We start from the raw sequence: 66,016 nt of genomic DNA on the forward strand, positions 1-66,016 counted from the left end.
AAGATGCCTAATAAAGAGGCAAAATGCACAAACAAATCTTCCCACTGATAAGGACGAGAAAAGTCCCAAACTTCCACCCACTGTGTGCAGAAACGAACTTTGCATGTTGCACACACCCACCCGGTGAATATACCGGTATTTCATTTCAACGATGCCACCAGAGGGCAGCAGCAATCCAAATATTTACTGCAATTGGGTCTAAACACCCTGCTGAGTCCTTGGGGCTTCATAGAATCATAGAAAAATAGAACTGGAAGGGACCCTGGAGATCTTCTAGTCCACCCCCGCTTAAGTAGGAGACCTCATAGCATCCTGGACAAATGGCTGTCCAGTCTATTTTTGAAAACTTCCAAGCAATGGAGTTCCTACAACTTCTGATAGCAAGCCATTCCACTGTTTGTTTATTCTCATTATCAGGAAATTTCTCCTTAGTTCTAGGTTGAATCTCTCTTTAATAATCTTCCATCCATTACTTCTTGTTCTGCCCTCAGGTGCTTTGAAGAATGGGCTGAGCCCCCTTTTCTCTGTGAGAGTTCAGTAAACTTGATTCTCTGAACTTGATTGTTTACTTGCAGACATTGAGCTACATATATTCTCCTGCATTGGTATAATAGAGCCAGTTTGGTGCAGCGAATTAGGCATCAGGCTAGGCTAGAAACTGGGAGACCATGAATTCTACTCCCACCTTAGTCATAAAGCCAGCTGGGTCACTTTTTTTCAGCTCTAAGAATGAGGCAATGCAAACCACTACTGAAAAACCTTGCCAAGAAAACTGCAGGGACTTGTCCAGGCAATTTCCAAGAATCAAATATGATTGAACAGAAGGGAAAGAATGATATAAGACCCTGCCAAGTCTGTCCCCTAGGAGAGAACCATCTTGTCCAGCATTCTGTTCCCATAACATCCATGTGGGTGCCAATGAGTACCCCATAAATTGAATACTTTGGCAAGAGCACCCTTCACTTATATTCTCCAGCAACAGGAGACTATATATAATAATTTTGAATAGCATCAGGCAATAGCCTTTCAGATTTTCAGATTCCAAATTATTTACTTAATACGCTAGGTGCCTATTTTAAAAAGGATGCAATAACCTGGCATTTGAGAACCCATGATAGTACTGCTAAATGAATTCCTACATTGTGTGTTTTATGTGTATTTCTGATTGCATATTAGGATAACAGAATAACAGAGGGGGCCTTGGAGGTCTTCTAGTCCAACCCCTTGCTCAGCCAGGAAGCCCTATACCATTTCAGACAAGTGCTTGAACAATCTCTTCTTAAAAACTTCCAGTGTTGGAGCAACTTACAACTTAGGGAGGCAAGTTGTTCCACTGATTCTAACTGTCAGAAACTGTCTCCTTAGTTCTGAATATCTCAGATAAATGTTTGGCACTTTCCTTGATTTGAAGAAGTTGCCACTGAAAAACAGAGAAAGGTCTCTTAAGATGGATCCCATGGTTTGAGATCTTCCTCAGTAGAAAGAAAGCTGGTCAGCAATTAAGCCCTGTTCGGCAGGAAGAATCCCTGTATTATGTAATCCTTTTAAACTTCTTGGAATTGGGTCTTCTGAAATTTAATGTGATCCAGTTTCTTTTTCTGTATTATCTGGAATGATGTGGTCATCTCCTTCCAAGGTTTTCACTGCTTCTGTTTATCAATCAGCTCTTTCCTCCTGGTTAGGCTCTGTGCCCCTTGTTTCTTCTTCAACCTTCTGGAAAATAAAACTTGTCAACTATATCACTAGTTTTAGGAGCTCAGAGACTTAGCCGATTCAGTTTTCCAACAGATTCCAAATACTTACTTTTTCATTATATATAGCATCTCTTGTTCCCTGAAAATTCTACAAGCCTGTTTAGGAGGATATTATCCAGATGAGCCGCAATGGCTAGAATGCAGTATTGCAGGCTAATTCAGCTCACTGCCAGTTCGATCCTCACCGACTCAAGCCTTCCATCCTTCCAAGGTCGGTAAAATGAGGACCCAGATTGTTGGGAAAAATATGCCAACTCGCTTAGAGAGGGCTGTAAAGCGCTATGAAGTGGCATATAAATCTAAGTGCTATTGCTAATTACTGCCCACCTTCACAACGGTACCTTTGTTTTCCCACATCATTGTAAATAAATTGGTTAAAATATTTAAAATTCTGGTTAAAATCCCAGCTTAAAATCTTCTAAAAATCCTTACAGAGCACTCTGCAAGGTCTTTAAAACCTCAGCTAAAATCCTACCAGTGACTTTAAAAGTTTTTCTTATAGCAACGTTTCGACAGGCTTACAACCCTGTCATCTTCAGGCTCTGTTTCATTTAGAACCCATAGCTTAGTTGTTTGAACAGTGTATAAACTACTTTATGTAACGAACAAAGTATTTAATAAGGCTATTTCATTCATTCAGATCTCGGATGTCTTCTGCTTGTGTTCCCTTTATTTTTTTTGAGCAGTGTATATATATACCAAGAGGCTGAGGTTATTGCCCATGATAAGACTAAGGGAGGATGCCTACTAAAGGAAGCCTGGTTCTCCAATAGCAATTCTATCAACAGGGATATTGAGCTGCCACCGGCCTACCAGGCTTTGAGACACCAGGAGAGACCCTGCAGGAGGAGCAGAGATGGCTTTCCATCAGTGAGCAGAGACCAAGGACACCCACCCATCACCTCTGGGCATGCAGACTCAGCCTGTGAAGGCACGGTTGGTCCTGACCAAACACGGAGCAACCCGGCAGGGCTGTCTCAAACTGCAACAGATAGGATTAATGAGAAACAAACCTGGCTGACCACAAGGTCACAGACAAGGCAACAAATCGCAACAGCTGACAGGCTAACATCACCCCTCACTGATAAGCAAGCTAGGAGGGAGGAAACAGTGGGAGTCAAGCCTCCATTGTCCAGCATGACGACAGCAAAAACAACATAGCTGATTACAAGTGGGAGATGGCTGGAAGGGCCTATTACACGCACAAGGGCTAAATTGATTAATGGCATATAAAGGCAGAGATCTCTGTAATGGTAGTTTAATACTCTGACGATGTCAGCAGATGGCTGATGAAAGCTTAGTAAAATAAAATAAAAAAATTAATTCTTTTAAAATTTTAAAATCTTAAGTTCCGGAGTTCACAGTATGTCTGCTTCTTTTTTTACTAATATACCTGGAACTCATATTTTTAGAATAGTTTGTAATATTTGTATGTATGTATGTATGTATGTATGTATGTATGTATGTATGTATGTATGTATTTCTCTTTAGCCAGGTTCTTCCTACGTAAATCAAGATTTTTATGCAGCCCTAGTTCAGTGAAATCCCAATCCACTAGTTTCTAGGCTTTTTTTCTTCAGGCAGCAAGCAAGCATCCTGCTGCCCATTGGGAGACTAATGGGCAGCAGGATGCTTGCTGGCTGCCTGAAGAAAAAAAGTCTAGAAACTAGTGGATGTGACTCCACTGAGCTAGGGCTGTAGAAAGAAAAATCTTGGTTACGTAGGAGAACCCTAGCTAAAAGAAAAACACACACACACACACACACACACATACACACACACACACATATATATATTCTGTTCTTTTATATATATATATACATATACATATATATATATATATATATATATATATACATACATACATACATACATACATACATATATATATATATATATATATATATATATATATATATATATATAGTCTTCTTTTGCCTGACTTATTTCCTTTGAATAAGTTATACCTCTCAATCTTTTCCATTCCATACATTCTTCCACCAGCTCTTAGTAATACCTATTAAAACATTTTCACTTTCCTGCATTAAGATGTCTGATTTTTCTTGTTTGTTCTCCATTCTGTTCTTTTGTATAGACCCAGTGGTATCCTTGGCTGATATAAAAGGTATATTTTTCATTTGTTCTGATTCCCTTCTAGAGTTCAAATGGTGTTGCATTTCTAGACATTAAAGGTAGCCCCATTCCACAGGTATGTTGCAGCCACCTGTAGAAAGCTAGCACCCACCCCTCTCCTAGAGGAATGAAATATTTTGAGAAATATTAAAAAGGCAGAATATTATATTTCCCTGGATGAGAAATGGAGAAACATGCTCTTGGAAAGCAGCCCCCTATCTTCCTTAATAGCTCACAGCAGATGTCAGCACTTAAGAGATAAAAAGATAGCTAGCTCTTCATAAGCAAATTCCCTACAGCAAGGTCTGAACAATGGTAGGATTAGCCCTCAGCCAAAATAGGAATTGCCCAACAAGCCCCTTCATTGCATCAGCGGACCAAACTTCAACCAAATGTAGCTCGGACAAACTCCTAGGATTTGTACATGGCCCCATGGGAATCTGACAACAGCCAATAGAATACATGTTCTTGCACAGGAACAGGAAGCTCAAGTGCAAAACTCAAGAGAAGGTATAAATACCCCCCACTCTCAACTCCATGTGGTCAGCTGCACCAGGACCACAAATATGTGGTCCTGTTCATCAATAAATGGACCCTCTTTCCAATCAGCCTCCAGCCTCCATTTTGTCTCCAGTGCCTTTCTCCCAGCTTGAAACTGGACCTGGATATTTCTTCCAACACATCACTGGCCTCTCACAAATACTGCTGTGCCGATCCAGCACTGAGAAGTATGCTTCTTTCTCATTTGCAATTTATTCACTCACCCTAGCTCTGGGACAGGTGTGAGAAATGGAAGCAGATGATTGAAGCTGCAGCTGCTGAATGTGCTAAGTGCCAAGTTCAACAAGGGAGGCATGAGCCTGTTGAAGAGAGTGCCAACAAAGCAAAGGAGCTCTGGCCTTGAAAGAAAAGTGACAATTGGAAACTTGAATGGCTGAGCTCAAAAGAGAACTGAAAGAACAAAGTATTAATTTTGAATTGGTGAATGAGTGTCTCAAAAACCCAACCCTCCAGGTTAATCAGATAAATGCAAACTTAAAAGCAAATCCTGCTCCTTCCGCAGTCGTATCATAATTAAGGAGGCAGAAGAATAGAGAATAGTAATCTATGCGAAGTTTGAGAAGCACTAGGAACGGGAAAGTAAATCAAAAAGGAACACAATAAGATAGGAAGTTAAAAAAAAGCGGGTTTTGAAGAGGTTGTCTAACATATGCTTTCTAATATTGTCAGAGAATAAGACAGGGTGGGAATTACAGGTAGTCCTCAACTTACGACAATTCATTTAGTGACCGTTCAAAGTTACAACAGCACTGAAAAAAGCAATTTATGACCCCTTTTCATACTTACAACTGTTGCAGCATCCCCATGGTCATATGATCAAAATTTGGCTGCTTTGCAACTTACTCCTCTTTATGACAGTTGCAGTGCCCTGGGGTCATGTGATCACCTTTTGGGACCTTCTGACAAGCAAAAATCAATGGGGATGCCAGATCCACTTAACAACCGTGTTACAACCTTAACAACTGCAGTGATTCACTTAACAATCATGGCCATAAAATGGGGAGCAAATCACACTTCACTGTCTTGGTTAGCAACAAAAATCTTGGGTTCAATTGTGGACGTAATTCAAGAACTGGTTTGAAATATTTTTTACATGATGGTTGTCTTAATCTGTGGCTCTTTCTCCCAAGGTTATTCCCATATACCCTTGTAGGTCATGTGTGAAGCACAAACAGCTAGGATTGCCAGATTATCTGCATTCATCTCAATCTAAAATTGATTTCATTAGTTTTTAGTGACAGACACATCTAGTCAATATCAAAGTTACCACATCTGGCTCATGCTCCCTGAGTGCTTAGGAACATTGAAGAAATAAAGCAACAATCGCCAATCTGCAACATGGGTCAAATCCAGCTCACCGTCTCTTTTTTTATGGCGCATAAGGATGGATGGGCGAAAATGCAGTATATTGCCAGGCCTGAGGCTCAGCTGAGCTCCTTGGTGTTGGGCAGAGCCAAGGCATAGGAGGGCATCTTCCATTCTGCTTGCAGCTTATCAGTGGTTTCCTGTCAATTTTGTGAAGTAGTCTGGGCCAGAAGCACACCTACACGTACTTGCTCTAACTTTACTTAGGTTATAGTAACAGGACCTTGCAATCCTGAAGGTATATCTCTCCCTTCTTGCCTTTCCAATCTAAGAAACTAGGGAAGGTCCCTTCTGAGACCTTTGTGCAATTCACATTCCTACTATGGACTCATCTGCTTCTTATCTGACCACTGCATAGTCTGTAGGTCTTCCTCCATCTTCCAAGGTCATTCTCACATACCATTATACCTCTTTACTGTTCTAATGGCTCTCATGCTCCTTGGCCGGCAGACGTGCTGGCCACATCCAGAGAGGGAGGGAGGGAGGGAGGGAGGAAGGGAGGTGGACGGAACCTCTGACCTCATCTAGACCACTACTGCTTTGCAGTTCCTGTCACATCAAGTGAGGGAGGGAATTTCATAGTTAAAAATTGTGATTTTTTTTTGTCTTGTTATATAAATAATCTACATCATATTCTTGATTTTACTTCTTGGCTTACAAAACCTAAAATATTTACCACCTAGTCCTTTCTTGAAAACATTTGCTGACCCCTGCAGGAAAGCAAGAAATGGCTACCACCATAAACAGTAGAAAAAAGTTACCACACACTTTAGGGGAAACACTTGAAATGGGAGCATTAAAAGGCTTTAATTGTGGTTTTTTTGTTTGTTTGTTTTTTACTGACAAGGAAAACATTTGTCTCTACCCTAAAGAATGAAAACGAAGTAGGAGAATTCAGCATTGAATCAGCTCAGAAATGACCTGATTGTACCAAGTCTGTCCAACCCCCACATTTCCTTGACTATATCTTGGCTGCATAAATGCAGTTTCATTCCAGTCTTTTAAAAAAATGCATTTCAGCATTTACCATGTTTCCATTCTTCTGTCAAGCTACAGAAGATGGAAATATTTTTTCAGGATCTATGTAAGTAATATAAAATACCAATGGTGACTCCTTTGTCATTGTGACTCCCAGAGAAGAATTTTAACACGGGACTTTCAATTGCGCTTTAATCTTTTTCCCTCTTTTTCTTCACAGTTTATTGTCTTGGTTCTGTTTATAGTTATGACACCTGCAAGCCAAGCCCACTTAATTTCTACATTGTAAGCCCCGGTATTGCAAACAAGACTATCAAAAAGCCATGTCAAACAAAATAGTCACCACCAGTGAGTTGACATATGCATATTGAATGGGGTTTGTGGTAGTGAGGAAATGATAGCAGTATTCCAATATCACAGGGGTTGCCCCAAACAAGAGAGAGTCAAGCTATTCTCCAAAACACCTGAGGGCAGGACAAGAAGCAATGGATGGAAACTAATCAAGGAAAGAAGGAGAAATTTCCTGACAGTTAGAACAATTAATGAGTGGAACAACTTGCCTCCAGAAGTTGTGGGTGCTCCAACAGAAGTTTTAAAGAAGAGATTGGACAACCATTGTCTGAAATAGTATAGGGTTTCCTGCCTGAGCAGGGGGTTGGACTAGAAAACCTCCAAGGTCCCTTCCTGCTATGCTATGCCACGCCATGCCATTGTCAAAAGTTATAAATACTGGAAGCATTTATTCTGGATTTGATCCAAGCAAGGGTGGTTAATTATTTTTTAAGACTTCAAAGAGACAGATGACTTTGGAGGCAATAAACTCCTTGGAGTTTTTTTTTTTTTAAAGACAAGTAGAAATACATTCCTGGCTTCATAAAGTAGAATGGAGGCAGATGCTCTTCATATGCTCTCTCCTTTTGTAAGTGCTAATTTCAGTCCGTGCTGAATATAAGCAGGGCTGGGATGAGTGTTAAGGGTTTTGGAAGAGCTTCTGACAAGCTGATAAAGAACTCTTTCAAAAAATACCAGTTCAGCTGAGCTTCTTTCCTAAACTTGCAAGTTATGTACAGTTGCCTTCTTGCCAAGGTTTAAGAGTTTCTGCTAGTAACCCTTATCAGGCATATAACTCCAATGTCACAGATTCAGGTCTAGGCTTGTCCCTGCAGATATCCCTGATCTGAAACACTTGAAAAGTTCCATCAACACAAAAGTCCTAGCAGAAGCTATGAGTACCTTTATAAAGCAGATCACCAGCTCAGCTCCAATCCCTACTGCCAGCTGGGGAGGTTCAACATTTGGGAATGACTAAGCAGAGTACCTCTCCTGTTGATTATCACTAGAATCCAATCAAGTATTATAATTTATTGTTTAGTGCAGGGGTGTCAAACTTAGTTCCATTGAGGGCCACATCAGGATTGTGTTTGACCTTGGGAGAGCAGGTGGGTGTGGCCAGGGTAGGCATGGCTATCTTGATGTAACTCGTGTTGGGGGCACCTGTGGTGGCCTGGGCGGGGCTGGGGGTGACCATTGTCTCCAGCAGAACATGGTGAGACTAGGGAGAGCTCTGTTTTTGGGCTCCGTTTTCGACTGCGAAGGCCTCCTGCAGCCCTCTGCCAGCGAAAATGGGAGCTTGGGAGCTCCATTTTTGCTGGCAGAGGCACTGCGGGCTGGTCCTTTACTGTTTCCAGGACTCCTTTTCTGGCAAATGCCCTGCGGGCCAGTTCTTCACTGTTTCCAGGGTGGCCCCGCGGGCCAGATCTAAGCACTGCCCCGCGGGCCTTGAGTTTGACACCCTTGGTTTAGGGCAACTGGACTGAATTTCCAGGATTAGTAATATATCAGGTTTAAAAAATTAAGGTACAGTATTTGGGGACCAAAATAATAAGTTAGGAAGTTTCATCGTTATACAAAATGAATTATGAATCAGTTGTCCTTTTTGAGACAATCAGGTCCACCAAGTTTTGCATGAAGATGTTCAGGATTTTTTCTGCAAAGGCAGCCTTTCCAATTTGAAAATGAAAAGACTCTTTTGCACAACAATCCTGAACATCTTCCAAGAAACTAAGTATACCTGCTAGTTTGGGCTTTTAGGGGGGTTGTGTTTGTGTGAATGAGCTACATTGCATACCTGGGAACCAGTGATGGGTTGCCCCCGGTTCGAACCGGTTCGCAAGAACCGGTAGTAAAACCGGCAGGAGGCTCCGCCCACTGACCCAGACATCATCATAGGTGATCTGAGCATGCGCAGAAGAGCGTGTGTGGGCGCAATGCAAACCGGTATAAGTAGAACCCACCCCTGCTGGGAATTTACAGTGGAGGGGGGTTATTTTTGTTTTATTTGTTTGCATTGTGACAGGAGAATTTTTGAACTGAACCTTGGGAATAAATCATTATTTCTTATTATTACCCTGCTTGCATTAGACTTGTGAGTGTATCTCTTTGATATTTGGAAAAATCCCTGCAGTTACTTTGGCAGGATTTCAGAAGTGGTTTTCCACTGCCTCCTTCTGGGGGCTGAGAGAGAAGGGCTGACCCAAGGTCACTTAACTGACTTTGCAACTAAAACAGGACTAGAATTCATGATCTCCCAGTTTCTAACCTTTAACCATTTATATTAAACTGGCTCTTGCTACATCTGACATTAGAGGCATTAATTCATATGACAGTTGCACTCATCAGTGCGCATTTCGGGCTATATAGCCTTCTACCTACTTTGATTGAAATGTTTTTCAATTAATTAGAACTATGAAAAAGCAGTGACTTTATATACCCTCCTTGGTAGGCTGCTTATATAGAGGAAAAGAAATTGACAAAGGTTAGGTCAACACCAGTGTGTGTGACCCAGTGGTGGGAGTCAAATTTTTTTACTACCAGTTCTGTGGGTGTGGCTTGGTGGGCGTGGCATGGCTTGGTGGGCGTGGCTTGGTGGGCATGGCAGGGGAAGGATATTGTAAAATCCCCATTTCCTCCCGATCAGCTGGGACTCAGGAGGCAGAGAATAGAGGGGGGCGGGGCCAGTCAGAGATGATATTTACCAATTCTCCGAACTACTCAAAATTTCCACTACTGGTTCTCCAGAACTGGTCAGAACCTGCTGAATACCACCTCTGGTGTGAGTGGCAGCCTTAGCAGAGAAACCTGTAAATTTTCAAAAAGATTAGGAAAAGTCATGGAAGTTATAATGAATGAAAAAATAGAGCATGTTTTGATTTCTTGCTCAACTGATGTTCCCACACGTACAACTGATACCCACCACTTCCTAGACATACTATGTCACGTAATTTCCTGATGCCCTGAGAATTATTTTCATTTTCTACTACTGGGAGAAAGAATTACAACTTGCACAACAGGGTCCTTCCTGCAAAGCCCTGTAATTCGTGAATCCTGTAACAAACTATTCCCTGCAATGAAAGGTTAAAACTGCCCATTACAAAGCTATACTTCTTATTTTTCCATTCTACAGGTAGTCCTCAACTTATAACCATTCGTTTAGCAACCATTCAAAATGTGTTTATTTATTAAATTTATATACTGCTCATCTCATCTAGAGGAGAATCTAGGCAGCTTACACGCAAATTAAAAATGGCACAGGAAAAAAAAAAGTTTACTCCTGACTACTACTCATATTTATGACTGTCACAACATGCTTAGGGTCACATAATCTGGGTGCTTGGGAAATGACATGTATTTACAACTATTGCAGCAGGTCATGTGATCACCATTTGCCGACCTTCCAAGCCAGTTTCTGACAAGCAAAGTCATAAAATCAGGCATGACTTACTTAACAACCACTTTGCTTAGCAACAGAAATTCTGTTCCCAGTTTTGGTCGTAAGTCGAGAACTACCTATATATACCATATTTTTCAGAGTATAAGATGCACCTTTTTTCTCCCCAAAAAGAGGGTGAAAATCTGGGTGCGTTTTATACTCTGAATGTAGCCCCACCCAGCTTCTCAAACGGAGGTTTCAGAGGCTGAAAAAACCATCAGAAACGAAGCTTCAGAAAAGAAGCCCCCAAACAGAGCTTCAGAGGCTTTTTTTCTAAAGCTCTGTTTCGGAGGCTTTCGGAGGCAGGAAAAAAAGCAAAAAAAAAAAAAGCAAGGCGCAGAGCTCACAACCAAGGAACCTGTTGCTAAAATTCACCTCTGGGAACAGCTGATTGGGGATATTCTGGGAGGCTGATCCACCTGCCAGTCAGCTTTTTTCTTATTTTCCTCCCCAAAAACTAAGGCGTGTCTTATTATTTTTATTTATTTATTTATTTTATTAGTCCAATTTATATGCCGCCCTTCTCCGTAGACTCAGGGTGGCTTACAATGCATTATAGCAATAGCCTGCATACTTTTTTGTATATACCTGCTTATTAGGGTTTTCAGCCCCCCCTAAGCGGTGTTGTTCTATACAAAGTTGGCTTATTGCCCCCACAATCCGGGTCCTTAATTTACCTACCTCGAAAGGATGGAAAGCTGAGTCAACCTTGAGCCTGGTGAGATTCGAACTTGTACTAATTGCAGGCAGCTGGCAGCTAAGTGCTAACACTTAACAGCACTTTAGTCCACTGCACCACCGAGGCTCTTTATACCCCGGTGTGTCTTATACTCCGAAAAATATGGTAGATCTTCAAGAGATATTAATTCATTTTGGTAGGCACATTGAACCTTTACTTCTACCAACTAGAAATCAATGGCCGGCAACCTCGCAGGCATCCAAAACAGAGATAGCAAGACGCCATCAACAAAGATATACAAGCTGTGGGCCTGCACCCTGGAGATGCAGCTGACCATGCAAAGTGGCGCTCAATGATCCAAAAAGCAGACCTACGCTAGGAAGAAGAAGAATTGAACCTTTACTTCCCTCCAAATCCCTAGAGATTCTGGAGACTTTTGATTCCTATCTAGGCTACTTTGAAGGGATTCCTCCATTAATTCAGACATTTCTCATATCTGTCTAAAACAGCTGCTTTCTATTTAGCATGGAGGCATCTCTGCCTCTATTCAATGTGACTTATTATGGGTAAGTCAGCACAGGATTTCAGATTTAATGGCATGTTAGAATTAAACATTATAAAATAAATTTCAAAGACCAAAATAATTTCACAATTTACTGCTCCATTTTAGTTTAAAAAAAAAAAAAAAAAATTAGCCAACTATCCGTTTCACTGCACAATCCAGCTATGCATAAAATGGACTTTCAGCTTTTTAGATGTTCAGTGTTTTTTTACCCAACATCTGCCACAGTTTTTGATCTGCAGCATTTGTTTACTATCATCCCAGATAACTGACGGTGCTTTGCCAAAATGAAGCCTCAAATCCCTAGATTAGAGAACCTTTTTTGTCTCTCTTTTCTCTCTCCCTGGCTGTGCTATTAAATAACTTAAAATAAGAGAGAAGATAAATTAGTAATATCATCAGTTTCCATGCAATCAATACTATGCACAACCAAGCTCCCCCGCAGGCTGTGATTAAACAGTCAAAAAGTGCTTGCAACACCTGTTTTTTATGTGATGCCTCTATTTATGTGCTGCCTGGATCTGCAATGCACGTTAAAAAAAATAGACACAGCTTTGATCATGCTAACACCATTATAACTTTTTGATCATACCCTGTGGACACTCCTGTCTACGGCAAATCAGATAATTCATTGCTCTTCAACTGGTTCTTGATCGTGGTACATTATTGTCTGAATTAGGTGACAGCAGTAGTTGACTTGGCTGATCTCAGAAAACCAAGCAAATTGGCCCTGGGTATTATTTAAATGGAAGTAGTCAACAGAAAATAGCAGGGGGAAACATTATAATGATATAATGACCAACTCAAGGTTGACTCAGCCTTCCATCCTTCCGAGGTCGTTAAAATGAAAACCCAGATTGTAGGGTGCAATATGCTGACTCTGTAAAAAAAAGAAAAAATTGCTTAGAGAGTACTGTAAAGCACTGTGAAGTGGTATATAAGTCTAAATTGCTTATTGCTATAGTATAAGTATAGGATAGGATAGGATAGGATAGGATAGGATAGGATAGGATAGGATAGGATAGGATAGGATAGGATAGGATAGGATAGGATAGGATAGGATACTATAATTAGTATTAGTATTAGTATAGTACAGCATAGCATAGCATAGCATAGCATAGCATAGCATAGCATAGCATAGCATAGCATAGCATAGCATAGCATATATAGTATAGTATAGTATAGTATAGTATAGTATAGTATAGTATAGTATAGTATAGTATAGTATAGTATAGTATAGTATAGTATAGTATAGTATAGTACAGTATAATAATGTAATGCAAGGCAATGCAATTTATCAATAGAAGTATCTAAAATAAACCTATAATAGGAAAAAGAGCATTCAGGAAGCCAGAAAATGGTGAAGCACATCAATATTGCTAGCAAGAAAACTATATCATTGCATCCATGAAATCACAGGAATAGAGTATGATATGAAGATAATTTTATTTTTCATTGCCTAAACAAAAGTGAGTAGATATGACGGGCTGTACTATCCATTGTTATCTACAGCAAGAAGAGAGAAAATCTGGGCAATTCATTACTCCATAAACGAGTGCTGATTAAATTAACACAAAGCTTTGGTAGGAAAGAGAAGTACCTGCCAAAGGAGATAAAGGAGCACTTAATTTGCTACTGTTTTTCTCAAATGATCTGCAAGCCACATGGAGAGTTAATGTGTCTGCCTTGCCACATTTCGAGCAGATGCCATCAGGAGGACTGTTACGTGCTTTTCTGTATGGGAATGAATACAGTTCCTGCCTCTTGCTCCTGATCATGTTGCATCACAAAATGACAGAAGCAAGGAAAAGAGAAAGGGGTGGGGGAGAGAGAAACCCTGCTATTTAAAGTTGCAGAGCTGTGAGGCTGGGTAAGGCAAGAAATGTCACAGATGGGGCAGTGGTGGTGGTGGGGAAGGGAGACCATTGAAAAACTAAGAGCTTTCCCATTGCAAATATAATGAATCTTAATCTCCAATTTTTAATTGGGAGATTTTAAATTGATTGTTTTTAGTAGTTTATTTTTTATTGTTTTTATCGTTTAATTTTGTGAGCCGCCCCGAGTCCTTTGGGAGAAGGGCGGCATATAAGTATAATAAAATAAATAAATAAATAAATGTGCCATTTCAGGTGCATCACAAACAGGCATGATGGTGTGGGTCCCGAATCAGTTTTAGAACTGATTCTAGAACAGGCTGTGATGCTATGGCTCCCATCCCAGGGTGGAAATGCCCTGGTTTAAGTCCACTGTATCAGCTGGCTAAACCAAAGGGGTGGGGAAGACCTGCTGCTGGTGTCCATCAGCACAGGCGACCTGGTGACCTCTAAGTGTTTTAGACTTCAATTCCTGTCGTCATCCATGACAGGCCATTGGAGGTCTGTAATGCAAAACAGATAAGAGGGCAGCATTCCCCGGGCTAGACAAAGGGAAGCCAGCTTAGCCACTCTTGCATGTTCACACCATGCCTTTTTCCACCTCTGCCTACAAAAGGATTCCTTTAAATTCTGCAAATTAACTCTGGGCACCAAAAAAAAAGTGAGGTATTCTGAGCCTGCTGTTCTAATTCATCCCTCTTCATTTTCCAAGATCAATGATGGCTGGAAGTCAGTGGTGAAATCCAATTTTTTTTACTACCGGTTCTGTGGGCATTGCTTGGTGGGCGTGGCTTGGTGGGCATGGCAGGGGAAGGATACTGCAAAATCTCCATTCCCACCCCACTCTGGGGCCAGCCAGAGGTGGTATTTGCTGGTTCTCCGAACTATTCAAAATTTCCGCTACCGGTTCTCCAGAACCTATCAGAACCTGCTGGATTTCACCCCTGCTGGAAGTACATAGAGAAACAAATTTATTTACAATTCTCACAAGTTTTTCTTTAGAGAATAAAAAGTGCTATCAACACAACACCAAGACCTTGGCTTACACCAGGGATGTGGAACTATGGCCCGATTATGACCTGAGGGCTTCAACTCCCAGAATTCCTGAGCCCCATGGCTGGCTAAGGAATTCTGGGACTTGGAGTCCACAGGTCATAAAGGGGCCATAGTTCCCCACCCCTATCCTAAACATTTCATCTCATTGACCCCTTCATGCAGCTTCAGATCGCTTATTGATTCCAAACTTTTATTATATGAAAATAATTCCATATGTACTACTTTAACAATATTACAAATAACAACCACAATAATAGTAACAGGAAGCCCCATATTGACTACTTAGTAGAACTCTACCCTTAACAGTTCTTTTGCATCAGGTTATCCTCTGAGAAAATAAAAATAGCTGGAGTAGAAACCCTGAGATACAACAATGCAAACCAATTTTAATCAGCAAATAAAGGAGTAGATTTACCATGGAGAATCAGCTGAGGCCTCACAGCTTTTTGTTTTAACACTACCAATGATCCCCGTATCATTGTGTTCTTCCAATAATCATCTCATTTTTAAAAGAAAAAAAAGAAAGCCATCCTAAAGGCACAAATATTAGAATCCATTTAATGAAAAGGGGAATTTAGTTTTGTTTCTCCGGGTCATGCAATTGTAGTTCAGTGCTGAGGAGAGGTGCTGGCAGCAGTTCATAGCATCAAGGTCCTGCTCAGAGGCTGTCAGTGTGAAAGTACAACAATCAGCTTGAGAAAAACTAATCTGCAGAAAGCATCTGCTTTTGTTATGCAAGAAGAAATCAATAACAGATTGATTCAGTCATATGAGTAGGAGAAAGGGAACAAAAAAAGAAAAAAGGAACTTCTTTCTTTTTATGGTGAGTTATCCAAACCCTGTTATAAAATATGGTAAGGGGCATGCTGTTATTAAAACACAGAGGGCAGTTCGTGAGAGTGGGCTTAGGGCAGATTTTGTGTCTCTTTTCATCCTTGAAATGTTGTTTGATGATGCTATTAGAGCAACCGCTAATGCAAACACCATGCTTCTTTCTTGCGTGATGGTTGTCTAGTCTGCAGCTTCTCTTCCTGTCTCCCAAGGTCATGCCCGCAGACCATTTGCAAGTAGATGGTGTTTTCTGTTATTATTAGAGGGGATAGTCCTATAGGGCAGAACAGACTAAGGAACTAACCCCGTATAGAACTAAAACTATTCTTTATTAGAACAGCTATAGTAACGGAATGTTGCAGGTCTGAATGTGCTTCCTCACTTTATTTCATATGGAGTAGGGCCTGTCTGAGGCATTTTCTCAAGAAAGTTTCTTGAAATGAGCTTAAGCTGCATTTGTCCGATTGTTTGCTAATCAGTCTTCCGTTCACTGTTCTTTAAGGCCATTCTCTATGCTCTCTCCACAGGAACCCCCGAGAGCACCAGAATCAGGGGTGAACTCCAGCAGTTCTGACAGGTTCTGGAGAACCGGTAGCAGAAATTTTGAGTAGTTCGGAGAACCGGCAAATACCACCTCTGGCTGGCCCCAGAGTGGGGTGGGAATGGGGATTTTGCAATCTCAATCCCTTTGAAACATGCAAGCACCCCACCTTTCTTAATTGCTTAAATTCAGTGGGATGTCATTTGAGAAATAACATTTCATTTTAAGATGGGATGGCGGGGCTTTTCTTCTTCCCCCATTATCCTTTTTTTTTTTTCCTTTTGTGATGTGACTTACACATTGTAAGGCAAGGTCTTTTTTTTCTTCAGAAATATGAAAGCTACTTTGAATGCCTTTGAACAGTTGGATAAGGAGCGAAGTGCTTAAAAATAAGCCTCATCTGCTGCTTTTCCCCTTTTCCATGTCTTTTCCCCTATAGCAGTGGTGGCGAACCTTTACTTACCGAGTGCCAAACAGGAACGCGGTGCGTGCGCTGCGCGCACTCGCAGGCCATCTGTGGTAACGCCCGGCTCCTCCCCATGTACTGTGCATGCAACCGCACCATCTGCACATGTGCACAGCTTTCGCGTGTGCCCCCACCATGCTCTGCACATGCAACTGCACCATCTGCATATGCATGCAACTTTCACGCATGCGCACTAGCGCATGCTGCATGAGCAATCTCACCATATGCGGATGCGCAAGCTTTTGTGCGTGCAATGCACATGTGCAAACGCTGTCTGCGCATGTGTGCACTGCACACCAGTCATCTCACGCACATGCGCAAACACATGCGCATGCGCAGGAAAGCTCCGAAAACCAGCTGGGTCCCCTGAATTACGCGCATGCACACCAGAGGCCTGAACAGAAACTGGGGCACACACACATGCGCAGTTTCAGGTGAGCTTGGCGACGGCTCGCGTGCTCAGAAAAATGGCTCTGCGTGCCACTTCTGACACGCGTGCCATAGGTTCGCCAACATGGCCCTATAGTCTTAATGCACCCAATGCTGGTTCAATTAAAACATTGCACATATTTCCTTTGCAGTAAACTATGCATTGAACTATCTCAATTAGTATTTGACTCTGGTGGCCTCTTATTCATTCCCTGCTTTTGCATCACAATTTCTGTAACTTCAGGTTAAAGTTCCTGACTTAAATTCGTAGCTGTGTTTTCCATAGTTATATAAGCACATGAATATACTGTAGATGAATGATGCATGGTAGGGTGGCATTTATAAAAGGGGAACATGCAAAGAGACACTTACTTACTTACTTACTTACTTACTTACTTACTTACTTACTTACTTACTTACTTTATTTGCCACCCAACTTATCACAAGGAGACATTCCATTGTACCTTAAGATTAGTGTTCCAAAACTGGTATTTAGTCAGTTGGCCATGTTTTTCTCCAAGTCATTCTAAACCAAGAGTAACTTGGTATCCTCCAAAAGCTGTGGACAACCCTCATCATCCTTTGCCATTGACTTTGCTGATAGGATTAGTGAACGTAGAAATCCAAACTTTCCAAAAGACACTAGGAGATAACCTGGTGCCCTTGTGATATTTATTAGATTTTTATCCCATCTTTATTAATTACTTGTAAGCAACTCAAGTTGGTGCTTATTAGTTTATAAGCAACTCAACTCCTCCTATTTTTTCCACAACAACGCTGTGAGGTGAGTTGGACTGAGAGAGAGAGAGACTGGCTCAGAGTCATCCAACTGGCTTTCATGCCTAAGGTGGAACTAGAATTCACAGTCTCCCAGTTTGTAGGCCAGCACTTCTATCACTACGTCAAATTAGCTTTTGCATATATGTTTAACTTCCTACCTAGCAGAGCCAGGTAATTACAAGCTCCAAATAGATCATTTTATGTTCTCTTCATTCCCTCACTGCCTACGCCAGTTTATTTTCATTATGCCTTTCAATTGTTACTTTTCTTGGAGACCACAGAGCACATTCAAGCATCACTGGCTGCTATTTCTCCTTTTTCATCTTCTTATTCGTTTCATCTTCCTGTTTGTTTCTTAGCAGTTGTTTTTTCTGCAGTACTGTCACAAACCCTTGATTGGACAAATTGGCCATTAGAAGAAATGCCATCTGCAAGAAAATAATGAATGGGGAGTGTGAAAAGCAAAAAGGGAGGTTGAAAATGTGCACATGCTCTTTATGGTACTTATTGCACACCAGTGAGTTGTTTAGGTATTATACAATGCTCATCTTAGGTCAAACAAGCAATTAAAAGTTTTTAATCAGTGGTCTCTTGGCAAAACGATTAAGCAGCCAGCCAATTAAAAATAAACATAAAAAATTAAAGACTTCCCTGTGAAATTGATTCTTGTAATATTGGGATGCAATTTCTCTGTCTTTAAAGAATGGAAATAAAATCCATGGCAGATTAGAGCATCTGTGAGCTCTATACTCACCCACTCTTTTAAGACCCTTGCACAGAGTGGGGCTGGGTTTGAGTGGGGCTTGGTTGTTTTGGTAAGGTCAAATTGTCAAACTGAAATTTAACAGTGGTTTCGGTACCAAAAATCCTACATGGGATCACTTCTCTACTTCTTTTTTTTCCCTTAGTCTATTCCTTTTTCTTTAGAACAAGGTTTCCCCTACTCTATATAACTTGGGACAGGGGTGAAATCCAGCAGGTTCTGATAGGTTCTGTAGAACCGGTAGTGGAAATTTTGAGCAGTTTGAAGAGCCGGCAAATACCACCTCTGGCTGGCCCCAGATTGTGGTAGGAATGGAGATTTTTCAGTATCCTTCCCCTGCCATGCCCACCAAGCCACGCCCACCAAGTCACGCCCACAGAACCAGAAGTAAAAAAAAAATTGGATTTCACCACTGGAATGGGGATTTTGCAGTATCTTTCCCGTGGAGTGGGATGGGAACGGAGATTTTGCAGTATCCTTCCCCTGCCACGCCCACCAAGCCATGCTCACCAAGCTACACCACACCCACATAACCGGTAATACAAAAATTTGGATTTCACCACTGGCTTGGGACCAATTTTTTTCCAGTCCCCAAATATAAACACGTAAAAAAAGAAGGAAAAAAATGGGAAACTCCCACTAATGTATAAAGGTTCATACATTTAGGATTCAGAATTGATGTAGGAAGACTTGTACCTGGAGCAGCCTTGAAAACAAGAGCATGTTCATATTACAGAGACCTTCATACTAGGCTCACTCTCTCATTATTACACAAATATCCAGAGTGCACACAGTACAAGGCAGCATCTCCCAGTTGCCTTCAGATATCAACCCTATCAAAACATATAAAGTGGCCAGGTTCTGTGCAGCAATGCTCAAAATTCATCAGATGATCTTTTCTTGTCTTCAGGCTCAATTCTAAAAAAAAAAAAGTAGTCTCAACATGCACCTACATTGCCTATTAGATATAAGTATAGCCTCTCTGAATAGCCCATATTCTCCCATGCTTTCTTACTGCTTCCATTCTTTAAGATTATTTCTTATAGTTTTATACCTTCTATTGTATCTCTCTCTTTCTCTCTCTCTCTCCCCCTCTCTCACTTTATATACTTTTTATCAGTTATTATGCTTGGGGTCGGGGTGGGCTTCAAAAATTTTAGCAAGGGGTTCTCTGCTCGGTTGCTGGGTAGGTGTGGCCATAGTGGGTATGGTCTAGTTGGCCTCCTGCACCACGGCGGGGGCTGTGTTTTTGCCCTCCCCAGGCTCTGGAGGCTTTCCTTGAGCCTCTGGGAGGGTGAAAACACCCCCCCAGGCTCTGGTAGGCCTGTTTTTCGCCCTCCCCGAGCCTCCATGTGCACCCTGCATCCAAAACGGGCTACGCAGGGACTCCTGGGAGGGGTGGGGTGGGGTGGGGTGGGCAGGGCAGGGCAGTGCCAGCCAGGAGTGGGATTTGGGGGGTCTCCAAACTGCACAGAATCTTAACTAGAGGTTCTCCTGAACCCCTGCAAATCCCCAGCAGCCCATCCCTGCTTGTGGTTCTTCCTAATGATTATATTCCATCCCCTTATGCTGCTCTGTGACAAAATATTGTTTTGATTTAATTTATATAACCAAGAAAAGAATTAATGGAGAAAGTAATATTGTTCTGTATTACATAGCAGTTATATACAGTAAGTCAGATCTTAACAGAATAACAAAATTGGAAGGGACCTTGGATATCTTCTAGAGTAGACCAATGTGGTATCTATTTCTATACATAGTTTTGAAGAAAACCAAATTCAAGAAACTCTTTCCCTAAAAGGATGTTTTATTGCTCTTGGAGTGGAATTCTCTATAGTGAAGAATATTACATTTGAATTAAATGCCGACATCATGTAGTTGGCTAATGATAGCCTGCTTATGAGACCTATTTTGCCTGTATCTGAATTAGCAAAGCACTAAAATTAATATTTTCAAAAGCTGAAGTATCCTTATAGATGGTAAATATGAATGCTTGGCATATTTTTTTTCTCTCTCCTTCTACCACATTAGGAATCACAACTCTGGGGCACCTTCTGCACAGCTGTTACTATCATGCTAAACCTTTACCTCCACTCAATATCAATGGTGGGTTGCTCCTGGTTCAGTCCGGTTCTATAGAACCGGTAGTAAAACCGGTGGGAGGCTCCGCCCACCCATCACGACATCATCATGGATGATCTGCGCATGCGCGCTCCCCGCTGCGAACTGGTAGTAAAGGTAAGTAGAACCCACCCCTCCTCAATATGTATTGTACAGCAGAGCATTTTTAACATCTGTGGTTATGGAGGAGCCATCCTTTCTTGCTCTACATGTGTGAGAAGGCTTTCTAACAGATACATTTTCATTTACTCAGTGTAGTCCTGTCTGGAAAGCTTAGTTTTCAGGATTTTATTTTATTTTTTTTAAACCCCATTTTAGCATTAAAGAAATCTGTTGTTGGTCTGTGCTCCGAGTTTGGCAATTTGGTTGCAAATGTTTCATTTCCATTCAAGGAGATATCTTCGGTGTGCTTTGGATTGTGCTTGTCTGGGGCAGTACTGGCCTTTAAATACCTTTCTGAGTCCTGGTCTGTATTCCCCCAGACAAGCACAATCCAAAGCGCACTGAAGATGTCTCCTCGAATGGGGACGAAATGTTTGCAACCAAATCACCAAGCTTGGAGCTCAAATCAACAGCATAACTACCAACCAACCTGAGCTACTAATATTCAAAGACATTTCATTAAAGAAATCTTCTTGAAATCCATATTGCTTTTGGTACCCTTTGTTTTTTTGTCAGCTATGGACAGCTTGACAACATGCTGACAGCAGGAGAGGGGATGAGTTGAGATGTGTGACAAGTCAGGGCAATTCCACTTGCACAATGGAGCATCGCATGAATAAAACAACAGAAAAGGACTTTAAAAAGAGAACTCCAGTCATTCGGTCACATCCATTATTAGAAGGTAGCCCTACCCACTGTCATTCACATCTCTAGTAATGTAAATGAATGATCACTTAATTAACAGCAGACCAGAGAGCTGGATACATTATTGGGTCTTGACCCAAATATGATCTACTATTTTCTCACTTACATTAAAGTCCAAGACTTTCTAAGCCACTGGGTTGTAGTCTATCACAGATGAATATTTACAACCCATCTCTGAATTTTTTTACTTTTACTCTCATTGTAGCAGCTCTCTCATATACCAGAGAGTTCCTCAAGGGACGAGGAACTCAACCCAAAATCTAGAAAATACATGAAGAACTACCGATTTCTTTTGTAAAATAGGTTTTTTTTAAAAAAATGTGCTTAGTTCATTTCTGATTTCAATGTTAATATCACCCTGTAGTAAAGAAAACACTACTGCATTCTGGTAAGAATTTGTTCTCTCATCCAATCATTTTCCATTTGAGAAAACATCTGTGGATAACTACTCAAAATAAAATATGAATTTAAACCAGTTTGTCAACCTTAAAAAAATACCAAAAATATACATCTCTGCTCTTTTTCATCATACCTCAATAGCTACCTTTGGTTTCTTTAATTATTCTTTTATTATAGTCCTCCCCGATCTGATGCCTTCCAAAGGTACTATAACTCTCAAGGATTGGCTTTGGAACTGCTGGACCATACATATGGAAATTACAATTTAGGATTTCTGGAGAAACCCAAAAGGAAGAAGATAATTCTATCATTATTTTCATTTTGATAAATTTCCTATGGTTGAATAAGAATTCTCAAGAAAGTGCACAGTACTCTATGTACAACTTCCCCATGATGTTAAAAAAAAAAAATATGATGACTCTGTCAAGGAGACTTCAGTTATCTGCTCCCAACAAAATGTGAGTCCAATTTTTAAAAGTTGTGGCCTTGGACTATTCCTAATGATTTTAAAATGACAGGCTATAGGAATGAAAGGAAAAAGATGTTACAATGGATATACAAATGAACCCGGCTGATGCCTTAATAATTAAAAGGGATAGACAGGTAGTCTTTGAGTTACAATCATGCATTTAGTGACTATTCAAAGTTACAATGGCACTGAAAAAAAGAGACTTATGACCATTTTTCATGCTCATCACGGTTGCAGCAACCCCATAGTCACATGATCAAAATTTGAGCACTTGGCAACTGGCATGTATCTATGACAGTTGCAGTGTCTTGTGGTTATGTGATCACCCGTTGTAACCTTTCCAGCTGGCTTCTGACAAGTGAAATCAATGGGGGATTTGCTTAACCATCACAGGAATCATTTAACAATGGCAGTGATTTACTTAACAACTGTGGCAAAATAGGTTGTAAAATGGGCTGCAGCTCACTTAACAACCATATTGCTTAGCAATGGGAATTTTGGGCTCCATTGTGATTCTAAGTCAAGGACTACCTCTACAAATAGCAACGCAAAAGTAGCCTAGATAACTTTCCTATACTGGCTTTAGGAAAGGGACTTGTTAAAGCTTTGGAGAATTTTGTGAGAAGGGATAAAGAAAAAAAAATGAAAAGGAATCAAGTTCTAGGAGATATAATTCAAGGCACTACAGATCAAGATTGTTAAAAGGAAAAGTTGGTTTATTTGACCAAGGTATCTATTTTAGATATGTTATCTCTGGTAACGCTTAATGGACTTTTGCTGGTAAGTATGGAACAACAAACTCAAATATTTTGGCCACCTAATGAGAACAAAGGACTCACTGGAGAAGAGCTTAATGCTGGGAAAGATTGAGGGCAAAAGAAGAACGGGATGACAGAGAATGAGGTGGCTAGATGGAGTCACTGAAGCAATAGGCGTGAGCTTAAATTACTCCAGAGAATGGTAGAAGACAGGAAGGCCTGGAAGAAAGTTGTCCATGGGGTCGCGATGGGTCGGACACGACTTTGCAACTAACAACAACCCCCCCCAAAAAAATGGAACAACAAGGCTTTAAGGATGCGTTTACAGATAAGAGATGGGATATGAGAAGAAGGCATATTTATTATACTATCAGAAAAGGTGATAAGTTACTAAAATTGTGTATACTTGTGTCGGGTAAAGTCATTTCTTTATACCTTTCTTTTCTTTTTATTATATTCTTTTTTTCTATCTTTGTTTTCTCTTTTTTATCCTTTTATTTCTTTCATTTTGCATTTGTTTTTATCTTTTTAATTGTAATTTCTAATAAAATTACTACTTAAAAAAAAAAGAATAATTGTTGCAGAGGAGAATGTGCATGGCTGAAAGCGAACCATAGATTCCAAGTCATAATAGAGGTTCACAAAATAGGTGCAAAAACAGAGCAAAGGCATTTGAGCTTAAAATAGTTTTGGAAACTAAAAATGCTTAGTGGTTTATTGAACAAGAGTGGGCAGCAAAGAATACATTTGGAATATGATTAACATTTTCCCTAGCTTCTCCATAATCATAAATGTGCTGGGTTCTTTCAGTCCAATGCTAAAGATTATTGTTGCAGAAACTTTGCTTTCATTTAGGTTTAATCCAGAAGGCAATTTGGGGAAAATGCCCTCATTTTCAGTTCAAATAGTTCCTTCTTTTTCCTTTACCCTAATGCTAAATTATGAACCCCAATACTCCTGTCCTTAGCCATGCCAGGTGGAACTGCTGAAAGTTGTAATTCAACAACATTTAGAAGGGTTTAGGAACGCGGTGGCTTAGTGGCTAAGACCCTGAGCTTGTTGATTGAAAGGTAGGCAGTTCAGCGGTTCGAATCCCTAGTGCCACGTAACGGGGTGAGCTCCCGTTACTTGTCCCAGTTTATGCCAACCTAGAAGTTCGAAAGCACGTAAAAAATGCAAGTAGAAAAATAGGGACCACCTTTGGTGGGAAAGTAACAGCGCTCCGTGAGCCTTTGGCATTTAGTCATGCCGGCTACATGACCACGAAGACGTCTTCGGACAGCACTGGCTTTTCAGCTTAGAAACGGAGATGAGCATTGCCCCCTAGAGTCGGGAACAACTAGCACATATGCATGTGAGGGGACCCTTTACCTTTACCTTTAGGGACTCATCCTAGCAAAAAATAAAATAAAATTATGCAAGTTATTCCTAATCTTAATTTACTTCATTGCCAGTGGCAATTAAAAACACTACGAGTAAAGTGCAGGAAAATACAGCACAAACGAAATCATCTCAGTTTGCTATGGCTATTACTGATACATCCTGACTGATCCGGAGAATGTGAAAATACACAAAATTTACCTCAGCCATGAAGAGCAATAAGAACCTTTTCAATGTGTAACTTGTTCCGAAACAACTGAAATCTACTCTCTTCAAAAATCTGTAACAATTTATTTTTTTTACAACTCTCTGGCACAGGGCTAAGGTCCAAATCAATCTCTCTCCTGCATTGTTAAAATCAAAGGCCTTCCTGCCCTAAATGTACCTTAACGGGGGGGGGGGGAGGCCTATCTTGCATTCTTCCAGGGTATGAGTCTCAAGGGAAAATTCAGTGGATTTGCACAAATCCTTCAGCCGCTCTAGATTTGAACTATCAGACAGTTTATTCAGTCACTCAGATTTATAGCACCAGAAATAATTTGCTTCAAGTTTCCACGGTGGGAGTGAATCATTTTTTTTCTAAGGAATGGGATGAATTAAGATCTGATTGAACTGGAGAAACCAATTAGTTGTTTATTGGGACTAATATACCAGCCTAGCCCAACAGGATTCAGTGCAGCATATTACAGGAAAAGATGGATTGTTTTCCAATTTTTAGGCACAAAAACTTCTCTGGTTTAAGATGTCCTGTGCTAAAACCAAGGAAGAAGAAAATAAAACATTCACCATAATTAGGGAGGAAAAAAAAACATGATTTAGGCCTCTCCAAAGCATTTTTCTTGAGAGGGAGGTCCCCTCCCGTTCACTTTTTTAAGGTCCATGCAGAAATCACAGTGTGATTAATGTAAAGCGGCGCCCTGTTGCATTGTACGGACTTTCTCCATGAAATTCTTCTTAAAAGGCATCATGAAATCATCAAAGTCCACTTCATAAGTAAAACGCTGCCGACGTAATTCCCTCTTTTTGAGAAGATCTTTTGTGGTTGCTTCAGGACTCCAGGACTTGAAAAAGAAAAGCAGTTCTTAATCAACATGCAGCATGATATATTAAGGAATCGTATTGATCTGCTCTGAAAAAAGCAAAGTTATTAAGAATGTCCTAGAATGACTGTCTGGAATTCTCAGTCTATTGGTATCAAACCTATCATCAAGAATATGGTTGGTGAGCATCTATGCGGCAAGTTTGTTTATCTCATTAACCAATTCCTTAACAGGCAATTTATAATATTGGCAGCATATTATCAATAAACAGTAATGAATAATGGTTTGTAAGTTATTTCTACTTCTTTATATTCAGTATACCCAAAGCAATAGCAATAGCACTTAAGATTTATATACCACTTCATAGTGCTTTATAGCCCTCTCTAAGTGATTTACAGAGTCAGCGTATTGCCCCCAACAATCTGGGTCCTTATTTTATTGACCTCGGAAGGATGGGAGGCTAAATCAACCTTGAGCCGTAAGACTCGAACTAGCAGAATTAGCCTGCAATACTGCATTCTAATCACTGCGCCATCATGACACAGGAAATATATTCAAGTACAGACAAGCATATGAATACTTGGGAGAAGGTATTTTCTTGATAAATGGAAGTCTTCTTGTCAATTTGGTATAGCCATCCTGGGCCCTATCGAATTTCTTTAAGGTCAAGATTTGGTTTGATGATAATAATTATCTGACTATCCTTTGATCTAAAATAACTTTTCCCAACAAGCTGCCATAGGGAAAATCAACTATTCTAATTATCAGAAGGATTCCTATAGAACTGAATGGGAGGAAGATGGAGGTAGATTAAAAAAAGTAAAGATGGTGGCTACAACTATGCAAATGGAACCCCATCTCCTTTTTACATGTGTTTCATGGGTATCATACATGAAGGCAGCAAGAGATTTGATTGTCTGCTGTATCTACCATATTTACCCTTTGACCCCCCACAACCATCTACCATGGATGCCTCAAGATCTGGAGAGCATTAGGAAATTGTAGTATTGTCCCTGAGATTGTAATTTTGCAGGCAGCATATTTTTATTATCCCAATGGCTTAATGACAGTAGAATTTTAGGATTCTGAACCACCTGAGTTGGAACAAATGGGAAATATAAACTGAATAGGATACAAAGAATACAATGATCTAAACTAGTAGATATGAGCACCCACCAGAAATATATTCCATAAAATTGGAAGCTCAGTGAATTATAACTCTAATCCTATTTTATAGTGGTACTTACTCTCTGTGGTGTGAAAGTGATATTAAGTTTCTTTGTAACCCCTCTGGTTATCAGGGAATTCAGATAAACTACATTATCTTTGGTGGATTCCTTCTCTTCTTCAAAGAGTGATTTCTCAACAATATAATCAAGGGGTTGTAGCATCTGAAATACACAATGTAAATTATATTGGGATTTTCAAGGCTTTATGCTGTGAAATCTCTTATTTTTTTGCAATTAAAAAGTTAAAGTCAAAGGCTGGCCCTTGAGAAGGATGCTTTGATTTAAACTTTGATTCTTCTCTTAATTATCGGGAAAAGGGAATAGAAGACCTGTTGCATTTAAAAGATCCTAGGTTCAATCACTGTAATCTCCAGATAAGTCTGACAAAAAAAAAAAAAAAAAGCAAACAATCACCTCCACCCTACTTCAAACTCTTGAGAACAGAGTTGACGGACTTCTGGATGGACCAATGGCATTACTATAAATGAAGCAGCTTCCTATGACCCTCTTCCTTATTGTTTTTTCCTACTGATAAAGACACTTCCCTTGTCATGTTATTCTGCAAAAATTAAGTAACAAAACCCAAAGTATTTGCTTTATTGTAGTCTATTTAAGCTTCCATGGGGCAGAGTTTCCGGATTCCCCTTTCCTCCTTTCAAGCAGTGTCACATGCTGAATTCAGCATGCAGAGATCCTTTCTTGTGGTGATTGTAGGGACTCAAGCAGAGAATGGACAGAAATTATATTGCGGTCCTTCTGTGATTCAGAAGGATTGCTTCAATGAGCATGGTGTGTGTGTGTTTCTGGTGCACCCCAATGGAAATCCCATGACATCATACCAGAAACAGGAGTTCCCCCTCCAGTCAACTTTCTCTTAAAGTGATTTTTTTCCAAACATTATGAAAAAGCAAATCTATGAATGATTTAAGCCAAAGAGTCTTGGTTATCATACCTCCTCTTTCACAGACTCTTTTGATTGTTCTTCAGACTTTGGCTTGGGAAGAGTCTGAGCTGGAGCTCCTGATGGAGCTGGAGTAGGAGTAGCGGCAGCAGGGCCTTTAGGCTTGCCCCCTTTTTTCCCTTTCTTCTTATCCCCTTTGACTTCTACGGTTTGTGGCAAGTGGTCCAAGGTATCTTGAATGAAGTGGATCAGTCGGTTGTCTGCATAGGCCCTGGCAATTTCCAGTGAGTTTTGTCCTATTAAATAAAACTTATGGTAAATGCTGGAACATTTTCAGCTTCTCTGTACATAGAACTGAACAAATATTGTCCCTTTGCTGGATCTCTGGTTTAGACTTCAATCAGCTCTTGCTACAACTATCTTCTCTTTGGTCTTCTACCATCATACCAGTAGTGTATGGGTTTCACTTACCTTCGCTACCGGTTCGGAACTGGGAGTGTGCACATGGGCGCACTTGCTTCGCTTGCGTGTGGTGCTTCTGCGCACATGCAGAATCTTCTGCACATGTGCAGAGTATCCATGATGACATCCAGGCAGGTGGGCGGAGCCTCCTGCCACCGCTACCAGTTCACCTGAACTGGAGTGAACCGGTAGAAACTCATCACTGTGTCATACCATGACTTTCTGAACTCTGTTGAAAGTAACTCACCCTTCTGATGACTTGGAGTGGAATCTTTTCCTAAATTCCTATACTGGTTTCTTGTCCACCTGCAATCCAACATAATTTCTTCCCTTTTATGTTCAAATCTTCCATAGGTTTTATTTCACTGCTAAAGAATCTTGGCACATCCCATCCCATGAGATCCAGTCCTTCAGCTTCACCAACTTTCCTAAAGATGTCCCACATATTTATATGACTCTGCTCCTTCTTCTTTGTGGCCCCTTATCCCTTCCAAAGGCCTCCAGGAGATCACTTGAAAGCCTTTCTTTTGCCCATCTCCTGATCCCCTTTTGAAACCAAAGACTTCTTATTTTTCAAAATGTAATTTTATTAAAGTGTGGAGGAGAAAAAGGTTGATCACTATAACACATTTATTGAACTGAGCAGCTTCTGTACTATCACAAGATAGTATTGGCTTTTCAATAAATATGCTTGGATTTCGTATGGATTGCTGAACTAAGAAATCAGATTAGATTTTTGATAAGCTTCTATTTAGCCACATCATTGTTTCATTTTCTTTGCATCATCAGAGGTACAGGAGGGGTGATATCCTATCTGTTGAACTTCAATTATTTAAATTACACTACATTAATTGATTGTACAGCAGGGGTGAAATCCAGCAGGTTCTGACAGGTTCTGGAGAACCGGTAGCAGAAATTTTGAGCAGTTTGGAGAATCGGCAAATACCACCTCTGGCTGGCCCCAGAGTGGGATGGGAATGGAGATTTTGCAATATCCTTCCCCCAGAAGTGGGGAGTGAATGGGGATTTTGCAGTATCCTTCCCCTGCCATGCCCACCAAGCCACACCACGCCCACCAAGCCACACCCACAGAACTGGTAGTAAAAAAATTTGGATTTCACCACTGTTGTACAGTATTTCATGTTAAAATCTCCAGGTTTTCAATAAAATTCTTCTCCACCACATTAAAAATTACACTGTGCAGGCAACTTTGGAAGAGGCTCTGGAAACTACATCAATGCTCTTTTGGGGGGGGGAGTAGGAGAGTTCATCTGTCCGTGTGGCCTCAGCTGGCCACAGGGCTTTGGTCTTAAGAGACTCTGTGAAGTTCAATGCTAAAGCATGTAAAAGGATTAATAACTAATTAAAATGAGAGTTGGTATGATGCAGTGGTTAAGTTGCTGGACTAGAAACAGAGAAACGCAAGTGCCTGTCCTCTCTTAGGCATGAAAGCCTGCCAGTGACTTTGTGCTCTAAGCCTTGATCAGTATAATACATACATTGCAACAAGCTGGCTGAAAAATAAAACTTCCCATTGCACCAGGGGTGAAATGTAAAATTTGTTACTACCGGTTCTCTGGGCGTGGCTTGGAGGGGGGGTTTAATGTGACTGGGGTGGGCGTGACCACTTTTTTTTTTTTAACTTTTCAAAGCATTTTTTCTAATGCTTTGAAAAGCCTCTGCCGATCAGGCAGCTCAGCTGGGATTGTCAGAGACTTTTCAAAGCATTTTTTTAACTACTTCTTCAGCCAAGAGGTTGCAGAAAAAAATGCTTTGAAAAGCCTCTGACAATCCCAGCTGAGCCGCGCGATCATCAGAGGCTTTTTTTTTTTGTACTTTTAAAAGCATTTTTTCGTCAGAAGAGGTTGTAGAAAAAATGCTTTTAAAAGTAAAAAAAAAGCCTCTGATGATCGTGCGGCTCAGCTGGGCATGGTGGGGGGGGGGCGCAGGGATTTTTGCTACCGGTTTTCCGAACCACCCGCCACCATCGCTACCGGATCAGGTGATCCGGTCCGAACCAGGAGCATTTCACCCCTGCATTGCACCATGCATTGATGGCTGCCCTCTAAGAATTGCTGTGAGTACAGTGTAAAACAAGCAAACGTTACAACTAAGCAAGACAGATGCTAGGAATAAAACAGCAAGGTAGCTGGTAAAAATCAGCTGGAAAGAAAAAAAATGAATAAAGCAAAAAGTCAAGCCATCTATTTATTCTGTTAATCAAAACTTTGGAAATCAATTAACTCCATAATGTTATTTAATAAGGGAAAAACCCCTTCCTTTCTAGAGGTGCTTGTTCATCTGCATTTAACCTCTTAGCCAATAATACATTGAGTAATACCGTGTTTCCCCGAAAATAAGACCCTGTCTTATATTTTTTTAAACCCTGAAATAAGCGCTTGGCCTTATTGCCATGCGCTCAAAAACCCGATTGGGCTTATTATCAGGGGATGTCTTATTTTGAGGGAAACAGAGTAATAGCAATAGCACTTAGACTTATATACCGCTTCACAGTGCTTTACAGCCCTCTCTAAGTCATTTACAGAGTCAGCCTATTGCCCCCAACAATCTGGGTCCTCATTTTACCAACCTCGGAAGGATGGAAGGCTGAGTCAACCTTGAGCCTCGTGAGATTCAATCTGCCAAATTGCTGGCAGCCAACAGACAGCAGAAGTAGCCTGCAGTACTACACTCTAACCACTGCACCATAGGGGCTGATAATTGTAATAACGCAAAACTTTACCTCTTCGGTTTGTCATCTGTGCCTTAGCACCAGTGTTGATTAAATACTGCACGGTGTCCAAGCGGCTGCTCTCAATACCCCTCATCAATGGGGTTGCATCATTGATTGAAACGGCATCTATTGTGGCACCAGCTTTCATAAGGAGTTCAGCAATGTCTTGCTGTCCTGCATGGCAGGCATGATGGAGAGGAGTCCACATGAAATTGTCTGTGGCATTCACACTTGCCCTATACGTAGAGAAAATAAAAACTCTGTAAGGCACATTTGTGCTTTTCTAGCTAGTTCTTTGTATTCTTCAACTGATTCTAGGCAAAGGGATCTAGTATTAATGGACTACGGAGATGGCAAATCGCAGTTCTTAACTGCATTCTCTTCCTGTGTTGAAATAATGCCAAAACTCTAATCTCTCAGCATCCCAACTAAATTAGCTGAGAAATGGAGAGGGCTTGTTTTTCTTTCTTTTGAAAGAATGAATCATTCAGTGAAAGCAACTGGCAGTCGATTTGAGTCTGATTAAAACAACAAAAGTAATGGCACCAGAGGTAAAGAAATGTATTGCAGTATAAACTGCAATTAACTGCATTACAGTACCGCATAAACGCTGTGAATTACATAGACTTTAGTCTATGAAGCTCTACCAAACTAAATAGCCTAGGTAGGATCCTAAAGAGACGTGAGCCATGTCCAGCGCTGCATACAAAGCTTGAACCCAAATTGGCCCACCTCTTCTATTTGATATTTGCTCAGCCTCTTGTTCTCCCCAACCTTTCTGTCTTGTCTGAAGGGTAGCTGTACTCACAGCTCTCTGGGCACGCCATGGCACTAATATGGCTGTATTTAAGATCACAGGTAAAATTGTACTTAAACATTCAAGCAAATACCCTGTTTCCCCCAAAATAAGACATCTCCTGATAAGCCCACTCGGGCTTTTGAGCACATGGCAATAAGGCCAAGCGCTTATTTCAGGGTTCAAAAAAATATAAGACAGGGTCTTAATTTCGGGGAAACACAGTATGAGTACACTCCTATTTGGACCATCCCACTCAATCTGAAAAGATTGAAGAGCAAAGGGAAAGATATCTATGGAGATTCTCAGTCATCCAGGTCCTGGTTGTCCCAAAGATGCTTTTTCAAAAGGCAATTGGATTTCATTTTTTCTTTGAAGCATTTCACTTCTCATCCAAGAAGCTTTTCCAGTTCTGACAGAATGGAAGAGAATGGAAAGATTTATATTCCTTGCTTTTCTAGCCAGTTCTTTTTATTCTTTGTCTACAGACCAGATGACTGCACGGAATATAAATCCTTCCCTTCGCCACTATTCAGTCAGAACTGAAGAAGCTTCTTGGATGAAAAGCAAAACATCTTGAAGGCAAAAACAAAGTCCAATTGCCTTTTGAAAAAGCACCTTTGGGACAAAGAGCAAGATGAGCAAATTGAAAATCCACTGAGAGCAGGACCAATGCATATCGTCCCAGTCCCTTCCTGAATTCAAACCCTCACCACTAGAGACAGAAACATAATCAGGACTGAAAAAATAAGGCCTTTAGTTATTTAGAAGGTTTTGAGGATGAGTTGATTGTTGGACTCATCCTTTGTTACTTACTTAGACAATTACTCTTTAAAACTTATTCTTTACCACTTTTCCTCCTTTCTGCTAAATCCTAGATCTTATCTGTTTTGCCACGCTATTTTAATTCACTTTCAGGGAACAGGAGAACTACTGATCTGGAGATAGTGAGGAGTTTGATTTTTTTCCCCACAAAGAACATTTTTCCATAGTTCCCACCACTACAAAGGGATGCTTGTAGAAAGAAGCAATTTCAGACATGACAATAAATAAAATGCAGCAAGCTACTTTGATGGGCACAAACTCAGATGACACCCAATATGGACTAAATGACAAATTTGTCAAGCACAAATAAGAGAGGCAAGCACGTTCAACAAAATACCACAGCTTTACCAGACGCCATGCCTGTTTCTATAGAACTCTACCCCTCCCATCTTGGTTTTACATTCTTGGCTTACCTCCACAACAGTTATGGCCACTGACTAGGATAGGCTTGCAGTTCAATAAGGAATCCAACAAGCTTCAAAATATGCTCTATCCAACCTTAAATCCACAATGCCCTGGCCACCACATCAGTGGTGGGTTTCTACCACTGGTAGTGGTGGAGGCAGGAGGCTCTGCACCCACCCAGACTTCATCACGGATGCTCTGCGCATGTGCAAAAGGTTCTGCACATGCGCAGAAGCGCCATGCACAAGTGAAGCAAGCGTGCACACACCCATCTCACAGTTCCAAACCGGTAACAAAGGTAAGTGGAACCCACTACTGCATCACATGGTCATCACCTCACCCTAGAAACCTACCACCAACCCAACCATGTTTTTTTTTTTTTTGGCCATGGAATTCTATTCTTGGATTCCTGGCAAGCCATTAAAAGAAAGTTAGCTCACCCCTTTTCGAGAAGGAACTGTACTGCTTCTATGTTGCCACTCGCACAGGCAGCCATCAACGGAGTCTTATAGAAGTGGTCTCTGATGTCTACTGGCACCCCTGCCTCGAATGCTTTTTTAATAGATGAAAGGTCCCCCTCTTTGGCAAGATAATTGATGTTGGCATAGTTCTTTGGTGGGTCTTCAATGTACCACCAGGAATCATCCTGCAATGGGTGTTCCGGAGGGTGATCCCGATTAAACCGAGTGATGTCAGTTACATTTTGATAAGTTTCAACCATGTATTCTGGGGGTCCCCCATCTGTCCGACGAGAGCGAGAGCTCTCTGGAATGACACAGATTGGCATTGGCATGGCAAATTTTCCCTTTTTCCCTTTTGCTTTCTTGGGCTTCTTCTTCTTTGGACCATAACTCCCAAGGAGGAAAGCCTTCTGCAAATATCGGCTGCCCTTCAGAAATTCTTCAATGTTAACTCCTGCGCCACGTATTTTCTCATGAGCCTGAGCTATTGTATGTAGCTGCTCCGGCTCAATAAATGGATACCTTTCCTCAATAACGGATGCAAAATCTTCCTTGGTCACAGTCCCATCCCCTCGATCGTATGCCTCAAATGCTTCACGAAGGCTCGCCTGATTTTCTCCAGACCAATCGTGCAACCTGATAGCCCAGGGTGGATTGGGGTCCTTAACTCCAGGTTTAGGTTTGAAAAATTTGGCAAATCGCCGCTCAATTTTACGTATCTCCTTTGCAGCTGCTTTGAACCCCCCTTCTTTAGCAACCTGCCTTGGTACCTTCTTCTCTAAATTTCTCCAAGTAGGATCACAACCTACAAATTTAGAAGAAATACATTGACAAGAAGTTGTGGCTGGAGATGATGAATAGTGTGAATCAGTGGTTCTCAACCTATGGCCTGTGCACCCCTGGGGAGGGCATGATGTCATCACAGGGAGTCTGTGAAGGCTTGAAGAAATGTTAGGATTTAAATCTTGAGTTAAGTCTTGGTGGTCCGTGGGCATAGTCTGTGGCCACAAAATGTATTTAAAGGGGGTTCATGATGAAGAAAAGGTTGAGAATCACTGGTGTAAATGATTCTTAAAACACAGAGCAGTGAACATTACAAGTTCACTGCTCTGTGAACTGGTAAGTTTCTGTAAAGTAAAGGTAAAGGTTCCCCCACACATGTGTGCTAGTCATTTCCAGCTCTAGGGGGTGGTGCTCATCTCTGTTTCTAAGCCAAGGAGCCAGCGCTGTCCAAAGATGTCTCCGTGGTCATGTGGGCAGCATGACTAAATGTCAAAGGTGCATGGAACGCTGTCACCTTCATACCAAAGGTGGTCCCTATTTTTCTACTTGCATTTTTTACATGCTTTCGAACTGCTAGGTTGGCAGAAGCTGGGGCAAGTAACAGGAGCTCACTCCATTATGCGGCACTAGGGATTTGAACCAGTGAACTGCCAAACTTCTGATCGACAAGCTCAGCATCTTAGCCACTGAGCCACCACATCCCATGTAAGTCTCTCTATTGGCCGTCTATTGCTTACTGATGAAATTATTAAGGTAGAATGTTGCAGACACAATATCATCATTAGTGTATTTTATATGGAACCCTCACCATGATATGTACGATCCTGGCTTACGTGACAGTTATAGGTACAAAAGATTTGCTTCTGTATGTATCATTAGGCTAATATCATCAGGAGATCAGTAATCTTGAACACTCACTTGGTAAACCTTCCTGATAAACTATAACTTGAACAGAACTAATGTGTTGGATCCAAACCAAAACTCAATTTAGCTTGTGTGTATATGTGTGTGTGTGTACATATATATTTATTAGGTTTATACCTGGCCTTTTTACTTGTATTTGCAAAGCCGATTTCAAAAATACATAATATAAAACACGATGTTAAAAGCAATAAATTAACAAAAAATATCTTCACAGAGAGATGTTTTTACAATTTTTCTAAACACTAAAGAATGGGGCTGAACACATCTATTTAAGGGAAAGCAATATAAACCGTACAGAAGAAGGACCTAAGTTTCTGAAAACTTTAGGGCTTCAAAGGACCATTCCTCTACTCTGCGTAACCAGGCAGGTTCAGCTAAGAAGAGGCAGTCTATTGGATAGTCCGGTCCCAAGCATTTGGTGTTTAAAGATGAATTGACATCCAGTAGAGATCTTTCAGTGGACAGATCAATTGGTCCCTATATCTTGTACTGGTTAGTTTATCTGCTGCACTTGGTACCAACCACAATTTTCAATAGCAGCCCCACATTCAGATTATTGGTTCAAGCGGAACTAAATACAAAATTCAGCCTCACTGTATAAGCAAGGACAAATACCAATTGGGACAATCCATGGTCTTTATAAAACACTATGAAATTGCAAGCCTCTCTTGATTGGGCAACACTGAAGTGCTAGAAGACAAGAAGTGTTAATAGTCCATTACCATCTGATTAGATCAGGAAGACAAACTGTTGTGCAACAGTTAAATAGTACATTGATTGCATTCTTACAGCATTTTGGCCATAGTAACATAGCACCAAACTTTTGGAAGAAGCTTTTGGCCAATGAGATGGAATATCCATGGAGTATGGCAGTGATGGCAAACCTATGGCATGTGTGCCAGAGGTGGCATGCAAAGCCTCTCTGTGGGCATGTGCGCCATTGCCAGCTGGTCTTCTGTTTCCAGCACGCACATACACGCTGGCCAGCTGGTCTTCATGGGCATTGGAGCACCTGAAAATGGCCTGAAAACAGCCCAAAAAATGGCCCCAAACCGCCATTTTGTTTCTGGGCCTTTTTCTGGAGCATTTTCTGGACCATTTTCAGGCTGTTTTTGGCCATTTTTCAGGCTGTTTTCTGGGCCGTTTTTTGGGCATTTTTGAAAAATGGCCTGAAAACAGCCCAAAAAATGCCGAAAAAACAGGCATGCGCATGCCGGTCAGCTGGTTTTCAGGTTTCCAGTGCTCTGGCGCACACAAAGATCAGCTGGCTAGCGTGCATGCACATGTACATGCCGGAAACCCGGTGCGCGTATGAACATCAGCCAACTGGTCTTCGGATTTCTGGTGCACATGCACACGCATGCACGCACATTCTGGTTTGGGCACTCGATGCTGAAAAGGTTCGCCATCACTAGACTATGGTTATACTACATCCCTGCTCTCCCAACTTAATCTACTTCATGACACTTTGGAAATATAAATGCATGCTTGGTTTGTGCTTTCATTCAGGATTTAACCTTGGATAATATTTGATCAGCAATGGACCTGGAATTGAGTTCCCATCTTCACTGATTCGATCACAGTTGGAAAGGAAGAAAGGCCATTGTTGCATAAGCAACAATGAATTCAAAGATCAGACATCTGAAACTCTACATTTACTTTAGAGGCTCTTCATTCTCCAACATTTATAACTTACCTCTTTGACCGATAAACTTGCAGCACTCGGCAAAACCTCCAGCAGCAGCATAATGAAGAGGAGTATTTCCATTCATGGCTATGAGACCCACGTCTCCATTGTAAGAAGAAATAATCCTCAGAATCTGGGGAAGCAAGCCCATGCTATTACGTGGGGAAGCAAAAATGTGGACACTAATTACATCCATCAAATTGAGTTTATTTTGAGCTGCAGCAAACACAGACGACTTCACTGAAACAATGTAAAAACTGCTACTGTCACTATAACACAGAATAATAGTGATTAAGATAGGTGGCTGTATATTGAACCTTATGATTCTTGACGAATGTATCTTGTCTTTTTATGTACGCTGAGAGCCTATGCACCAAAGACAAATTCCTTGTGTGTCCAATCACACTTGGCCAATAAAGAATTCTAATCTAATCTAACTCTAATCTATTGGCACACAGGCAACGTTCCTACATGGTAATCCTTTTACAGAAGGAGAAAGGATTTTTTTTCTTTTATCTTTTGGGGCAAAACTGTTTTTTCACACTTGTTCTGCTTTTTTATAAGAGAGGAAGTTTGCTCTTCTAAGCTCTGGGGGCTGTTAAAAGGAAGCATAGATAGGGTATGAGTGACCTACCTTGCTTGCCTTAACAGAAGTTCTTCATTAAATGGATATTTGCACTGGGTGCATGAGCTGAGAGAAGCAAAGACACTGATTTCCAAAGCTCTTATTCTTATTCCAATCAAACACGCAAGCTTTGAACTCTTTGAATAGCTTTGAATTAACATGATCGCATCTTTTAGAACTTAAACTCCAATCAGTTAAATCCCAGGAGAACTTTGCCTGCCAGACATCTAATTTCCAATAAGTTACTGCATAAATATGAACTTGTCTCTGCAAATCGGCTTTCTTCTTATTTACTTTTGGAGCTTTGCAGATTTAAAGGTGCTAACCAGTGGTGGGTTTCAAATTGTTTTACTACCAGTTCTGTGGGTGTGGCTTGGTGGGCGTGGCATTGCTTGGTGGGCGTGGCTTGGTGGGCGTGGCAGGGGAAGGATACTGTAAAATCCCCATTCCCTCCCCACTCCAGGGGAAGGTTACTGCAAAATCCCCATTTCCTCCTGATCAGCTGGGACTTGGGAGGCAGAGAATAGATGGGGGCAGGGCCAGTCAGAACTTTTACTACCGGGTCTCCGAACTACTCAAAATTTCCGCTACCGGTTCTCCAGAATTGGTCAGAACCTGCTGAAATCTACCTCTGGTGCTAACCAAAACCTTGTGCAGTCCTAGAGCCAATGGAAATGGCAAGGCTCTATTTTAAGAGCCAGCAACCAATTCAACTTGCTGGATATAAATCAGTCAGGATGCTATTTCCTCTTAACACAAGTTTAGGAGGCAAGGAAGGCAATAGGGAATGCTAAGGCCCAAACTGATATAAAGATATAAAATTGGCTCCTCCCCATGCCTCACAACTGTTCCACTTCGAGTCTAAAGTAACTGATCTAAGCAAACTTAAAACAGGCAGACAAACAAGTGAACTTTTCCTGGGGGATTCGTTTGGGACAAATCCCTGGCATAGCAACCTCAAATTTTAACGAGGAGAATCCTCAGAGTGGAGACTTCTGAACAAAGCAGCAGGAAACATTTAAACATTTAAACAGATACACTTCTCAGCAAAGACTGCGGAAGAGAAATCCGTTTAACAGGATGACAGAATGACAAACACAACCCTGAGCGGTAATTCTCCATCACATTTTCTTCTTCCTTCCATCAAATGGGATTCTGGAAATGGATTAGCATAGCACAGGGATGAAAATTTTGTCTCTTCTGCTACCAGGAGGAGGAAAAACTAGCAAATGATAGCAAAGGACATTCCTTCAGCAGCAGCACCCACTGATGTAAGTGGGTCAGCTTAAGGTCTTAAAATGTTGTGTATTCCTGTAAATCACATTTATGGAGACATTTGGGGAAACTCAATTCAGAACTGCCATATTTTGACGGTAACCTTGCTACATGCAATCCTTCTCCAGTTCAAATTTTTTATCCATTTCTGGGCCTATAATCACTTTCACATTTCCCCCTCTCCTCTATATAACCCACCCACCCCTTTTAGGACAGCCTCCCCATATTACCAACCCATAGAAAAAACAAGTACTCCAGAATTCCCTTTCTAGTGACAGCTGATTATTAGTAATTAACCAAGAGAGATCCTTGGTTGGGTACCTTTGCTTCTGACAGCATCAAGAAAGAATACCTCAAAAAACCCTCCTTTGGCAGCAAAATGGGCAGCATGGTGTCGCTCGTTGTCAAAAACATTAACATTCCCACCTCTCTCCAGGATACCCCGGACCACCTCTAAAACCCCTTCTCTTGCTGCTTCCATCAAGGCGGTGCGGCCTGTTGCCTGCAAATCAGAGAATTGTGATTATAGATTTTTTCCAAATTTCAAAGGAGACAGAAAAGCAAGCAAGCTTCTATTGATAAAACCATTTGCAGAGATTCGGGATTGCCCAAAGAAAGAGTCAGCTTGTTTTTCTTCTCTCATCTGTCAAAAGAGGCTACATTTTGACCTGGATCAATTGCTAGCCAGCTACAAGCTGGGATCCTAGCAGGAAGTGTACTTTTTCCCCCCTTAGATAAGGATTTCTCAATTAGTTAAATCCAGGAGACCAAGCTGCATAGACCACATACAGTCTATGATATTTTCCAAATCAAAATGGCCCTTATCCTTATGATAGCCTTCTCTTTGATGTATTTGTTTCCCAAATGCTAAGAAATTGATTCTGCTTTACACGTGGGAACATTATAAGCAGAAACATTTACATTGCACATATTTGCAATGTAAAATGGCAGCAGTCCTGAATTCTACCACTGCAGTTTGGACAAAATGATTCTGAATGTGTTACTATTTCATTCCAAGCTTCCCACTTAAGGTGTAGAATACCAAAAACAACATTAAGAATTTTGGATCATGTAGAATAATTAGGGGATGATTGGGACCTGCCCACAAGGACGAGCAAGAGCATTTCTTGCTTTGTTTGCTAGGATACACTGATGTGTTTTGGGAAACTTACAGTAGTGGCCAAAATTGTGGCAACCTTTTGGGAAAAGTGTATTTTTGAGGTTTGATGGCTAATAATACCACTTTTTTTTTTGGAGTTTCAAGATAATCATATTCCACTGCTGGAATGGCCTGGGAATAGCCGAGACCTTAACCCAATTGAAAATCTATGGAGCCGACTAAAGAAACGTGTTAGTCAGAAGCGACCCAGCAATAAAACCCAGTTAATAGGAGCAATCATTCAATCTTGGCTTCACATTATAACAGCTGCAGAACTAAAAGACTTGGTTCACTCCATGGGAAGACGTTGTAAGCCCGTAATTCGTGCTAAAGGTTACCCAACTAAGTATTAACTGATGTGATAATTTTTGTATATCTTGTCTTTTCTATGGTGATAATTTTTGTATATCTTGTTTCTTCTATGTATTTCACTTTTCTTCTTTATACTGTAACTGCTATTCTAATAGCAAACTTCATAAAAGTTATTGCATTACATTCTTGATTAAATTGATTATATATCCATTGATACATAATTTTATAGTACTACTCCAAAAAAAGTGGTGCTATTAGCTAGTTTTAGAAAATACATTTTTCCCAAAAGGTTTCCACAATTTTGGCCACTATTGTATGTTGGATGAGCTATTGCCCTCCATGTGAGAAAACAGGGGCTGACTTTTATAAGATAGAGCCAGCCACATGCTTCTTTTTTTAAAAAAAGATCTTGTATTGTGTTTTTAATGAAATCTAGTCTCCGGTTAATGAGTTCCTCTTTCAGTCAGTCCAACGGACAGAACAAAACAGCTTTATGTCAGAAGTGTCCAAGGTACCCACTTAAAATGTTAAGAATGCTCTTACTGGGTTGGTTGCATTGGGGTCTGCTCCTCTTTCCAAAAATGTCATACATATCTCTTTGATCTCGTGGGCTTGCTCACAGGCTTGTACGAAAACGGGCTTCCCCTCAAAAGTACAGTTGTTAACATCCGCTCCAAATTCGAGGACCATCTGAACGCAGCGGAAGTGCCGTTTGGTGGGCAGAATGCAATAAAATAGCACTCCTGGAAAGAGCACAGAGCACTATGGCTTAACAAGCAAACCCCCACCATGCTGAACACAGCTACCAACCACTAAGGGGATTGAAACATTCAGTCTGATCTTCCTGAAAAGCCACCCACCCCCAACCAAGAGGACACGGGATTCCTCTTACCTTTTCCTTCTGCATCCACTATTGTCATATCTGCCTCAGCCTGGACCAGCACATCCAAGGCCAAGTCATGGCCAAGTTCTGCCGCTTTCATCACGGGGGTGCGCCCCATTCGATCTTGGACATCGGGGTGAGCGCCAAGCTCTAAAAGAAAGTTGCACATGTCAATGTCGTTGGCCACACAAGCCAAGTGAAGGGCGCTGTCTCCATTTTCTGGCTCAGTGAAATTGATGAGTTCAGGGTATCCAAGCTTGGTGAGCTTTTCAATCTGTTTCTTGTCCTTCTGGCGAACACATTGAAGAACTTTGTAGATCTGGAGGTTTTCAAGCCTCTTGTCAGCCAAAGACATTTTCAATATCCCGAGGAAAACTCTCCCCTTAAAGAAGGATCCTGAACAAAAAGAAAAAAGAAAACAACAACAAGGGGGAATCAGTCCACTCTAAATTCTTCACGTTTCGTGTTTATGGTCCATTTGGTAGCTAACAACACCTGCAATGGGCAATTTGCATTCACTGGATTTATGGGTTGTGTAGGGCTTTGGGTTCAAAGGAAAAAAGATGCTTTGGAGTGAGTGTGCTGGACTGCTCAAGTCTACAATGCTTTAAAGCAGCTGCATCTTTCCCCAAGATCACAAAACTTCCCTACAGAGTTGTAGTCTTTTCTCAGTAAAACATACTTTTTAGTTTAAAGAGTTGCCAATAAATGTTAGTTGTGCACCCAGGCACATTCTAAGCATCTTTTCCCCTCTGAACCAGAAGCATTGCTCAGCCCCACAAAAGGTTCAAGACATGGGTTTACATCCTTACGCAGATATTGTCCTGGCATCTCCTTCCCTCCTGTGGCATTCAAGGATGCAACAAAAGAAGAGTGAGTTCAAGGTAAATCAGTTCCCTTTTTGTTAACTTTTATATTCCTCAGTTCTGGTGCCAGCAAAGATCAAATGCATCAAGCCACTGTTCAAGGATCGCTGGAGCACTGTGGGGTTGCTAGGTTCTCATTGGATTTATCAATTGAAGAAGAGTGAGAAGACATTGCTTTCATTGCTAGAAAGAGAAAGCTTTGCCAGGCATTTAGTCCCATTTAGAGCAGGGGTGAAATCTACTTACTTTCCTTACCGGTTTGGAAGTGCATGCGTCGCCCGCATGTGATTGTTTCACTCATGCATGCGTGTACATCACATGCTCGCGCAGACCCTCTGCACATGCTCAAAACCTTCTGCGCATGCACAGAGGATAAAACACCCGGGTGGGTGGGCGGAGCCTCGCGTCACCATCGCGACCGGTTGCCCGAACCACCTGCCACAATCGCTGCCGGATCACTCGATCCAGTCTGAACCAGGAGCATTTCACCCCTGATTTAGGGCTTCGTAATAATACAGCAACAGCAATAGCACTTAGAGTTATATACCACTTCATAGTGCTTTATAGCCATCTCTGGGCAGTTTACAAAGTTAGCATACTGACCTCAACAATCGGGGTCCTGATTTTATCGACCTTGGAAGGCTGGAAGGCTGAGTCTTGTCAGGAGAAGGCACCATTTATACGTATGCTAAAGTCAACCTAACAAGGATAAAGCTGAACTCAAGTAACGCTATGGGATTTTTCTAAATAAAGGGTTGCAGAGCAAGGCTTTCCAATAAAGAAAGAACCTTGATAGTACAGTGGTCTAAGCACCCTGATATTAACACAGCTGCCTGCAATTACTGCTGGTTCGAATCTCTCCAAGGCTCAAGGTTGACTCAGCCTTCCATCCTTTCTAAGGTAGGTAAATTGAGGACCCAGTTTGTGGGGGCAATAAGCTGACTTTGTATAAATATACAAAAGTATGAAGGCTATTGCTTAACGCATTGTAAGCCGCCCTGAGTCTCCGGAGAAGGGCGGCATATAAATCAAATTAAAAAAAATAAAAATAAAAAAATAAACGCTACATGTAGAAATAACGATGGATGTGAGAAAGGCTGGGTGGCAGCTCAGATTTTGTCTCCAAAAGATTTGTTGATGCCTACAAAAGCATTAATGAACCTGTTTGTCCTATCTTAAAGGTGTGATTTTTTCCCCTTGTCCTGCCTTAATGCTTCCTAACTTCCTGATCAATTTTTGTGCCATAGCTATAGATGCCATAGCTCTACAATATCTTACATGTGATGGCACTTAACTATTTCTGAAACACTTCTGCCTCATACATGTTTACGAAGTCTTTATAGTAGTCCCAGTTCAAATTTGTCACGCTCAAAAAAAGAGAGGCTATTTTGTACATCTTCTGTGCACTGGCTATTCAATACGATACTATGAATTCAGAAAATATCCTCCCCTCCCCTGTGCTGTGGAAATCATGAATCTGGCAGTGTATGCTATCACATGCTATAGCTCAAGTCAGTTAGCCAATAGCTGCTACTGTGGCAATCATTTTTACTTTTTATTAACATCACAGAAGTTATAATGTGATATATATATCTAAAGGGCATAAGATGGAGAGAAAACATAATTCAAACAATGCACCTTATCCATCATAGAACAGCAATACTGAAGATATGACCAGATGGTTTCCACTTCCAAGTTTTTTTTCCCCCAGATCAGTTCCTATTAGCATCTTATCCTATTTTCATTGACCAATCCTCTGGCCCCTTGCCAGATGTGTATATTTTCAAACTGTAAATTTGTGTGGAAGAGAGTAATAACTAAGTTTTATAAAAGTCATACCAATCAACTCCCAGACCTCCAAATCTGAGTTCCAATCTTGGATGACATTTTGGTGAGCTTGTTATTGTTTTCAATCTAACATGTTCTACTCATTTTTTAAAAACCAGTTTAACCATCCACATAACTTTAGTAGGAAGTCAAACAAGAGAAAGACTCGGGAAAAAGCTTAAGGAAACATGAACTCTGCTCAAATACCCAAGAAAAGATAGATATACTCAGATTTTTGGAATAGTCATTGATGTCTAGACAACCATTTCTGAAAAAAAGATTCAGTCTATCCCCTAGTCTTTCATCTCCTATCTACATCAGGAAATAAATGACCTGAGACCACTGGTCAAGCTACTCTAAAACAAATAGGTGTAATCATATACTTCATTGTGTTGTTTTCAACGCCTGTTGTCATGCTGCCTTCAACAGAATTCACTTCCAAATAAGTGGAATGTAGAATACAGCTCTGGAGATTCCAAAGCCTTTTTGCCATTCCACAACTTAGAACCCAGGGAAACAAAACAAAGGCATCAAAATAAATTCAGATTTATACATGCCCATTAATCCCAGGCAGGTCCACTCAACCCTCAAAGGAAGCTCGTTTAAAAGTCCAACATCATAAACAAAGCTTTCATAAGATGGGGCAAGCATCCTAAACAGTTTCATGTTCACTTTACATGTTGCTGCCTAAGGTAGGCCTGTTCATACAATGCCCGAGAATGCCCACATTTGTCCACATTTCCATCTTGTATTAGAAAACTGAGTAGGACCTTGGGAGGTTTTAAAAGGATGAAGCAGGATGTGTTTTTGTGAACAAGAGTTCACTCATTAGCTGAATACAGAACACAGAATAACAAAGTTGGAAGGGACCTTGGAAGTCTTCTAGGCAGGAAACCCAATACCATTTCAGACAAATGGTTATCCAATATCTTCTTAAAAACTTCCAGTGTTGAAGCATCCACAACTTCTGGAGGCAAGTTGTTCCACTGATCAATTGTTCTAACTGTCAGGAAATTTCTCCTTAGTTCTAGGTTGCTTCTCTCCTTGATTAGTTTCCATCCATTGCTTCTTGTCCTGCCCTCAGGTTCCACTGCTTAATTGCTATCAGCTACCTGAACCCACTGTTTTTTTTCCCTACAAAAGCCATACGCCAAAATCAATCCTTCACCACCAGAGGAGACTGGAGGACAGCCACCAGCATGCAGAGACATATCTTCTCCCCTTTGGCCCCCACTTGATGGTCTCCTCATCCCCACCTGAGGTGGAGACGTTGTCTAGACACCTCAGGAGGGCGCCCTGTTGGAGAAGGTTGGATGACACCATCTAAGTTACGGTCATTGTTGCCCCGTTTTGTCCTCCTCCTCTTTCTGCCCTTGCGTTTCGTTCAACCTGCTCCCCAAGCGAGCTTACCTGCAACCTTGCCGATGCTCCAGGAGAGCAGGACGACTCGCCGTAGCGCATGACTTCTTCCAAAGACCCCGCGCGGGCTGAAGCTTGGAGAGAGCCAAGGCTGTTTCCCGGCGCCGGCGGCGGCGGGAACAACCGGAGCCACGCAACCCGGAGGATTCAGGCGAAAAGGAGATTGTTAGCCAGGAGCTCCTATAGCAACAGAACCGTGGAAGAAAGCAGGCGCGCCGGCACATGCGTAACAATGATAGCCAGATCCAGCCCTGCCGACCTCCGGGGTGCTGAGCTGAATTCATCCCACCCCGCGATCACGAGGGGGGAGGCGAGGAGAATGAGTCTTCCACCCGCGGGGAGGGACGGCGTGGGCTCAGGGCAACGGAGGGTCTTTGGACTGTCTTTTGCTTCTCTCAGCGTAGGTAGGGAGGGTGGAAAAACCTCAAGCTACAATTGATGGTAGGGACCACGGAATAAAATGTGGAGGTCTTTTTTTTTTTTTTTTTTGGTAATCAGCATCTTTCTTCCAAGAGAACGGGATCAAAGACGTGCTCATCCCGGCTCACGTCTCCTCGGGTGACCCCCAAAAAAGAGAGGGCAACGTTTAAAAAAATGTGTTCGGTGCTCCAGCCAAATTAATTGGAATCGTGCGTGAGAGGCATGCCGAATCGATTCAATTGTTGTTTGATTCGATGTCAAACTGTCTATAAATTACTGCAGCCAATTAGGTTCCAGCCTGAATAAGAGGAGATGGGAGAGGAAAAAAATATTTTTTTTCACTTTTTTTTAAAAAAAGTTTTCTGATATTAATTAAGGAGAGACAAATAACTGGGAGTTTTCCCTTGTGCAATTTGAACATATAGTTGTTGTTGTTGTTGTTGTTTAGATTGTTGCAGTAGCTGGGTTGAATATTTCAGAAACCTCAAGGAGTCTCCATGCTTCTAATGGGGTTTTAGGATGTGGTGTCTGAACAAGTCCGCAGTTAGTTTTTGGATCACTGACTTGGTTCCTATGTCGTGTAAACCCACAATTTCTCAGAAGTTGGAACAATAGTCTACAATGATCTTTCCTTTGCAGACAAAGAGACGGTATGTCAATCTTTTACCATAGTCTTGTGGAAAGTTCATGGGGTTTAAGGTCTCCTGTGACATCCCAAAAGTGCTTTTTCAAGAGGCAACTGGACTTTCTGGTTTTTCTTTGAAGACGGTTCACTTCTCATCCAAATTGTGAAGAAGCTTCTTGGATGAGAAGCAAAATGCCTTCAAAGAAAAACCTGGAAGTCCAGTTCCCTCTTGGAAAAAAGCACCTTTGGGACAACCATGACCTGGATGACTGAGAATCTCCGTAGATATTTAGCTATGTCTCCTGTGATACTTATCACATGCTCTCTACATGAGGCTTCCCTTGAAGAGCACTCGGAGGCTCCAACTGGTCCAGAATCAGCCGTGCGGGTGATTATGAGAGCGACACGGCGCACCCATGTGACACCTCTCCTGCGCGAGCTGCACTGGCTCCCGGTGGTCTTCCAGGTGCGATTCAAGGTGCTGGTTACCATCTTTAAATCGCTCCAGGCTTAGGACCTGGGTACTTACGAGATCGCCTTCTGCCACCGATAGCCTCCCCACCGGCCAATATGCTCCCATGGCACCTCAGGGTGCCGTCGGTCAAACAATGTCGACTGGCGACCCCCGGGGGGGAGAGCCTTCTCTGTGGGGGCACTTGCCCTCTGGAATGAACTGCCCCCGGAGATACATATGATCCCTGACCTACGTATCTTTCGCCGTGCCCTTAAGACTTTACTGTTTCAACAGGCTGGGCTGGCTTAAATAACAAATTTTAATGGGTGTTTTAGTTTTAGTTTTTTTTTTAATATAGGGCCAAATTATTTAATATGTTTTAAACTGTTTTTAAACTTTATGGATATACGTGTTTTATTGTGGCTGTGCACCGCCCTGAGTCCCTCGGGAGAAGGGCGGTATAAAAATTTAAATAATAAATAAATAAATAAAAAAGCATTTCTGACTTTTCCCCCATGTTTGCCTTCAACTATGTGTCCTCCAAAGTCAGCAAAGCTCATCAGGCTCGCTGCAAGCCTCAATCAATTTGTGGTGTATGTTTTTCCATGTCTTTTGTATAGTAAGTGAGGCTGGAATGGCATGTACCTTCAGATAAAAACATCTTTAAATAACTCACTTATTCTTTAAATTAAAGACATGCTTCAACACCTTCAGGCAGTGTAGTTTATTTGCTAACCAACCTTACTGTAACTTGAGACGAATGATTGGCTCCCACTTTTAATAACCAGCCATTATTGATTTTTTGAAAAACTGGCTTGAATTACCTAGTTTCTATCAAAAGATCACCCTGCAGCCAAACCCACCCCCAAAACCCTATCATAATAATTTCAATTTATGATATATTTTGTCAAATTAAGCACAAATATCAGTGGATGTCATTTTCACCATTTATAAAAGTATCAGTTACCACTGCTAGTTTTTATACAGAGCCTTGGTATATAAGTGCCTTGGTTAAATAAGCATAGAAGAGTGTACTCATAAACTTATTTTAAAAAACAAACAAATCCTGAAAATTAACTGGAAGTTTTTTGAAGCATTTAAAAGAAATCCCCGTTAAAGTTAAAATAAAGACATGGTCCGTTTGATAAAGGTCTTCATTTGGAAAGCTGGAGTCGAATTAATTCTACTGTAGGTAGATGATTTAAGGCAAAACAATTTCTCCTCTGCAATGTGGGAGGGGACACACCACAATCATAACCTGACCACGTGCTTTAGAATGACTTCAAAGGACTCCCCAGTTGTACAGGGACTACTAGTTCTAGAATACCTTGCTGGCTAGGAATTCCAAGAACCGAAGTCCCTACAAATCTGGAGGAGACCAGATTGACAGACAATTATTTTACAGCAGTGTCAACCTTGCCAACTTTAAGAGAGATGGACTTCAACTCCCAGAATTCTGAAAATCCACCCCTCTTAAAGTTGCCAAGGTTGAGAAACACTGCTGCAGAGGGTTCCTGCTGGACAAGTTTGAATTGCTTTCAACAATGGAAAGACAACCTTAGTGGATCCCTGAAATGCAGGCCTTTTAGAAGCTCAGCCTCTCACAATCTGATCTACAATCTACATCTGTTAATTGGCAAAAAGTTGTTCCCCTTTCTCCAGTACTGACATTTTGCATACAAAAGGCCAGGTTTCTGGAATATTTTTGAAGAATAAGGAGGTTTGAGTCTGATTAGCATCTGGATGAGAGATCCTAAGGAAATATCAGGACTTCTGAGCTGAAAAGTCATAAAAAAAATTCCCCAGCTGACAAAAAGCTATTTTCATGTTAAAGACAAGATGTATCCATAAAATCACCACAAGTTGAACTCAATTTGAGGGCATCTTTATCTTTACATTTAGAGGATTGCTGATAATGTTGGCACTGTGGCTAGTTCATTGGCCAGTTCCTCAGCACTTGGCTTAAATCCAGCTTCATTTTACATTCCTTTCTCTTCTGCATTATTTATTTTTGCCTGAAATGCACTTCTATTGCTGCTACACAGTATATACTGCAAGCCCTTGCTTTAGCTTTTAAAACCAATGAAAAACAATAGCCACCTAGATTAATACTCAGTTTCTTCTTTCTTATACACAAGGTTAGTGGATTATTTATTTGCATACCATTGTGGATAAATAGCCAAACAATAAAAAAAGAAAAAGAAAATAATATGGGTCAGAAAGAGAAAAGAAGAAGATTGGAGCACAAACTTAAAATAGGAGCCTGCTGTCTTTTTACCAGGCTAAATTCTTTCTGTGCACTTTGCTAAGAGACCAGTGGGGAAAAATCAAGCAATGCAAAAAGAACATTGCTGAAGAAATGGAATCTTATGCCAGGTTGCTCAAATATCAATTGGAATATCCTGCAGCTACTTAAGATCTGTGTATCTAGAGCAGAATCTCAGGGTTGGAAATTTATACAACCAGGTCATTAGAGGGCCAGTAAGAATTGTGCTTTCTACACACTTGCTGTGATGCCTGGACAAAAAGTATAAATGCATTAAGCAAACAAATAAATACACACACAGCATTATATTCCTGCAGTGGGTCATATGTTGGTTTTCTTTTTAACTCTACAAAAATATCTACATACAAACTAAACAGCACTTACAGTAGCTTCTTAATTGGGCTGGGTGGGCTTACTATTATGGATCTTTGCTGAGTTAAATGGAAGTTACTTTCTAGATTGGTTGCCTCCTCAGCTGAGAGCATAATTCTGGGAGACACTGATAAAAATAAACAAGACAAATATAATTGCATTGCACTTTTAATGTTTATAAACAGCACATGTTTCAAAAGGGGAAAATCAGAAATCTAATTGTTTTTTTCTTTATTTTTCTTTTTTCCTACTTTTGAGAATTTTAATTCTTGTTAAAGTTGCTCTTTTTTCATTAAAATGAAAAGTGTGTATGTGCGTGAATTCAATAACAATACTTTGGAGACTTTAACATTAAAAAAATATTATTAATTAAAAAATTAATTTTGAAAACTTTATTAATGAAACTTCTACACTACCCATCTCACTACATAAGGGATTCTAAATTACAATAAAAAAGACCATTTGGGGTAGATAAGATGCCATGGCAATTTTTCTGTAAATTGATTACAATAACACTTGGTTAACAGAGGGTTTTGAAATTTTAACCATGCTTTTTTTATTATTATTAGTGTTCTTCCTGTTAACTATTTTGTCATTAATGTAGTAGATAGATGACAGGTCAATAATTTGCAAATAGATTTACTAGTTTAAAAATGGGGGGAGGGCTTTCTCTCAAGGGGTGGGAACCAGTGGTGAAATCCAATTTTTTTTACTACCTGTTCTGTGGGTGTGGCTTGGTGGGCGTGACAGGGGAAGGATACTGCAAAATCTCCATTCCCTCCCCACTCCTGGGGGAAGGATATTGCAAAATCTCCATTCCCACCCCACTCTGGGGCCAGCCAGTGGTGGAATTTGCCGGTTCTCTGAACTACTCAAAATTTCCACTACCGGTTCTCCAGAACCTGTCAGAACATGCTGGATTTCACTCCTGGTGGGAACCAATATTGTAGTAATGTATTATTCAGTATTCAATTAGAGAGGATAACTGAAGACCAGTTTTTTCTATTAATACACAATTATGTGTATGTGTATTTTTTAATGCATTTTTTAAATGTCTTGATTGATTGTTGGGGGGTTTTTTGGTTGTTGTTTTTTAAATTTTTTGGGAGTTTTGTATTTTAACTTCTCTTTATAAAATGAAATAAAATAGAAAATAGAAAAAAAAACCCGCCTTAACAAACATACAAAAATATGCAAAATATACAAAGACAGCGAGAGGTGTCCTCAAGGCACCAGCCACACCCAGGCTGTGTACCAGTCTTGGATATCCATGCTACTTAAAGAGCCAGACCTTTCTCGTATGACATATGCTTTGTTGTGAGGGGTGGCAATTCTTTTTGCAAAGTAATATTCAACTTTGAATGAAAAGGGAAAATAATTCTATGTTTGTAATATTGACATCCTAAATTATAGTTAATATTGAGAGATCTTTTTACTTGTCTGTTTTCAACACACAAGGCTATTTAAAAAATAGAATGTCAGTAATCTTTAATTAGAATAGAATAGAAGAACAGAGCTGGAAGAGACCTTGGAGGTCTTCTAGTCCAACCCCCTGCTTAGGCAGGAAACCCTACACCACTTCAGACAAATCGTTATCCAACATCTTCTTAAAAACTTCCAGTGTTGGAGCATTCACAACTTCTGGAGGCAAGTTGTTCCACTGATTACATAATTGTTCTAACTGTCAGAAAATTTCTCCTTAGTTCTAAGTTGCTTCTCTCCTTGATTAGTTTCCATTGCTTCTTGTCCTACCCTCAGGTGCTTTGGAGAATAGTTTGACTCCCTCTTCTTTGTGGGAGCCCCTGAGATATTGGAACACTGCTATCATGTCTCCCCTCGTCCTTCTTTTCATCAGACTAGACACACCCAGTTTGTGCAACCATTCTTCATATGTTTTAGCCTCCAGTCCCCTAATAATCTTTGTTTCTCTTCTCTGCGCTCTTTCAAGAGTCTCAGCATCTTTTTTACATCGTGGTGACCAAAACTGAAAGCAGTATTCCAAGTGTGGCCTTACCAAGGCATTATAAAGTGGTATTAACACTTCACGTGATCTTAGTTCTATCCCTCTGTTTATGCAGCCTAGAACTGTGTTGGCTTTTTTGGCAGCTGCTGCACACTGCTAGTTCATATTTAAATGGTTGTCCACTAGGACTCCAAGATCCCTCTCACAGTTACTACTATTGAGCAAGGTACCACATATACTGTACCTGTGCGTTTTGTTTTTCTTGCCTAAATGTAGAACCTTACTTTTTTCACCATTGCATTTCATTTTGTTAGATAGCACCCAATGTTCAACTCTGTCAAGATCCTTCTATATCTTAAGCCTATCTTCTGGAATGTTGGCTATTCCTGCCAGCTTGGTGTCATCTGCAGATTTGATGAGTTCCCCATCTATCCCCTCATCCAAGTCATAGATGAAGATGTTGAATAGTACTGAGCCTAAAACAGAGCCTTGGGGTACTCCACTGCATACTTCCCTCCATATAGATGCAGTTCCATTGAGGACTACATGTTGAGTGCAGTTGGTCAGCCAGTTATGAATCCATCTGGTGGTGATGCTGTCTAACTCACATTTTTCTACTTCATCTAATAGTAGGTTATGGTCTACTTTATCAAATGCCTTACTGAAGTCCAAGTAAATTATATCAACAGTATTTCTCTGGTCCACTAATTTTGTCACTTTGTCAAAGAATGCAATAAGATTAGTCTGGCATGATCTGTTTTTGACAAACCCATGTTGGCTTTTGCTTATTACTTTGTTTGCTTCTAGGTGTATTATATTACAGAATTACATTACAGAAACATCACTGTATTGAAAATAATACAAGTTATCAACATTTAATCCCAGCATGTGAGAGCTAATTCTTAAATAGCCTCAAGCAAATATCCTGATACTAGATCAGTCCATTACCCAAATAAGGAACAGTGCAAAGCATCTCTCCTGCTTAAAAGGAGGATGTTTTTGCTTCATTGCATCGCATGATCAGAAGAAAGAAGATGAATTTGAATCTTGATTTCACTCCTAATAGGTTTTGCATTTGTTACAGAGCAGTCACCTGAAATCTTTCATAATAGCTTCTCTAGCATTTCTATAATGTATCTACTTTCTAAATGTTCTTGTATTTTTGGGTGATTGTTTGTTTTCACTTAGGGTTGTGGGAAGAAGCCTGATTTGGTAACTCCAGCCAGGGCTGGGAAAGGATCTGCCAGAAACATCGAAAAACTGTTGCTGTTAGTCAAATGGTGCTCCAGATGTTTTGGAATTGTACTCAAGGTGCTATTTGGTATTATATTTATTATTATGCTTCATCACACGGTCAGCAGCTAGATGTTTAGATGGGGTTTGGCATTTTTATCCACTTATTGCATCTTTCCCAAGGACTTGGGGTAGAAAGATGCTGTAGTTTGATGATGTTAAAGGTATCATTGCAAGATGTAAGCTGTAAAGCTGCTTTTTGCAATTGACTAATTGTGATTTTTGTCAATGGCAATGGTGTTCAAGTGATGCTCCAGATATTTTGGGAGTGCACCCAAAGGGTCTATTACTATTGGTCCTATCTTTACTTTCTTTGGCCACAGTCACTCTATTTCTATCTGCAGGTCTTTGTATTTTGTTTTATTATTATTTAGCTATTATTGTATTTTCCCTATCTGGGTTGTTGTGAGCTACCAGAAATGATGACAGCCAGGCAACATTTGAGTTTGCTTAATAATAAAACAATATCTGGAATATCACAAGCTGCCTTTATTTTTTCCTGATGTCGTTTAGTTGCTTGTATATGACAGTTTAAGTATATGACAGTTTAAGGGATGCGGTGGCTCAGTGGCTAAGACACTGAGCTTGTCAATCAAAAGGTCAGCAGTTCAGTGGTTCGAATCCCTAGTGCCATGTAACGGGGTGAGCTCCCATTACTTGTCCCCTAGCAGTTTGAAAGCATGTAAAAAATGCAAGTAGACAAATTGGGACCACCTTTGCTGGGAAGGTAACAGTGTTCTGTGCGCCTTTGGCATTTAATCATGCCGGCCACATGACTACGGAGATGTCTTCGGACAGCGCTGGCTCTTCGGCTTTGCAACGGAGATGAGCACTGCCCCCTAGAGTCGGGAACGACTAGCACATATGTGCGAGGGGAACCTTTACCTTTTATATGAGTTTGTTGCAACTCTCAACCATGTCCGTCCCTGCTTTTCAAACCTTTTAGAGGTGAGCACAGAAATACCTTCATACATTAATTAAAACCTACAAAGATTTTAGTTTTACTCAAGATTCGTTGTTGTTTGGCATTTGACTGAATGTAGGTGTGCACTGATTAATTGGCACAAGCTTATTACAGTCTTGGTTCATGCATCTGATTTCAGTCAAGGAAGCCTTCCAGGGCCACCAAAAACCAAATGACAATCTTGATTAAACAAGTGCATAAATGAGTAATTGCGAAAATAAAGACGCTTCTCTGCAGGTGACCTACATCAAAAGAGAATGTTTGCACATCTCTTTAGCAGCAAACAAATTTCCAAAGCAAAGCAAAGTATATGATAGAAGATCCAAGTAGAGAACAAGATTGCCACAGCCAGGAACATATTATCTGATATTCTGCAATGGCAACTTCAAGCAAAAACCAAGACATATCCTATGCATAGAAAATTACAGATAGTCCTCAAATTAAGACCAAAACTGAGCCCAAAATTTATGTTGCTAAATGAGAAATTTGTTAAATGAATTTTGCCCCATTTTATGACATTTCTTGCCACATTTGTTAAGTGAATCACTGCAGTTCTTAAATTAATAATGTGGTTGTTAAGTGAATCTGATTTCCCCATTGACTTTACTTGTCACCAGGTTGCAAAAGGGGATCACATGTCCACAGGACACTGCAACCGTAATAAAGATGAGTCAATTGTCAAGCATCCAAATGTAAATAACATGACCATGGGAATGCTGTAATGCAATTGCAACCATCCAATTAAAGTCAAAGCAGAGGCATTCCATTTTCAAAAAAAAATGTTCCTATAATTAAAAAAACAAACAAACATGCAGCTAAACTTACCATCACCTTATGGGCAATTGGCATTCAGGACATTAAACCCAATGACAGATCTGCACTCCTGCCATTCTGATGTCTTCCCTGGGTTTATGCTCCCAAGGGTTGCCTCTGATTAACTCAGTTATCAGTCATTTAAGTTTCAAAATATTTTTTTCCCTGAACAATGACACGTAAAGTAACATATGACCAGGGGTGGGCTGCAGGGGGTTCGCAGGGGTTCGGGAGAACCTGTAGCTAAGATTCTGTGCAGTTCGGTGAACCCCCAAATCCCACTCCTGGCTGGCCCCTCCCACCCCGCCCCACCCCTCCCAGGAGTCCCCATGCGGCCTGTTTTGGATGCACATAAGTGCAGGGTGTGCACAGACGCTCAGGGAGGGTGAAAAACAGGCCTATCAGAAGTTCGGGAAGTTCCAGAGGGCCTCCATTTTGCCTTCCCAGAGGCTCGAGGAAAGCCTCCAGAGCCCGGGGAGGGCAAAAACGCACCCCCACCCGTGGTGCAGGAGGCCAACTAGGCCACGCCCACCATGGCCATGCCCACCCAGCATCCAGGCAGAGAACCCCTTGCTAAAATTTTTGAAGCCCACCCCTGCATATGACAGTGACAGTGGCAACAGAAAAGGTGGAGGTGGTGAATTGAACAAGTGAGAAAGTTGGGGGAGGTAAATGAAGCAAACAAATGAATGAGGGAGGCGGCAGCAGCAGCAGGAAAAGACTCTACCTGTTGAATTCCTGAATGTTACAACAGTGCTAAAGACAGTACATTCATCAAGGAAAAAATAAGCCCTATTTATGGAACATCTGATTTCTGTTGCATTCCTTTAGCTAATTCACTTGTATTCCATCCTATTTTTTTTTTCTTTAAAAAATTCCTGTATATAGTATGCACTTTTTTTTTTCTTTTTTGCTCTGTTTTCATCCAGTTCTTACTTTGAAGTATATTATACTTTGGTGACATATTGTTCCTATATCTATAAAATTGCCAAGGAAAATGAGATCCCGGGGCCTATTTTACACTATTAAAAATGCAAGTATTACAAAATGTCTATGCTTCTGTAAATCTGAAAAGGAATTATTTTTTTCTCTAAGTAAATCATCTCTGATCAGGCGCTGCATTTGAATGTCACAACCATATGGCCATTAAATAGAACAAGCGTTCCCTTTTTATTCAAGTCAAGCATTCAATCAATCAGCCATTCAATCAATTGCTTTTGGAGACAAAATACTGAACACATTTAGATAAAATTCAGGAGCCCCTTCATTAATAGTATCACTCAAACAGTTACTATTATCCATATTCTACAAAGGAGGCATCCTGTCTTACTGCGGTGATTAGAGAGGTGGTGCCTGTGGAATTCTGGGAGTTGAAGTCCACACAGTTTAAAAGTTGCTAAAATTGAGAAGCTCTGGATTAGGGAATGAAATTATCAATGGAGAGATGCCAGCTCTGAGATGTTTTCCCAGGTTATAGTCCATCAGAAAGAACGAACTTGAAAAACGGGAGGAGCAGGTGGAAGAATGTGGCTGATTGAGGCTTAAGAATCCAAGCCTGGGAAAATTTCTACCTACCAAGGAAGCAGTTGGGAATTATTTCAATGCTAAAGTACACTAATATTAATGGAACATCCATACTCTGTAGGAATAAATAATCCTATCTAAAAGCCATGGTTTAGCTGTTTAATAAAAATCCCTTTGTCCATTGTTTCTCTATTAACTAAGTCTCTGTGCTATTCTATATTTTCACCATTTTCCACAAACTTCTCTTATTTAATTTCTAAATCAACAGGTTGTTTATTTGTTGAAGCATAACAAAGAGATAATAAAAGAAAAAAAAAGATTCTCATGACAAAGATGATAAATGACAGCAACAACAAGTTTATAATAACGTAGTTTCCTTCCTTCCTTCCTTCCTTCCTTCCTTCCTTCCTTCCTTCCTTCCTTCCTTCCTTCCTTCCTTCCTTTTTTCTTTCTTTCCTCCATCCAAGATTAATGTGGAAAAATTGCTATGATAATAACATAAATTACAGCAAGTGCACTTTGCTTTTATATAGGAATCGCTACCTTGGCAAATCAAAACAGATTTTTAATTCCTTCACACACTCTTTTGATGCAAGAGAGAGGAGACCTTCCTTCCTTCCTTCCTTCCTTCCTTCCTTCCTTCCTTCCTTCCTTCCTTCCTTCCTGCCTTCCTTCCTTCCTTCCTTCCTTCCTTCCTTCCTTCCTTCCTTCTTTCTTTCTCTTCGTCCAAACATACAGGAGTGGGAAACTTGTGAGTGCCCAAATGTTGTTGGGCTCCTTATCACTTGTGTGGTCACTAATTAGACTGATAAGAGCTGAGATTCAACAATATCTGGAAGGCCACAAGCTTCCTAACCCACCATTTTTTTTCCTCCTTCAGCATTTACAAACTTAAATTCATTCACACAAAAAATGCATTATTTGTCCACAAGATGGCTCTTTATACAGTTATACATTAAAAACATAAAGCAGCTTCTTCTCCCCTGGATTTTAGAACAGAATGACCATATGCAGATTGATGTATTTGATTGTCATATTGCAATTATATTAACATTTGCAACTGTGTGCAAGCATGCCATAGTATCTTTACGCTAACATTTATTTATCTCAGCTTTTTAGCCAAGACTTTTTCCATCATACATTGTGCGTGTCCATCCCTCCCAAGCTCCGTTTTCACTGACAGAGGGTTGCAGGAGGCCATCGCAGCCAAAAACGGATCTCAGGAGCCTGTTTTTGCTGGCAGAGCACTCAGGCCACCACAGGTGCCCCCGACACGAGTGACATCGAGCAGACTAAGCCCATCCTGGCCACTCCCCCCCCGCCCCCCCCCACAAGGTCAAACGCAACCCTGATGCGGCCCTCAATGAAATCGAGTTTGGCACCCCTGCCTTAGATAATAAAAACAGGAATACAACTGGAGTAGTCTTCATCTCATAATCAAGGTTATAATAGCCCATTTTACATCATATGAGTTATTCAGCAATAACTGTCCTCTGCCAATTTGAGAACAGTTCAGAGAGCAAAGAAAGCCAGCAAGTTTTGCTTCACTTGATAAGATCCCATAGGGAATTTGCTGACTGAATGCATGCATAGCTACCTATGGCTCCTTCTGGGATAGTCAAAACATGTAAGATCTTTGCTGACATGGTCTCATCTACTCTAATATCTTCTTCCTTCACAGGGTTCTGCAGGTGCCTTAGGAAGCCTATAAGCCGCACATGACAGCAAAATATATTGAACAACATAATATATGGAAATTTATATTCTATAAGAATCCATTCCAGTAAAAAAAGGTTGCTTTTTTTGAAGTTAAAATATCCCTGTTTGCAGAAGAATAAGGTTGTGTGTCCTTGGCTGTGGAATGTTGCATATCCTAAAAGTAAAAGCTGAGGGATTTTCTTTCATCGTTTGGAAAGATCCTCTGAGGTTTGACATTATCTTGCTCTTCGGGATTTAAAAGAACATTTGAGAGCCACTAAAAGTATGCTTGCTAAATAATTAATAACTCAACAAAAAGCTGCTTGTACAACGGACCTTTAGCCCTTCCTTCCTTCCTTCCTTCCTTCCTTCCTTCCTTCCTTCCTTCCTTCCTTCCTTCCTTCCTTCCTTCCTTCCTTCCTTCCTTCTTTCTTCCATATACTAGTCAACAGTTGAAGGAATCCATTACCACAGTTATAATTCTAACACAGGTACAAAACAATAGAGATAACCTACAAATGAAAGAAAACCAAAGACAATAGCTGTCTGGCTGGTCTCCCTCAGTTCCCTATCATTTTCCTGATAAAAGACAAACCAATGTATGTCATATGGCCCTTTTTGCTTCTCCAAAGCAAACTTGCTGTCCTCAAATGGTATAAAGACTGACTCACCACCAGAACTAGGTGTGATTCAGTAGCCAGTCTAACTACTATGTTTCCCCCAAAATAAGACCTCCCCTGATAATAAACCCAATTGGACTTTTGAGTGCATGCACTAAAATAAGCCTCCCCTGAAAATAAGCCCTCCCCAAAAATATTTAAACACATGCGCAGCTGATCCCCGCCATTTCCTCTGGTTAGAGTTAGGGAGACAGAGCTGGAAATCAGGTAAGATGGCAAGAGGAGCCCTGTCTTGCTCCACACGCCTCAAAATAATAAGGCCTCCCCAAAAATAAGGCCAAGCGCTTATTTCAGGGTTCAAAAAAATATAAGATAGGGTCTTAATTTGGGGGAAACACGGTAGCGTTTCCTTCGCTTCTGGAAACAATGAATCTGTTGGTAGGTCCTATAGGAAAACAATAGTAGAGATTATCTATTATCTGTTCCTTTCTCAATTAACAATTCTTAATGTTCTCAATGTACTTAATGTTCTCAAGGATTAGTTCAGTAAACTTCCCCAGAGAGTTTGTTCCACAGGATTAAAATTGCTACTATTGGAATGAAGTTGGCCATTTGGAATGAGGGAAGCCAAAATTGACATCATAGATTCAACTATAATAACATTATACTGGATGTCCATGTTCGATTGACCACATATCACCAGATACAGAGTTGAAGAGTGAGCTATTTAATAGTTAATCTTTTGTATTTTGACCAGGAGAAATTTTCTTATGTTACAACCAGTTTTTCTACTAACACACTGGGTTAGTGAGCGCAAACAGGACTGTGGCCATAAAATGCCATCCATTTGGAACACAAAAGAAAACCAACTTACTTGAGAATATCCAAATGTTTGCATAGGTGCGGTTTGGCCTGTGTGGTTTTTTTTAGTTTGCTTTTTCTTTTAAAATATATCTCAGGGAATCAATTCCATCATTGTCATAAGAAAAGGAGAAGTAATTTTAAAAGTATGGTATGGATTTTAGATTATCGGGAAGCAGATTAATTATTGTTCCAATAAAAGGTATTAAGTCATCTGAGACTTATCTGTTCTGACCCAGCTTCCCAAACATGACAAACCCTCTGACGTTAAATCAATGATTCCTTTATTAGGAGTGTCAGCAGTCCCGGCAAAAACTTTCTCTCTCATCACAGGCTAACAAGTCTGTCCAGCAGGAAAATGAATAGTTGTTTGCCACATCTATTCATCTCCGCCCCCTGCCTTTTATTCCCAGAGGTAGTGTGGGGCTTCGCTAGCAGTGGTGTCTCTTCCATCCCAAGGATCAGCCCAAAGATTTCCATTGCTCTCCTCTCCTCTCCTCTCCTCTCCTCTCCTCTCCTCTCCTCTCCTCTGCCTTCTGCGCATCTGCCAGCGCATGACACATGTGGCCTGTGGGCCGCAAGTTTGACACCCCTGTTGTAAAGAAAGTAGCAGGAGGAAGGTGTTTTGGACAAGTTTGCCACTTTGAATTATTTGTACAAATAATCAAGATGGGATACAAATAAATAAATAAACCCAGAAGTTCAGATTATGTTTTCATTATGTGTGGGGTTAAACAGCAAAAACTCTCCAAATATTATCAAATAAATATTCACTGTTTTTTTTTTAACATTGTAAGAATCCATATCTGCTTTTAGGGCCTCGGTTTGTCAAAGGGTTTTTCATATATTCTTGTAAGTATTAAAAGCACTATTTTTTACAAAAAAATATCGCTATGAATATGCTTACATTGCAAATTAGAGATGATGCAATATAGAGCCAACTACTGGAAGCAGAGCAACAGCAGGCATTTTCTTATCTAATGCTTAGGTTAAGATCAGGGGTGAAATCCAGCAGATTCTGACAGGTTCTGGAGAACCAGTAGCGGAAACTTTGAGAAGTTCAGTAGCGGAAATTTTAAGTAGTTTGGAGAACCTGCAAATACCACTTCTGGCTGGCCCCAGAGTGGGGAGGGAATGGAGATTTTGCAGTATACTTCCCCTGGAGTGGGGTGGGAATGGAGATTTTATAGTATCCTTCCCCTGCCACACCTACCAAGCCATGCCACGCCCACCAAGCCACGCCCACAGAACCAGTAGTAAAAAAAATTAGATTTCACCACTGGTTAAGATGATAAATAAACCTATTTACTGGGGACTAGAAGGACTTATAGGTAATCCCTGATGTACAAACATTCATTTAGTGACTGTGTGAAGTTACAGTGATAATGAAAAAGTGTCTTATGACCAGTTTTCACACTTACGACCATTAAGCACCTCTATGGTCACATGATCAAAATTCCAGGCTTGGCCATTTATGATATTTGCAGCATCTCAGGGTCATGTGGTCACCATTTGTAACCTTCCCAGCTGGCTTCCAACAAGCAAAGTCAATGAGGGAAGCCAGATTTGCTTAATGACCACATGATTCACTTAATAACTATGGCAAAAAAAGATCATAAAATGGGGCAAAACTCCCTTAACAACCATATATATTTCACATGGATAAGCTAAATAGTGTGAAAAATAAAAGAGAAAAAGAAAAACGTGAAAGAAAAAGCTAAAAATGCAAAAAGAAAAAGAATAGCAGAATTTTTTTAGGAAAAAAAAGAAATAAAGAAGTAGAAAGAATAGAATAACAGCATTGGAAGGGACCTTGGAGGTCTTCTAGTCCAACCCTCTGCCCAGGCAGGAAACCTTACACCACTTCAGACAAAGGATTATCTTCTTAAAAATTTCCAGTGTTGGAGCATTCACAACTTCTGGAGGCAAGTTGTTCCACTGATTAATTGTTCTGTCAGGAAATTTCTCCTTAGTTCTAAGCTGCTTCTCTCCTTGATTAGTTTCCACTCATTGCTTCTTGTCCTGCCCTCAGGTGCTTTGGAGAATAGTTTGACTCCCTCTTCTTTGTGGGAGGGAGTCCCTCCTTTATCCTCTCAAGATAAAGATATAGAGACACTGCTGAGATATTGGGACACTGTTATCATGTTTCCCCTAGTTCTTCTTTTCATTAAACTAGAGATACCCAGTTCCTGCAACTGTTCTTCATATGTTTTAGTCTCCAGTCTCCTAATCATTTTTGTTGCTCTTCTCTGCACTCTTTCTAGAGTCTCAACATCTTTTTTTACATCGTGGCAACCAAAACTGAATGCAGTATTCCAAGTGTGGCCTTACCAAGGCATTATAAAGTGGTATTAACACTTCACGTGATCTTAATTCTATCCCTCTGTTTATACAGCCCAGAGTTGAGTGAGTGCCAATGTTCTTAAAGTAATTATAAGTACAATTATAAACTGATCTCTCTCTCTAGATTTACAGCAAAATTCTTTTTTCTATAATCTATCCTATCTAACCATAAATCATGTTCAATTGTTTTTTCTTTTTTTATGCACAAAGCCCATGAGGGGTTTTCTAGTCATCAATAAACATAGATACTGCCTTTTCTCTACTCCAACAAGTCCATTTGGTCACCTCAGCAGATTCTGTCATCTTCACCAACAATTCTTCAGTCATAGGTATTGCCATATTTTTCCATCTTTGTGCATACAATAGTCTTGCTGCAGTTATCATATATAAAAACAATTCCGTGCCCCCCCAACTGCTTATCTACCAGTCCCAAAAGGAAAAACATATCCTGGTTTCACAGGGACACTCCCTTTTGAATAAATATGGAGCTGTTTTGCTCTCACTCTTTTCAGAGAAACAATTTTTGCCTTGGGAAGACCCAGCCTATGTATAAGGCATAGTTAAAATAATATTTGTAATCAGTGGTAGGATTCAAAAATTTTTATTACTGGTTCTGTGGGCGTGGTTTGGTGGGTATGGCAGGGGAAGGATACTGCAAAATCCCCATTCCCACCCCACTCCAGGGGAAGGATACTACAAAATCCCCATTCCCACCCCACTCTGGGGCCAGTCAGAGGTGGTATTTGCCGGTTCTCCAAACTACTCAAAATTTCTGCTACCAGTTCTCCAGAACCTGTCAAAACCTGCTGCATAGCACCCCTGTTTGTAATATTCCCCATAAAAACCAAGCTATTTTTCAATATACAGGTGAACTTAGAAATATCATTTCCATATAAGTGAAACTGATCAGAAATTATATTCTATTTCCTATATCCAGCAGAATGCTAGTGTCATTTTCCCCTGAAAGATATGATGAGAATATGTGCCTATATTTGATTTGACTCACCAGAACGTATATAATCTGTTTTACACCTCTGGCCTCATGTCCACTAATGTTAATATTTTTTGCATCCCAAAAGTCATCACCGTGTGTTTTGCCTGTCACAGGATGTTCCTTCTCTCATAGGGTAGAAACAAGTTAATTCTCAGGTGGTCTCCATTCTTAAAACATGGATGGTCCAGCATACTTATTTATGCCAGTGCAAAAAGAAACACATTGAGAGAATTCTGAAAGTAGAGAGCCAGCATTTAGCGCCTCCCAATGTTTTATCAGCTATTTACGATAGCTTTCAGCAGAATTTTCTTCATGGTTTTCTTGTATTTTAGATCTCTTATGCCTGGAGGTAAGATTTCAACATACTTCACACAAGCCTAATTTGCAAGTTGCTTTACAGGCTCTCAAATTTGTTCTCACTGCCTTCACCCTGTAATTTCCTCACTGCTAAGCAGGAATTTTTTTACCTTTATCTTTTTTTTTCTTCCTGAATTCTTTGTATCATCTATTATTTCTGCCTCTGATATATACTTTCCAAATAATGCACCCAGGAAGTGGAAAACAGAGGCGTGCTCGGTTATGTAAAATGTATTCTGATGTAATCAGGAGGTAGATCAGAATATCTCTAAAATCACATCACTTATAGGTGAATCTGTGCAAAAACACAGAAGAGACATTTTAATGAACTGCATTTTGGCAGAAAGTAACAGTTCACACATTATGCCATTGGCCAATGATTTGGGGGACAATGCCACAAAAACATTTCAATTAAACATAGTAGACTCTTCTCTTAAAATGTCTATGGTGATTCTCGGTCAACCAGGTCATGGTTGTCCCGAAGGTGCTTTTTCAAGAGGCAACTGGACTTTCTGGGTTTTCTTTTAAGATGATTCGCTTCTTATTCAAGAAGCTTCTTCAGCTCTGACTGGAAGGTGGGGAACGGAAGGATTTAAACTCTTTGCAATCAGAGCTGAAGAAGCTTCTTGGATGAGAACAGATTAACAGAGTTGGAAGGGACCTTGTAAGTCATCTAGTCCAACCCCTTACACCATTTCTGACAAATGGCAATCCAATCTCTTCTTCAAAGCTTCCAGTGATGAAGCTCCTACAACTTCCGAAGGCAAGCTGTTCCATTGGTTGATTGTTCTCACTATCAGAAAATTTCTCCTTATTTCTAGGTTGAATCTCTCCTTGATCAGTTTCCATCCATTATTCCTTCACTGGCCTTCAGGTACTTTGGAAAATAACTTGACCCACTCCTCTCTGTGGCAGCCCCTCAAATATTGGAACACTGCTATCATGTCTCCCCTGGTCCTTCTCTTCACTAGACTAGCCATGCCGAGTTCCTGCAACCATTCATCATATGTTTTAGCCTCCATCGTATGTTTTAGCCTCCAGTAAAAGAAGTGAAACATCTTCAGAGAAAAACCAGAAAGTCCAGTTGCCTCTTGAAAACAAAGCACTTTTGGGACTCTTAAAATGTTCTTATTAAAGTAATAATGGTATAGCACTTCTTCAGTCAATTTAGATCTGACTTGGTTGTGATGAATATTCTTAGTAAACATTCAAGAGAAGCTCACATCTTTTCTGGAAGATTTTTTCCACCTTATCAGGTTGGTACAATTAACAGATGGTGTCAAGTGCACTTTTGTATGGAAATCATGATTGGACATCAAGACGATTTACACTTTAAATCGTGATCGATTTCTTGTAACATAATAAATGTCAGAGTCTACCTAACATGGGTAAATTAAGTTACTACAGGTGTAAATTAATTTGATACACAATTACATGCACATTGAAGAAGTCGAGAACTGCACAGTGATAAGTGCAGATGTGTGATTAAAAGTGCCATTAATGTGTGAACAATCCCAAGATCAGATCAGACAATTTATCCTGTAGTATTAAGAATTTATACTTAATATAAATTCTTTTACAAGCAAACACTATGAGACCCTGATTTTTAATGGAAAATTTAATGGAAGGGAGCAGTGATGAATATCTTACAAGGTTACCATTTCTTCATCTTCAACACTTGTTTGGGATATATCCTCTCATTCCTATGGAAAAGATGCCCCAATCCTGCCCATATACTATATTGACTTGCATTTATAATACCATGCATGACACTCTCTCTCCAAATTACATATTCATATTCATAGAAGCAGGTAAAGGTCCAGGTGCCTCACCTGTTTGTCATGAGATTTTTGCAATATGGTAAGCAACCAACAATTTCTCTTTTCAGACATGGGCATACAGTGTTCACTGAAGCCCAAAGAAAATCAATAAGAAAACCTGAAAAATGGAAGGAAAATTCATCCAACAAAATTATATCCAGCCTCTGCCAGAGACTGGCATTCAAGGCCTTGTTGCCCTTATTTCTGATAGCGCAGGGGTTAAATGCAGTTTTGCAGGCAAACTCTACCCACAACATTTCAGATAAACTCTGCCCACAGAGTTTGATCCTTGAGGCCACAGCTCAAGGTTGACTCAGGCTGAAGTGAAGAGCAGGAAGTAGGGCCGAGGCAGGTTTAAGATTAGCATCTGAGCTGATATGGGCACAGGATGATGGACTTCCCTATATCATTTCCATATCTTTAGACCCAGCATATATCAAAGATATTTATTTTATTATTTGTAGATATCCAAATAAAATTGTTATCCTCAAAGAAATGTGTGTTCAGCTCCAGGGCAAAACCTGGATTTTTATTCAGATGCCATGTTGGAAAAGGCTGATGAGAATACTGTAGAGCAAGGGTGTCAAACTGGCGGCTCACGGGCCGGATGCGTTACGTGTAGGCCACACCTATCCCAGCTCCACAAAGGCTAGAAACATCATGATACGTCGTGATATGTCACGTGACACGATTGAGTTTGACACCCATGCAGTAGAGAGCCAAGAAAAGAAACCCATGCTCTCTACATGGGGCTCCCCTTGAGGAGTACCCGGAGGCTCCAGCTGGTCCAGAATGTGGCCACGCGGGTGGATATGGGAGCGACGTGGCGCTCCCATGTGACCCCCCTCCTGCACGAGCTGCAGTGGCTCCCGGTGGTCTTCCGGGTGCGCTTCAAGATTTTGGTTACCACCTTTAGAGCGCTCCATGGCCTAGGACTGGGGTATTTACAAGACCGCCTTCTGCCACCAGTAGCCTCTCACCGACCAGTACGCTCCCATAGAGAGGGACTTCTTAGAGTGCTGTCGATCAAACCGTGTCGACTGGCAGCCCCCAGGGGGAGAGCCTTCTCTGTGGGAGCACCTGCCATCTGGAACGAGCTCCCCCCAGAGATACGGAGGATCACTGATCTGCACGCTTTACGCCGTGCCCTTAAAACATTCCTATTCCAGCAGGCCGGCCTGGCCTAACCTCTTTTTAAATTGTTTTTAAATTTTTTAAATTTTAAATTTGTCTTATAAAATTGGGGTTTTTAAATTTTGTTTTCTGGGCCAAATTATTTAATTGTATTTTTTAACATTTGTATTATATGTATTTTATCTTTTGGCTGTTCATCACCCTGAGTCCTTCGGGAGTAGGGGGGTATATAAATTCAATAAATAAATAAATAAATAAATAAATAATAATAATAATAATAATAATGATGATGATGATGATGATGATGATGTATCATTGAACAAATTAACCCAGAGTTCTTGACTGAG

General features: G+C 40.7%; 1 protein-coding gene across 1 annotated transcript; it reads right to left on the minus strand.

Annotated features, from left to right (window-relative positions):
* Positions 1-25,019: 25,019 nt before the first annotated feature.
* On the minus strand, positions 25,020-45,298 carry ANKEF1 (ankyrin repeat and EF-hand domain containing 1). Its single transcript, XM_034432370.3, has 10 exons — positions 45,140-45,298; positions 41,046-41,432; positions 40,697-40,896; positions 39,035-39,184; positions 36,792-36,915; positions 33,368-34,193; positions 30,911-31,137; positions 27,757-28,001; positions 26,823-26,966; positions 25,020-25,596 (listed from the first exon to the last, which is right to left on the minus strand). Exons 2-10 carry the CDS (start codon positions 41,389-41,391, stop codon positions 25,435-25,437), a joined length of 2,424 nt encoding a protein of 807 aa, XP_034288261.2. The 5' UTR covers positions 41,392-41,432; positions 45,140-45,298; the 3' UTR covers positions 25,020-25,434.
* Between the last annotated feature and the right edge of the window lie 20,718 nt (positions 45,299-66,016).

The sequence above is a fragment of the Pantherophis guttatus genome, chromosome 1 (genome assembly GCF_059756535.1).
Source record: "Pantherophis guttatus breed Tessera chromosome 1, ASM5975653v1, whole genome shotgun sequence".
Classification (NCBI taxonomy): Eukaryota; Metazoa; Chordata; class Lepidosauria; order Squamata; family Colubridae; genus Pantherophis; species Pantherophis guttatus.

Excerpts from the sequence above, each read along its gene's own strand:
- ANKEF1 (XM_034432370.3), bottom strand. The coding sequence starts at position 41,391 with ATGTCTTTGGCTGACAAGAGGCTTGAAAACCTCCAGATCTACAAAGTT. Across the intron at positions 39,185-40,696 it reads ACCCCAATGCAACCAACCCA|GCAACAGGCCGCACCGCCTT; the intron begins GTAAGAGCATTC and ends TCTGATTTGCAG. Across the intron at positions 25,597-26,822 it reads TCACTTTCACACCACAGAGA|TCCTGGAGTCCTGAAGCAAC; the intron begins GTAAGTACCACT and ends TTCTTTTTCAAG.